The following is a 69,345-nucleotide window of genomic DNA, read 5'->3' on the forward strand; positions in this document are numbered from 1 at the left end:
CTGACTTCCCTGGCTCCGCAGACACCCCAACCCCACAGACTTTCTCCACCTCTCTGGGCCATCAGTCTTTGTATCTGGGCTTCCAACCAGTGAGGGGCATTTCCTGCTTCCCCATCCCCTGTGTCCATCTGATCCCTCACATCCTAGAAATTCTCCTCTGTGGTCGGAGGCTCTGCTCACTCCCTGCCCTGCCCCCACCCCTGCACTGCACTGGACTCCACACACCAGGGCACTGCCCATTGTGGCATCGACAGGCTGGTTGGGTTGCCAGTTGGGTTTATTGAACTATTTTAAGTCCAGCAGGCCCTTCTGATCTCCAGAAACTTCCCAAGGCCATCTTTCCCATTCCCTGGCCTCCCAATACGCCGTGCGGGGTCGGGGCTGTAGGTTCCCCTGGGAGTTTGGTATCTTCTCTGATCTCCTTCCCTGGTCCTCCCCACATCTGTCCCTCCCCCAGGACCCAGGCCACATTTCTCCCTAATCTGTCCACTGTTGGGCATGAGAGCCCCAAATCAAAGGGAAACAGGGAAGGGGGCTGCAGAGAGGTTGCTTCCAAGAGGAAGTGGGCTAGGGACCAAAAGTGCAGCTGGCCTTCAGAGCAGTTCACCCCCAAACGAATCCCCAGAGCACCAGGCAGGGGTTCAGGGCTGCTGGGACCCATCCCAGAACCTTCCTTGACTCTGGTTTGGCGTGAGACTTAGGGTCCCAGGATGATGTCCACACTTTTTGGATGTGCTGTGCCTCCGGCAGTGGGGCTCAGGTTTCGCACCAACCCTTTCGAGCCCATTTACTGCGCTGCTCAGCAGGAAGCAGGACCGCAAGCAGCCTCCGCACCCTCTTCGGAGGCCAAATCTGAGTTGATGTCTAATCTCTGCCCATTGATAGCTAGGAGATGGAATCTGGAGAGCTTGCCCAGAGAGGAGTTTTTCGAGACGGTGGAAAATGGGTGGTGGGTCAGGGAGGTTTCCAGGAAGCAGAGGTGAGTGACCATCCTAGTCAGCTACCTCTCATCCCACACAAGCACTTAATTTCATGCTGGACCGGCTCCCAGGCTGGGGAGTTGACCCGGAAAGGAAAGTGGCCTTTACTCAGCCCTGCAGCTAACAGGCAGGGCAGGAGCGGGGCTGTTTAGGGTTCAAAGTACCCACAGAGAGTGGAGAGGGAAGAGCCTGGGAAGGAGGCCTTGGGGGTCGGCCAAACGTGCAGGCTGTGCCCCGCCCCTTCCGGACTGAGAGCCCTTGGGGACAGAGCCATGCACTAAGTGCTTGGAGAAAGGCAAAGGGTGCACCTCAAGGAGTCTCCAGTCTGAGGGCCCCGGGTCTGATCGAGGCACAGCGCAGCCTCAGAGGCCCCACTCTGATGGCAAAACACAGGGGCACATACTTCTCTCTTACAGGAGAGCAGAGCATTGGAGGAGAGAGGCTTGGACCTCATAAATCTTTACAGTTAGAGTTGTAGCTGGTCCGCCTTCCTCTGCGTCCCCACGGTGTACATGTGCCTCTTTTCCCCACCCTGCCTGCCCCTCAGCAGGAAGGCAGCTTGAGTAGAAGTTCTCAGTTCACCGGCTACCACCAGGAAACCCCCATCCTTCATGTTCCCTCAACCCTCTGCTCCATCACTCTCCCGCCCTTTCCCCAGGCAGCTGGACACCCCCTAGATATCGAGCTGGAGACACTGCCGCATTGACAAAGCCGCGGGCCACTGTGGCCCCTCTCTCTCTGACCCAGGAGTAGTCTAATGTCTATGGCAGTGCCCCCCCCACCCAAGTTAGTGTCACCTTACCCAAGCCTGCCCTCACCAAGGGCACCCATCCTTTCAAACTGAGGGCACCTATAAAGGAAGTGGAGGAATACTGGGCTTCCCTGCCCAGAAGGGAGGAGGGGGAAGAAGAAAAGGGGCACTTAAGGTACCCTGCCCACAGGCCAGGCCCAGAGAGCAGCTGGAGATACCCAAATGTTAATTACCAATTAGCGCAGTTCAGGTGGAAAGGGCAACTTTATTACGTGTAAAATGGACTTAATGTGGCAGGAGCTGTGGGATTAATTTCTTGAGATAAGATGCTTTTAGGCTAATCAGTAGGTCTGCGATATCTGGATATAAAGGAGCCGGGGCAGACTTTCTTGAGACAGGTTCCAAAGAGCCAGAAGGGAGGAGGAGACCCCTGCCCTATCCTTCTTCTGGGAGAGCCGGAAAGGAAGGCTGGTAAGAGAGCAGCTGGGATGGGGATGGACGTGGACGTGGACAGGACACTGGAGAGGAGGTGGGTCTTGGCACCCCTGAGGTGTTTGGCACCCTAGTCCCTCACTTTCTTTTCCTCCGTGAAAGAAAGAAAAGGTGGGGCTGAGGGTTCCTTTAACACCCAGGTGACAACGCAGGAAAATCCACACATCTGTAGAGCTAGCTTTGGTGTTCAGGGCTCGGGAGGAAGGCTCCTTACTGTTCTTCGTCTCTGCTGAAGATGCCCTGATGAAACAGGGCTTGCCCTCGGCAGAAGCGTCGGACATCCCTAAGTGGGGATAGTGAAGGCTGGCGGGTAGGGGTTCTACTTATGGTTTTCACTCAGGCCAAGAGGGCTGCGAAGATTTAGGTGACAGCCAATCTGAGAGCTGGAAGGCTGGCTGGTATGAACTTTGGAGGCTCTGAAGGGAGAATCTTGCCAGTCCACATGCCTGTGATGTCTAGCCACAGGGGCCAGGAAGGGGGCTGTCCCTGCACACAGGCCTTCACTGCTTTCTCCTGCCAGGATCACCCCCCTGCTGCCCTCCTCCCACTCCACTCAGACTCCACCTAAAAAACAAGAAGCAGGTCCACTCTCATCCAGGCTCCATATCCCTTCTAATGTCCCTTCTAACTCTAATGCCAGCTCCTCCCACCATCCCCAAGGTGTTGCTCTAGCCTCTTAGAAAAGCTCCAACTCCCAGGGCACAGGGCCCCCCAGCTTTCAGACTCCCCACAGGCTCTGGGGCACCAGGAGTGCGCGGCCATATTGCCTGCTTCCTCAGCACAGGGCTTCCACCTCATGCTGGTCCTTTTCTCTCTTAGCTCAGGAAATAACCATTGGAAGATGCTGGCCATGAAGACCTTGTCTCTGCTGCTGGTGTCCCTGCTCCTGGCATTGGTGCTAGGAGAGAAGGAAGAAGGTCACTCCAGGTTGGGGTGAGAAGGAAGGGGTCAGGTGCCGGGGAGGAGGCTCGGGGGGTGACTGGGTTCTATTTTCAAGGGGGAGGTGAGAAAGGGAGGAATCCCAGGCCAAGAGGAAAGATGCTCGACGGAAAAAAACTTTTCAGCAGTCTGAGTGCAGAGTGAGGCTAGAACCAGGGAGTCTTTTTTTTTTTTTTTTTTTTTTGCGGTACGCGGGTCTCTCACTGTTGTGGCCTCTCCCGTTGCGGCGCACAGGTTCCGGACACGCAGGCTCAGCGGCCATGGCTCACGGGCCCAGCCGCTCCGCGGCACGTGGGATCTTCCCGGACCGGGGCACGAACCCGTGTCCCCTGCATCGGCAGGCGGACTCCCAACCACTGCGCCACCAGGGAAGCCCCAGGGAGTCTTTTTTAGGAGCTACTGTTGTAGCTGGAGAGAGTGTGCTTAGATCTCTGGAAGGACTTCTCAGTGGTTAAGTGTCTGAAGTAGATGATAGCATCTCCCTTCCTAATGAAAGCCTTAACCAGTCACTTATGTGTGCATTTGATCAAATTTTACAGCAGGCTTCCTGTGTGCCAGGCACAAGGGATATACCTGAAGAGTGGTCCACAAATGCCACCTGCCCTCGTGGAGCATATAGGCCCAAGGGGAAAGCAGATGAAGAACCATCTAGGCAAAGCTTCAAACTGTCATGAGCGCTGTGAGGAAAAGGCAGGGAAGATTATGAATGAATATAGCAGGGGGTTCTGTTTGTGTGTTCGGGAGGCCGAGAGACGTGTCTGAGTAGAGTTAGGCCTTCTCATATGCAAGGACAAGCCATATGCCCCTGTCAAGTTGGCTAAGTTTGAGATGCAGCTGTCACACGTATACAAGGACAGACAACATCATGCAGAAGTTAAAGACCATAGACCTGGACCCAGACTACCTGGGGTAAACCCTGGATCATACCTTCACTGTACGCTAAGTTAATCTCTTTGCACGGTGGTTTCCTCACTTACCAGAGGGAGATATACATAGTGTCTACCTCCTTGGGGTGGTGTGAGGATTTAGTAAGTTTCTGTATTCAAGGGCTTGTAGAGGACCTGACTCATAGTAAGTGCCGTTATATGAGAGCTCACTATTAGGAAACTGAGAACCAAAGAACTGAATCTGGTGGGGCCAGGGCAAGAGGAGCAAAGGAGAAAACTGTGGCTCAGTCCTTAGGGAAGAGGGGGACCCCTGATCTTTGCCCAGAAGCAGAGCCTCAAACACTGAGGATGCTGGAAGTGGGTGCTTGAGCTGAGGATAAAGCCCCGGGGGCTTGATGCATGGACAAGAGGGTGTGTCCATAAAAACTGACTCCCTAGAAATGGGCTGCTTCCTTTCCAAACAGCAGCCTCCTGCTGGTGACAATCATTTATCTTCGCACCCTCTGCTCCTTCTGCGGCATCCTGGTTTCCCTCTCTCTCCCCTCCCTGCCCCTCAGGTTCCACACTAAGGCCAGCGGCTCCCAACCACGAGCCCCCAGGTACGCCGAAGGCACTTTCATCAGTGACTATAGCATCGCCATGGACAAGATCCGCCAACAAGATTTTGTGAACTGGCTGCTGGCGCAGAAGGGGAAGAAGAGCGAGTGAGTCATGCGTGCCCTTCCCTGCTCCCTGTGCCCCCGTGTGATGCACAAGGCCAGGTGGCACCTTTCGCTTAGGTGCTGCTGGGGAGCTGGACCGCATGGCGGCCCTGCCTGGGACCCTGGCTCAGGCAGCAGTCTGGTCGGGGGGTGGGGCAGGATTTGGGCAATTTTCCAATCCTTTTCTTCTAAGAGGAGGGGTCGGGAAGATGTGTGGGACTCACAGAGGATCCCCGGGGGGCTGGGGATGAACCAGGGGAGCTGAATTGCTGCCAATGACTACTTGGTGGCGGCAGCTTCAGACTTTGGAAATAGGATAAACTGCTTTCATCGTTCTTCTCTATGCAAAATCTTTTCCCCTGCCCTCACTGTTTGGCCAGCATGGTAGCTCCTGAAAAGCTTGTCACTGATAGCTGAAGACAAGCAGCGGGGAGGCTGAGTAGAGAAAGAGGTCCCCTCTGCTCCTTGGGTCGAGGTACCAAAAGATTGGAGCTTCTTTGGGCTGGAGAACATCTGGAGTCCCGCCTGGCCCCACCCACTCCCTAATCTTTATTTTACCAGCTGGAAACACAACATCACCCAGAGGGAGGCCCGGGCCCTAGAGCTGGCCCATCAATCTAACAGGAAGGAGGAGGCAAGGGAGCAGCAGGGGTGAGTCAGCCCACAGGGGAAGGGGTCGGGGGGCGGAGGGGGTGCCTCTTGACCCCACCTCATTGTTCCCTCTCCCAGACTCCAGAGCAGGGCTAGGCCCCAGATAAGCATCCCCTTCTACTCAGAGTTCAAAGAGGGGTCTTCACAGAACTCCTGGAGGACAGCCCAAGCCTAAGGGAAAGCCTGGGAGGAATGGGGGTGGGGGTCCTGGGAGGGAATCTGGGGCCAGAGTTTCTAAGGTGGATGACTTAGTGTGCAGAGTCACCAAGTCCAGGAGTGGGGCACAAAAGAGACCTCGGAAACTGGCTTCTCCACTTCTGCCTGCCAAACTTCAGGAAGGCTTGTGTGAAACTGGGACCCTCTGAAGGCCAGTCCCCTGAAATCAGTTACCCCGTCTCTGTAGGAAGCTGAGGAATTGATGACACAGATCCTTCTAAAGAGTGAATATTCCCAAAGTAATCTCTTGGGGTTTTGGAATGCACTCTGGGACACTTGGAGAGGTGGATGGGTGGGATGTCTCCCACCGGAATCGTTTGTCTTTGCCTGTATGGAAGAGCCTATATTCCCTGGCCGACAGGTCTGGGTGGAGCTTTGAAAGCTGAGACAACTGAGAGGCAGCTGTGTTGACTCGTACACCCCACCCCCACCCCACCTTGTCCCACCACGTTGGAGTCCCAGGTCCGGTATTTACTCTCTCTGGGTGGTGCCCAGGCTAAAGGCGCCTGCCTGAGGCTTTCTCCTTTGTAGCTCCCTACCCAAGAACCCCAGTGATGACGGTTTGCTAAAGGATTTACTGATTCAAGAGCTGCTGTCCTGGATCGTGGATCAGATGGAGCTCTGCAGGCTCAGGTGGGAGTTTGGTAGCTTTGGGCATCTTGCATAGTGGTTGTGAGCTCGCACTCTGGGGTCAGACACGGGTTCACATCTTCACCTCAACACATGCTGACAAATTACTTAGACTCTCTGAACCTTGGGGTTTTTGTGAAAATTGGGGCTACTTAAACCACTTCATGGGATTTGGTGGGGTTTGAATAAGATAATTCGAGGAAAAGGCTGAAATCAACATCTGCAGAGTACTGAGTTTGGTAACCTTGACAGTTATTAGTACCACTTGCACTTCTTCCTCAATTTCCTCCAGGTGAGATGCTGCTCTCACCTGCCCTACCCACCCGAGCCCATCCTAACATTAGCTTTTCCTTGGTACCGTTGTGCCATGGCACCTTCTCAGTGATGGAACCCCTAGAGTTGGAGGCATGTTGCCCTTCTCTGTAGCTGCTGCTGGTCTCAATAGTCCTCAAATCCTCCTCCTAAGCTAGGAAGTCTTTCAATCTATTATGTCTCAGAAACAAGGGATGGCTCAATACCATGGAGAGATCCACCCACCCGAATGGTGAGACAGGACACTCATTTAAGATGCAGACACCGAGGCACAGAAACCAAAACAAATTCAGACTTCGGTGCTGGGAAGTTGAGGGACTGAGGGCACAAATCTGGGATGGCTTCCTGTAAGAGGGTTAGAAGGAAGAGAGGCATGTGACCTGAACAACGGAGAAGAGAGTATGAGAAAATCTCCACAGGAAAGTGGGTAACAGTCTCTGTGCTTTTGGGAATCATTTTGATTACTTATAATTAGAGAGGTAGTTTGGAGGTAGGAGCGGTTGAACTATGGCTGGGTGCCAGGATACATTTACTTTGCTGCCTTTAAGCCGATACTGACCCTCTCTCCACTGCTCCACTCCTCTCTCCACTCTGCACAGGTTTCAGTGACTCTGACCAAACCCAGCTCAGAACTGGACTCTGTCCTTCACTTACTCAGCTCCTGCCTCAGCTCCACCCCAGGATACCCCAAAGAAACAAAACCAAGTTCAAGCTGAAATAAATCTTTGTGCCCGTTGTCAAAACATATTCACGTGTCTACTGAGCACTACCTGTTCATTTGTCTTCGTGTGTGCACCACCCAGTGAAAAGCAGATATGGCTCTTACCCATCTGTTAATTCATCTGTTGTTTCCACGAACACTTACTGGAAACTTAACACAGGCAGAGACTGCACTGAACGCTGGGTATACAGCAATCATGGAAACAGACACAATCCTTGTCCCCAAGGGGTTTACAGTCCAGTGGTGGGGACAGACTTTAATCTTTAAACACACAAACACATTAATAACTACAAAACATGCAGAGTTATGTGAAGAAACACTAGGGAGCTGTGAGAGGACAGAGAAGCCTCATCTAGGTGGAGTGGGCAGTCAGGAGGGCCTCTCTGAGAAAATGACGTTTAAGCTGAGTGAGATTTGAAGGATAAAATGGCCAAAGGGTGATGGGAGCCTTCATAAATATTAGCCAGTGCTATGGTTGCACAGCAAAATGGGCAACGGTGAGAACGGCACAAGTAGAGACGGGGCAGGTGGGCAGAGGCAGGGCCTCAAAGGCCATGTTAAAGCTTTGAGAGTTTATCCTCAGTGCAAGGACAAGTACTTGAAGGATTTTAAGCAGGGGCAGGTCAGAGAAGATCTATTTGCATCCCCGAACAATCACACTGATGATGGTGAGAATGATATTGAGATGAAGAGGGATGAATGTGGAAGAGGCTCTTAAGGGATTCCAGATTTCACACTAGGGAGTTGCCAGTGAAGGTGAAGGGAAGTGGGAGAACTCAGTTTGTCCAAAAGTCAATACCTCTTTCTTCCGGTGTTTAAATGTTTATCCACCTCGGCATGCTGCCTTCTCCCAGTGCCCTGCATCCACAGAAGACAAGGCTGTCTCTCTTTCCCGCTTAGTTTAGGTTACCTTCGCCTAATGTCCCCTCCTCTTCCCTTGATCTAGTCATATTTTAGCATACTAGAGTTAAACACACCTAGATTCAAATCACTCTCTAGGTCTGTGACTTGGCAAGTTAGTTCCTCTCTCTCTGAAGCTCAGTTTGCTGTCTGGAAAAGACTAAAAAGTACTCACTTCATTGGGTTGAAGTATTTTAAAATAATGCCTGGCACAAAGTAAGTGGTCAATAAAAGTTAACTTTTGTTATTATTATTCACACACTTAAACCTCAGTTTAAAAACACTGGGGTATTAGTTTAAAATCAGGGAGTGGCAAACTGGATTGGCTGAATGGCTGGGCCAGTAACCTAAATAAGCAAAGTGGGGAGTGTGTAAAGTAAGGGGAAGGATTGGGACTGTGAAAATGGAAAAGAAATGTGCCCCTAAAGGTATTCTGATGACCAAACAAAACTCTTTGGAGAACTGAATTTGCCTGAGGGCTGCCAGTTTGCAATCTCTTCCAGTTCTTAACATTTTGGGCTTCCTCTCCTCTAAACTCCTAGAGTTCTAAGGGTGTGTACCACACAATTTAGAGCATGCCTTTGCTCAGAGGTTATATTTTAGTGATTCTCCATGATAGAACTGATTGTATTGGGGAGGAGTTCAGATCTATATTTCTGTAGTCTTGGGTGTCTCTGTGAATCAGCGAATCTGTAAGTGTTATTAAAAAAAATGTACAACTGTCTCACTATGGGCCAGGCATTAGTGCTCAGGACTTTCGAGATGCCATTTTTTTTTCAACTTTTTTTTTTTTTTTGGCTTTTATTCAGATTTAGAAACATCATTTAAAAAAAGTCATGGTGATCTCATTTAAAGCCTCATCACAGTCCTTCGAGGTAATGATAGCATCATAGCTGTCAACCGTGCACTACACTGCCTCCCTGAGGCAGAGAGTTAAAGCCCATGCTCTTAGCCACTCTGCCATAAGGCCAATGACTCACTAGTCACTTAAAGCAACTGAGAGCATCTGTGACGGTCACATTCAGTGGTGCACCGGGGCAGAGTGCTTCTGAGAGCCATTGTGAAATTGTCAGGAATTCTGTGAGCAGGCTGTAAAACCATCCATAGCTTGAAACAATAGCTCCAAAGGCTGTGGTCAGAGTATTTACACTATGGAAATTGGCAAATGATATAAACCAGAGCACCGCCCTCCCAACCTGGAGAGGTGATTGTTAAACATTTACCAGCACATTACTGGTCAGCATACTTTCTCTTAAATTATAGAGGAGAACAAATGTGTCTGAAGAAGGGAATGAACATGTCTGCTTGAGGGTGGCAATGAAGTTTATCAAGGGTCAATGTGTGTACCTCAGGGAGTATGTATGTGTGCATTTGAGGGTCTGAATAGTTAAATCTGAAGTCATGAGTGTGAGCGAGGGATCAGTGTGTATACCTTAAAGAGTCATACAGTGTGAGTCAGAGAGTGAGAAGTGAGGCAGGTGTGTCTAGATGGTGTCAGCGGGCACCTAAGGGACGGAGTTTTTGTGTTAGGGAGTGGTGTAGTAAGAATATGAAAATATGAGGTCAGTATGTGCATACATGAGGCTAATGCATTTTTCATAGACAGGGTGTAATGGAGGAAGTCAATGTGTATGAGAGGGTGCCAAATATATGTGTTGGGAGGGGACAAATCTGTGTCTGAGAAAGTAAGTTTGTGTTTAAGGGGGCTTATGTTATCTGAGTTTAGTGTCTAAGGGTATGTATCGGAGTGAATCTGAAGGTAGGACTATGATAGCCTAAATAATTGTTTCAGCCTTGGTCGTTCTTTCAAAATACAGAAAAACACAAATAACAGTGCTAAATATTTTTAGCAAGATAGAGCATTATTTCTCTTTCTCGTAAACACCCAGAGGCAGGCAGCCCGGAGCTGGTGTGACAGCTTTTGCTCCGTCAAATCCTCAGGGACCCAGACTCATTGGCTCATGGCTCCACCATCCCTCAAGGCCCAAAATGGCAACTAAATATCCTGCCACCGATCTCTCTGCTCCCATCCTCTTTTTTTTTTTTTTTCAGGTTGCATGGTGCAGCATGCAGGATCTTAGTTCACCCACCAGGGATCGAACTCCTTCTCTCACCCCCACCCCCGTGCTCCCTGCCACATTGGGAGCATGGGGTCTTAACCACTGGACCACGAGGGAAGTCCCTGCTCCCATCCTCTTTTTTTCCTTTTACTTGAAACCTCTCTGGTAACATTATTCACATCCATGGTTTTGCCTTGATCTGTAGCCCAGTTCTTTCTGTAGAACTTCATACCAGTACATCTGAATGACAATTGGCCATCTCTCCCGGGATGTCCCACAGACCTCAATTTCAACATTTTCAAAACCACTCTTATTTCCTCAGCTTCATCCTGTGGTCTCTTCCTACCGCTCTCTCTGAACGGCACCACGCAGTTGCCCAAGCCAGGACACTGAACATCCTGCTAACTTTTCCCACCCACTCTGTCCCCATCAGTTTTACCATCCCTTTTTCTTACTTTGTCCGGAATCTGTCGCATTCTCTCTATCCTTTCTGCCACCATCTTAGTTCTGGCCCTCATCATTTCTACTTTGGACTGCTACAACTGACTTAAAATTAAGTCTAGGTTGCCACTAATTTTCCTATAACAAAATTTTGGTATTATTACTCCCTGACTTAAACCTCCCTTGGCTCCTTTTTTTAAGACTCAATATTGCTATAGAAGTCACCTATGGAACTTCCTAAACACACAGATAACTGATTTCACCCCAGACCTGATGAATAACAAACATAGCTGATACTTATTTATGTGCCAGGCATTGCACTAAATGCTTTGTTATATATTTTCTGGCTTAATTCTCACAATGACTTCATGAGTAGGTATTACTCTTTCTCAACTGTGTTAAATGGAACACAAGAGGTTAAGGAATTTGCCTTAAGTTACTGGACCATACGTAGTGGAAGTGAGCTATGGTACCAGGTAAACTAATTCCAGAGTCCAAGTTCTTAACTGTAAGGCCTTCCCCAATCAGAAGCTCTACGTGTGATTCCAAAAGGCAAGCTCCATTAGCGTAGAACGGATTGTTTTATGTTTAATATGGAACGCTCGGCGCCCAACTCAGCGCGTCGCACGCAACAGACGGCCAGTGAGCAGCGGCGGACCTTCACTTGCAGGCTGGGGTGGCGGTGGGGTCAGTCGCACGAAGTCGAGCGAGTCCGAGGCGTCCACCTGGGTGGGGCGCGCTGGGCCGCAAACAGTTTTGCGGATCCTGGCTGGAGCACGAGGCGGGGCCGCCAGGCCCCTGGCGCTGGGGGAGTTCAGCCCCGCGGCCGGAAGTCTGGGCGTAGCTTCCGGCGCGCGGAGATGACGTCCAGTTTGCGCATCCGCGTGGGGGAGCTGGTGGAGGATCCCGGCACGCGGAAACCCGGGGTCCCGGCAGCGGGGCGGCCCGCGGGCCACGGTGGGGATGCACCGCCGCGGAGTAGGAGCCGGCGCCATCGCCAAGAAGAAGCTTGCGGAGGTGAGGGGAAGGAGGCGGGCCCTACAGTCACTCCAGACCCGCGAGAGACAGAAGTCTCTCCGCGCAGAGCTCTGTACCCTCAGATCGCCTCCCAACAGAATCTGACGCGGGTTTCTCGGTCCCGGGGAATTGAGTTTCTCCAGCTTCCGGTGTATTGGAATGTCAGCATCCCTAGATCCATCAGCCCTTTCCCTCACTTCCCCCAATTAGACTACAGTCGAGTCGTCTATTCTACTTCCTCACTTCCTCTCCCTAAGAAAAAACATTTGCGAGACCCTTTTAATACTTCTGCGGAGGCAGTACAAGTGGGAGCCCCCAGCACCCACTCTCTCAACTCATCCTGGTCTATTTGTCTGACAGGCCAAGTATAAGGAGCGAGGGACTGTCTTGGCTGAGGACCAGCTGGCCCAGGTGAGTGGGATGGAGGGCTCCAGACAGCAAGGGAGATCCGACAAGGCTGGGCAGGACACCTTTGATATAAACCAGATTGTTTGGATCGAACTAAAAATAGGGCATTTGGCAAATCCCAGTTTCTGGGCTGCTCAGATCATTTAGGTGACTTGCTGATAACAATGATAGCTAATAACATCTTTGAGTGATTACCTACTTGTAGCGTCCCAGGCACATGTCCATTTTCTTTACATACACCGTCTTGTTCATTCCTCCTGACAATCCTATCAGGAAGGAACTCTGTTCTTCGCACTTTCAAATTGAGGGCACTGAGGTGTTAAGTGCTTTATCCAAGGTTACATGGGTAGTAAGTGGTAGAGTTGTTTGATTAGGTCTTTTGGGTTTTTACTTTAAATGCCTAAGAATAACCTGAAAATATTGCCTAACCTGTGGCACCCACCACCATCACATCTAGGTGCATACCAGAAGTGTCAGTGATGGGGGTATGGCTCCTGCAGTTTCCTTCTCTAACACTTCCCTTTTCTGTACATGCCCTGTTGTTTACTCAGTTATTTTGCCTGGTGAAGAAGAGAAGGAGGCAGTGAGGCAGGGAAATGGGCCCTTGAACTGAGGAAAATAAATAGACACAGGGTGTGCTGTTCAAAAGCTCCCACTCAGGGGAGATAACATGCAGGAATCAGCTGGAAATGGTGATTATAATAATGTGTAAATTTCTAATATGTTGGAAATGAGGAGATGCTGGGCCAGGAGTGGTTATTCTTGGTGAGTTGAAGATAGGTTGTTAATTAGGGAAAGAAAAGGAGTAATGCAAATGGGAAGTCAGAATATCCCCAAACCAAAAGTATTTAGCTTTAGAATGTACTCTGGTAGAGCCACATCCCTTCCTCAGAGATTCTTTATCTATGGTTATCCCCGAGGAGGTTCTTGACTCAGAGATTAAAACAACACACCTAATTCATGCCAGGCTTCCTTTCTCTCCTATCTAGCCTTTCTGTCAGAGGCTGAAGATTTCCCACTGTGTGAATGCTGCAAAATTATTAGGTGCATCTTCAATTAATTAATTTCATTAGATTTAAAAAAAATTTTATTTTATTTTTGAGTATAGTTGATTTACAATGTTTTGTTCGTTTCAGGTGTGCAGCACAGTGATTCAGTTATACATATACATATGTCTGTTCTTTTGCAGATTCTTTTCCCATATAGGTTATTACAGGATATTGAGTAGAGTTCCCTGTGCTATGCAATAGGTCCTTGTTGATTGCACCTTCAATTTAATAACATTTTTTTCTTCTGGGAAAAAGAAAAGAAGCACTTACAACAAGCGAAATATAATTAATGCTGTTGTATGTTATATAATGAGAGTTGTTAAGAGAGTAAACCCTAAGAGTTCTCAGCACAAGGAAAAAAATTTTTTTTCTATTTCTTTAATTTTGTATTTTGTGATGAAGGAAGTTCTCTAAACTTAACTGTGATTCATCCTGCAGATGTCAAAGCAGTTGGACATGTTCAAGACCAACCTGGAAGAATTTGCCAGCAAGCACAAGCAGGAGATCCGGAAGAATCCTGAGTTCCGGGTGCAGTTCCAGGACATGTGTGCCACCATTGGGGTGGATCCTCTGGCCTGTAAGTTGTCTGTAGGGGTCCAGTGTTCTTCTAGGGTTGCTAAGGGACAAAGCTCACCTAGTTGTTGTCACTACTGTTGGGGCGTCTTCTGTAAGGGCCTACAGGGAGATCCAGAGGATGTTGTCTTCAGGGAGTCCCTAGCAGGATGGCTGAGTATCCAGTTTGATGGGAAAGATGGAGAGGTTGGAGTGCAGGCTGAGTAGCCAGTGTACGTGATCTTCCCTGGAATGCTGTGCTGTGGAATTTTTTATGACTATTTTTCCCTTTGTTAAAAAAGTTTTGATAAAAGTAGCATGTATTCAGGCAGTCAGTCAACAAAGGAGAAAAAAGAAAACGAGAAAGTGGAAGTCTTCTGACCCTGCCCGTAATTGCAGAGATAAAGTACTGTTAACAGTTTAAGGTATATCTTTCTAGACACCTTCATCATATTTATAAACTATTTTTTAAAAATATATGGGATTGGGCTTCCCTGGTGGCGCAGTGGTTGAGAGTCTGCCTGCCAATGCAGGGGACACGGGTTTATGTCCCAGTCCGGGAAGATCCCACATGCCACAGAGCGGCTGGGGCCGTGAGCCATGGCTGCTGAGCCTGCGAGTCTGGAGCCTGTGCTCCGCAACGGGAGAGGCCACAACAGTGAGAGGCCCGTGTACCGCCAAAAAAAAAAATATATATATATATAAATATATATGGGATTATGCTGTAATTATTACTCTGTAACTTGCATTTTTTACTCAATAAAATATCTTCAATGGATTTTTGAATGCCAGGTCTGCATATTCTTTTTCTTAGCCTGTCTAGACCGTATGTCCCATTATATTTCACTGCATGCTTTGGGAAAGAAAACTCACTTTTATAGTATCCTGAGCCAGAGTTAGCAGCCAAATAGATTGCCCACCTTTAGAACTGTCTGAACCTGTTGTTTAGTAGGAATTACCAAGAGACAGATTGTGTTGAGGATCCTGAGTTGTAAGTGGAGCAGAAGGACGTAAGGCTGGGCAGAGAAGACTTCCCATAGAATAGATGTATTTTTTTAAGTATATGGGCTGCCGAAGCAAGCACTAGAATAGATGTTTTAATCTAGCTTTGAAAGAAAAGATGTAACTATTGAATAACCTAGCTTTTGTTTTTCTGTCTTTTAGCTGGAAAAGGATTTTGGTCTGAGATGCTAGGCGTGGGAGACTTCTATTACGAGCTGGGTGTCCAGATTATCGAAGTGTGCCTGGCCCTGAAACACCGGAATGGAGGTGAGGGTGGCTCGGTCCTGGACTGGGCTTTGGGCTTCTCTGAGAGGGAAAAAATGTTGAAAGATGATCTTTCCTATCCTGCAGTCTGCAGGCCAGTAAGGTCTTGAGAAGCTGTTAGGTCCTGAGAACTATCTTAGTGCTTCACGATGTTGAATCCATGACCAGTCTCCATGGCCAAGGGTAAATCTGAATGATTATCTCTATTCTCCAAAGGTCTTTGGCCAGGAAGGCTTAGCTCCTAGTTGTTACAGAACATATAGGCAGGTAGGAAATAGGCCTTTTTCCCTGATAGATGATGTGTCTGGGTTATGATTTTCTCATTAGTAACTATAGGCCTGCCCTGCTTCTCCAAGGTGTGGTGATGTCAATGGAGTCTCTGTGCTCCCCAGAATGTTAGCTTTAAAACGATCATTCAGTGATATCATCTTAATAAGCACACTGAATGGTCTGTGTTGAAGTTAAGAAATAAAACTTAAACCTAGTTAGAAATCATTGGCTATAGACAGAAATCATTGGCTGTAGACACAGCCCTGGTGTCAAGAGAGCATTTACAGTTTTTCAGAGATGCTGTCCTTTTTTTTTTTTAAAGTCATAAAGGTAATCCTTCAACTGCTTTCTGTCCCCCTCTCCAATAGGTCTGATAACTCTGGAGGAACTACATCAACAGGTGTTAAAAGGAAGGGGCAAATTCGCCCAGGATGTCAGCCAGTAGGTTTTGCCTTCCAACCCCTTGGAGTATAGAAAGGTCTTTAAAAAAGGTGGAAATCTTTTCTCCTTACCACTCGTTCGTCTAGGCTAGTTTAGGAATCATTTTTATTTCTCTTCATGATCAGAAGAAATGTTTTTATTTTAGAAATCTGAAAATAGAGATATAAAAAAACAAAAAACCCATTATTTCTCAACTGAGATATTACAACTGTTAAAAGTTTTGGTAGATCTCCTTCTAAGCATTTTTTTCATGCATAAAAATAATGTGGGTGTGTGTATACACTTTTTTTTTCTTCTTTTTAAACATACTCGGGGCTGTATACACTGTTGACATTATTTGTGGTCAAGGAGACTAGAGCTGGCACTGAGAAAGGCTGGGGAAAGGAGCTGGGCTCAGAAGATGGGGTGTAAATTGACCTGGTTCACTAGCCTTTGTGTGACTCCAATTTGAGAAAAGGTAAAAAAGACTCTCAGTATGTGGGCTGGATATGTGGTCTACACATTATCTTGTGGGTTTTCTTTAATTTCAGTTAGTTGTCAACTAAGAAATCAAAATCTGGCACCACTGGGCCTGAATTTCCAAATGGCGGCAATCAGCTGGGTTGCCCCTTTCACGTCTCTGTTTTGCCGTAGTTTACAGTACTCCCTATTGTCGCTTAAGTTCAGCTCACTTATTCACATTTCCTGATGGGCTCCTGGAAGCATATTTTTTACCTCTGTCTGGTATTGGAGTGGTTTGCTAAGTGGAGAGCCTGACTCCTGTACCATTTCCCTGGAATGTCCAAGCACCATTTGGTGCACTTTGACCCTGCCTTTTTACTGATGTAGTTAAATGTTGTGCAGCCTTTTGAGTCTTCAGCCATGGTATCCTGCCCAGGGCAGAGCTGAAACTGCATTGTTGCTAGTCTGGTCTGCCAAGGGTCTTTAAGCAGCTCTTCCTCACCTCAGAGACGACCTGATCAGGGCCATCAAGAAGCTAAAGGCACTGGGCACTGGCTTCGGCATCATCCCTGTGGGCGGCACTTACCTCATTCAGTCTGTTCCAGCTGAGCTTAATATGGATCACACTGTGGTGCTGCAGCTGGCAGAGGTACTGGTGGGCCGTGTGTGTGTGTGGGGGGGGGGGTGGGAGAGAGAGAGAGAGGAGAGGGAGGGAGGGAGGGGGAGGGAGGGAGAGTGTGTGTGTGTGTGTGTGTGTGTGTGTGTGTGTGAGGGAGGGAGGGGGGAGGGAGGGGGAGAGAGAGGAGAGGGAGGGAGGGAGGGGGAGGGAGGGAGAGTGTGTGTATGTGTGCGTGTGTGTGTGTGTGTGTGTGTGTGTCCGTGCGTGCATGTGCATGTAGAGGCAGTCTGGGAGGGGATTTTCTGATCTCCTCCCCTCCATCACTCAGGTCTTTTGCTGAAACTGTCTAACGGATGCACTACTCAGACCTGTGCTTATTTAGCAGACGTTTATTGAGCAGCTATAGTGCAAAGCACTGGGCCAGGCTGTAGGAGCATATAAAGATGGGTACCATATAGTTCCTGCTCTCAAGGAGCTTACAGTCTAGTGTAGACAGACATGCAGACCACTAACTGAATTTCCTTGGTGGACAGATTTTTTGATGTCTTCGTAAAACTACTTTATGGATTCTTTGAAAAAATGTTTAATCTTGTTTGCCATCCTCCTGTTCCTCAGCAATGCCTTAAGCTATATCATCTTCCTCGAAATCCTTATCATGTTTTTAGGGAAGACATGTTCAGTTTTCTCAATTCTGTAATGTAGAATAGAACTAAATGAGGGAGGGGACTTTTCTGGATTGGGGAATGGTTAGGGTGAGGCAGGACAGGGGCTGAATACTTAAATATTTTAGATTATGAACAGTTTATGATGATCACCATTTCTTCCTATCAGTTAATCATTCTGAATCTTTCCTTGTCACTTTAGAGTTCTCTGGTAAAGTCTACATTGATATTTTAGTACCAGGGACTCGACTCTACTTTTTAGGACTGAACCCCTCAACCTACCTCTGTCATCCTGAAAGTCACTTCTCTCTTGCTCTCTACTGGGACCTCTAAACATTCTTCTGTGCTCTCTTAGGCTTCACCCAAGGGCAGTTCCCCCTCCTGCCTGGGTAAATTAATTGTCCCTGGGCAGATGCTGGATTCTAAGGGAAAGCACGCTCTTAACTGACGCAGCCTCCATTCCTCCTTCCTTCAGAAAAGTGGCTATGTGACTGTCAGTGACATCAAAGCCAGTCTTAAATGGGAGACGGAGCGAGCGCGGCAAGTGCTGGTATGTGACTTTTGGAATGGCCCAGAAAAGATGGGCCCCAGATGGGAGGAGGAGGGTAGACAGGTACCCCACAGGCAAGAGCTGTGGCCTCTCTCTCTCTGCTGACTTCTTGCCTGGAAGGCTGCTGCTGCCACACCAGAAGTAACCCCAGCATTTCTCTGAAGATGGCACTGAGAGGTAGAACTCACAAAGGCAGGCTTCCAGCCCTGGCACATGGCTACAGCCAGGCTGCCACTGCCACTGGGGAGTCACCAATGCCTCTCTCTGCTGACCTGTAAAGCCTGGTCAGATGGTTAATGTGGCTTGTACTGGAAGTAACACTGTTAGTACAGAGTGAAGGGAATTATTAACTACTGATAACTACATTGCTATAATTATATACTATTATAGTGCATGTTACATATAGTTTTATATATACACATTTCATGGTACTAATGAAAGACTGATGTTGTGAAGAGGGAGTGGCATGAACACGTAGGAACCCTGGCTTTCAATACCTTTCTCCTTACCCAGGCAGTTGAACTATAGACTTAACTTCATCTGTGAAGTGGGGATAACAAACATTTAATGATATTGGGTAGAACCAACCCATCTGGAGCATACTTCCAGCTATAGGAACTATGAGTCCATTCTAATACTAATACAGTTTTTCCATTAACTTTTCCAAAAAGGTTTCCCCCTAGCTGTCTGTTACTCCATAAGTTAACTGAAAGGTACTGATCTCCATTTTGTTTTAGGGAATGCAGTTAGTGATTTGCTCAAAGCCATACAGCAAATATTTCTGTAGCCCTTCCTTCCACAACATCCCACTTTGTCGTTATCCTCTTTCCCAGCAGCACAGATTAAGCAACTTGGTGGCATTTCTCACACCTCAGGCAAAGACCTAGGCTAAACAAATCATTCTAATTTGGCTGTGTAAATATGTGAAGGCACTCTTGTAGATTTAGTTTGAAAACCCCACTGAAGCCAAGATAGGTTTGAGGATTATCTACCCTACATTATGTAAACTCCCCTTTCTCAGTTGATTTTTCCTTTTTCTGCCAGGAACACCTGCTGAAGGAAGGGCTGGCTTGGCTGGACCTGCAGGCCCCAGGGGAGGCCCACTACTGGCTGCCAGCTCTCTTCACTGACCTCTACTCCCAGGAGATTACAGCTGAGGAGGCCAGAGAAGCCCTCCCCTGACTGGGAATGCGGAAGGGGGCACAGCAGCAGGCAGGGAGAAGAGGGAGGAGCTGGTGGTGAATAAAACCTCGACAACTTTGTTTTAAAAAAGAACCAAAAAACCAAAAAAATTCCAATTTTTTTCTTCCCCCAGTATTCTTCAGCCATTACTTTCTTTTTTTTAAAGTGCCTTCACATTGCATCTTTATTGGAGAAAACCTTTTTTATCCGCTAAGGATAACCTGAGTAACATAGATAACAGTGAACATGTATAAAATGACTTGCACAGGTCATCTACAAGTTCATGGTAGAGCTGGGCCTAGAATGAAGGCCTTCTGTCTCCTGGCTAGACAGTCTAGTTTCTGTGGCCCTGAGACATAAATTATAGCCTCTGTTAATTCAAACCCCTTCCTCATAAAATGTTCCTTATCTCAAATGAGCAGACCCTAACGGACCAGTAAATAGTCACCCTTTCAGTCTCTTCCAGCTTCCTTTGTAGAGGTTCCAGGTTATGGCAGCAGACTTAGCTACGAGTATGAAGGAAACAGGTCAATGTTAAATGGTGGTTACAGAAAAGAAAACTTAATTTGAGGGGAATTACCAATAGTGGATGCAGTATTTCTCAAATTCCTTACTACCTTTTCCTCCTATAGTGATCATCAGGTCATCCCTCTAACCTCAGGGGTGGGAAAGGGAATCATTTATTGAATACCTACCAGACACCCAGTTTTATATACACCTTGTATAGTCCTCACAACCTTAAAAGTTAAATAGGTGTCCTTAACTTTGGCAGGTGAGGAGTCTAATTGACCAGAGGCCACCACCTTAAGCAGAGCCAAAGCTAGAGCCTAGGCCCACAGGCCCCCCGGGCCCCCGCTTTCCTGTATGCAGCTTTGTGTGGCACAGGTTGGCAGGACGTTTTGTGTATAATTTCTTCCGACACACATGGTCAGCGAAGAGGAAAAGCCTCTGTACCAGAAAGCAAGAGCCTTCTATAGCAAGTAGAGAAGGTGATGAGCTGGGAGGCCAGCATTAAGCCCCGTCTTCATGGTCTGAATTCTGAATTCCTAAGAAGGGGTCGTTTGGTATCAGAAAACTGAAAACCCAATGGTTTGGACTATCCATACTAAGACACCTTTCCCTTAGCAAGGGGATATATAGCCTGAGCCCATCTCTACCTCTGCCTGTCCTTGAGGACAAGCTCACTTCCTGAACAGGTATTTCTTTCAAAGCAGCCGAGGCTAAGATGGCATTCCTCTCCTGACTGCCAAAGTTACAGCCTCAAAAAAAGGACCTTATTTCTTAATGATGGGAACTTTTGCCACCAGTAGTCCTGCTTCCACCCACACCACGTAACCCAAGTTTTTGGCTTCCACTGAGCACTATCTTTATCCCTGACAGTTTCAGGCCTAGGTGAGAGGTGTGGCTGTCAAAACAATCCCGTTCTTCCTTTTACACAAACCCTCCCACACCCATAGGCGCTTCCTCCTTCTGCCAAAACAAACTTTATTGCACCAAAAAGAAAAAAAAAACAAAAACAAAAAACTTCATTTATGTACAGTCAGATATAAAGACATCTCTTTGACTCCTGTGCATATATTTCCTCAACTCAAGATTAGGACGTAAAAGTCAGGCTAGTACGCCAGACATGCTCTGCCCATGGCAGGACCAAGGAGAGGATTGTCACTTGAAAGTGGGAACACTTAAATGTATGACAGGTAACACTGGACCAACAGACCAAGGGCATTCTTCCAAGCCTGTACTAGCTCTGGGAATGGAAGAGGGAAATTGGAAGCAGGGCCCCTTCTTGAGTCTTCTTGTGAAGAGGCCCAGCCTTCAGGTTTCAAAGCTATACTTCTGTCCCCCAAGCCCACTTCCTGTCCAGTTCCTTTGCTTCCTGCCCTCCCAAGTAGGACATTCTCCTTTGTGCCCAACCCCCTTCCCAACTTCCCCAGGAAGTCTCATGACCCACAAGGCAGAGGCCTCTCTAGCAGCGGGCAGAGCAGGTACAAGTTATCCTCTCCCTTACATGTGGCTGGATACTGACTGAGGCCCTGTGTCATGTGGATCACCAATACCCCACTGGGAGACCTATCAGTAAGAATCTGGAAAGTACAGGAGAACACATCAAAAAGGGGAAGGATGGGTTCCCTTGATGCCCAGTGTCACAGGGCACCTAAAGTACATTTTTCTGAGCCAACCAGATAAAGGATCACTGCAGCTAAATAGAGAAGCGACACAGCCAGGCAAACACCCATCAGAGTCAGTGACAAAGAGCAGTTGGGGGTGGGGGGGGGAGAGAAGGAGAGGAGTCTTCACAGAGTCCCAGCTTCAATCCCCTCTGCCATTGGCCACCCTTGCTCCCCACAACTCCCTGGGCCTTTTTTTTTTTTTTTTTTAAACTGGTACACGGGCCTCTCACCGTTGTGGCCTCTCCCGTTGCGGAGCACAGGCTCTGGACACGCAGGCTCAATGGCCATGGCTCGGGCCCAGCCACTCCGCGGCATGTGGGATCTTCCCGGACCGGGGCATGAACCCGCGTCCCCTGCATCGGCAGGCAGACTCTCAACCACTGCGCCACCACGGAAGCCCCACCACCACGGAAGCCCCCTCCCTGGGCCTTGAAGTGAGGAGGGGGACTACAGGCTGAGGTGAAAACACACAAGGACAGCCAAACAAAATACAATAGGACTAGCATCAGCCTCCCCCCTGTACCCCACCCCCAGGAGTAATACCCTCATTGTGACTAGTATTTATGAAAAATCTGTAAGAGACTGTTCTATGTAGTGGCTCTAATCCCATACACACAACAGTTGTCTGCATTGGGAACTTTTCAAATCGGTGATTGCGGGAACAAACGGCAATTCAGCTTCTTATGGTGCCTGTGCAGGCTTTACCAAGACCTTGGTTCAGGCCCAGTCACATTTACCTTCTGTCTTAAATCTAGAATGGGTGAGGGAAGGGGGGGGGGGGCAGAGGAGAAAGGTGCTCAGGTGCTAGGTGAAGCTTACTCATCAGCAGCCTAGACTCCACCACTGTTCCTTCTCTTTGGTCTGTCTAGAACAGTGACTATAAATTAGGAAAAACAAAATTATGCTGGCCTGTGGGAAATGATGGGGGTAAAGAGGCAGGGAGGAAAAGGGCATTGGGAAGCCCTGCTTCAAAACTGAAGACAGACAGACAGACAACCACCCAGACTGCTTAAGTGTCACAGACAGCCCCCCACCCCAAGCTCCCTTCCAGATATCCCCATAAATCATTTGGGCACACTCCCTCTAGGAATTGCAATTTCTGTCTCCACCTGTCCCTAAGGAGCTGGCCCTGTGGAGAGGTGTGTTGGTTGTTTTGTTTTTGCCAGAGGCCCTCGCCCTAGGTGCTCCTGCATAGGTACCTTGGCCCCTGATATGGGATGAACACAGCCCCAGATGCTCGAGAGCCAAGGAGGTCAGATCGGGAACAGCCTCCCCACTTCCACACCCTGGGATCCAAGCTTGCTTGGTTCTTGCCATCTTGCGGGATGATGTCACATTTGGAGGGAGATACACAAGTGCCTCTCCATCCCTGGGGTGGGGGGAAGGGACTTTGCTGGGACTCTCGAGTGGGGGGAGGGGAGAGGGGAGCAGGGTCTAAACCCTCAGGCTCCCGTGCAGGTCTGTCTCTGTCCCAGACGAGCTGCTATCAGAGTCCATTTCGGCGTTCTCATTATGGAGCCTCTCCAGCACTTTCTGACGAATCAGTCCCAGGCGCATCAAGAGGGACTGGTAGTCAAAGTGGCCCCGCTTCTCTCCAAAAGGGTCCTGTGGGGGAAAGGAGACAAGCGGGAAGGAAGATTCAAGTCTGGGTGGCTCACCCTAGACAGAGCAGCTTTAGGCCCACGTGAAACACACGCTCAACTTCTGAGCATGGGGACAGAAGGGGGCATAGCACAGAGAGTTCCCAACAGCAGACATCATCATCTTTGTTTAGGAATATTGTGGCACGTTCACCACCCCAGATAGGTCTGGCTTGGGCCAACATTAAAATGTGTTTGCATTCCCCCAAAGCAAGCCACTGTGCAGAAGGGGGACACAGTAACAGCGAGGTAGATAGGGAAGAGAAATTCAAGACCAGGACTGTAATCATTAAGTGTGCTGGTGTTTTCAATTAACCTCATACAAACTATATAAGGGGAAAATTACCCTTCATTCCCTATACTCAAAAAGGGTAATTTGCTTTTCTGAGATCATAGGCAGGTCTAGAAGGAAGGAGTTCTGACTTCGGATAAGCACCTGCCCTCCTCCCCACGGACCAGTCATCACATTCCTGTCCAGGTTTCTGGGCATCACTCCAGTCCTTGTCATTCGAGATCAAAGATAACCAAACATTACGTGGAAAGGGGTTAACTGTCCTTAAAGTCTCAAAAATAACTATGGGTGGGGTGAAGGGTATAAAAAAAGAAATTTAAAATGCTAAATAAGGATTATGGCAGCAAAGGAGCTTGCCCAGCGTTCAAACAAGTGGAGACCTCTTTCCTTGGCAGTTACAAAAAGTCCACGATTTTCCCTCTCACATAATGTCTGCTTCTCCCACCTAAACTCCTTCCACACTTCTGCCCGCACATTACCATCATGATCAAGGGCCAGTGGATGTAAGTCAGTCTCTTGTGACTACAGCCCATACTTTTCACATTTGAGGGTTATGTTCTCCCAAAACTGAACTCCACACTTACTCTGGAGCTGTCAATTTCCCAAATCTTCCTCCTTTCTTCACTGGCTCCATTTCCACCCATTCTCCGCCTTCCCAGATGCTGCTCCTCCCTGCCCTTCCCTTGTCATGAGTTGGTTTTCCTTCACAGACTGAATATTAGAAATGCTGCTAGATACCAGCAATGATAATTCCTGATGGGGAACAAGCTACAGCATGCATCATCCTCGATATATTCTCAGAAAAGGTTCAGGAAACAAGTCAGCCTTGAGCTGGTCCTGCCCTTTGAGTTTAAATGCGGGACATAGGAGGGAAGTCCTTGAAGGGAGGATAGGGAAGCTACCATCTCTGAGCAGCACCTGAGGAAACAAAACAGTTACTCCCACTGCTGGTGGTGCTGGGTGGGTGGGAACATAGACCAAAAAGAACTGGAAAGAACCTGAAGAGGCTTTAGCCACTTATCCAAGTCACCACTTTTCTAAGCAAGTAAATGATCCAACAGACACAGGACTGGCCCTTCAGGACAGGAAGATTCTCAACCAGTTGCTTATACTGGATCCTATTTACAATTCGGTTTAATAAGAACCTCTTCTTTTAAGCAAGCCTAAATTCTGCATTCTTATTGGAAGCAGAAGCACATTTCCCCAGTAGAGGCAGAGAACGAACAACTGGTTACCATCCTTGTATTAGGTTCTTTCAACAATAATTGCACACCCAATGTTTCCCTAAGCATTCCTTCTCTTAGCACCCCCCTGAGCTAGGGATGGAATTCCAACAGATGACTCTCATAATCCCTAAGTTCTGAGAGGGCTGAATGTTCTTGGTTTGAAAAGACTACTGACCAAGAAGGGAAGGAGTTCCAGGCTAGAAAGCAGGATGATTCAGATTCTACTCTTGAGTACCTACTTTATGCCAGGAACCTAGAACCAACTCCATATGACTTCAGTCTCTCTCTGGGCCTCAGCTACTCAATGCACCAGGTTCCTTTTGGCTCTGCACTCTATGAGAGATGTGGATGTCACCCTTGTGAGGGGGGTTTACATGGTCTGTTGTAAGGCCTCTGGAGTCAGCAGCGGGGGCTCTGTTACCTGCATAGTCTGGCCTTGAAGGTGCAGACGATCTTTGCAGGCCACCTCATAGAAGTCATAATACTCCAGGAAGGACTTCTCCATCACCCCTCTGGAAAACAAGCAAAGCAGCTTCACTTAGGAACAAGAGGGGAAGGCACCACCCCTTCACCATCGAACCTTAATGCCAAATTCAGCAGCAAGAGTTTCCAAAACCAGATTTGGTTTCCTACAAAGATCTTTCAATGGAAAATGGAAAAAGAAACAGCTGACTGACCATGGTTGATTTCCCTTATACTCTAAGGATTATAAAATGAGAGTGACTGTTAATACTGATCATTTGAACTCCAACTTCAACTCATGACTTTGCTCATTCTCATTCGTTTTCCACAGGCCATCCCTAATCCCAAACCTTACTCAAAATTCTCCTAGATACACCTGAAACACTGTAATCAACTATACATCAATTAAGAAAAAAGAAAGAAAAAACCGTTGCCCCCCCATTTCCTAGAAAAGTTTGTTTCATTAACTCTTTGCTCATCTAGTTTTTAACACCTAGAAATAAACTTGAACCCTAAGAAATGGGTTTATTATGAAGTACTCTACACCTCATTTGGCTGTATAACAGTTAAGTGTCTTTAGTCAAACAGGGGCTCCCTGAAGGCATGGACTATGTCTTTCCCATCAGGCTCGGCACTCTCCAAGAACCGAAAAGCTCTCTGAACTTCCTTTTGGGTAACCCCTTGGTCACTTGCTCTTTAAAAGCATGAACCACATCTTTCCTTTTTCTCTCTCTTTCTCTGGTGCCCAACACTGGACTTTGCCGCAAAGGTTCTCAAATGTACGAACAAGCTCAATATCCAGAAGGAATACCAAGTACCAAGTGGGCTCTCTTCACACATACCGTAGGGGTTCAGGGCAGGGACACTTTCCTTCCATCATGTCACAGACCGCCACTCTGATGGTCTCATGCCGAATACATTCATTGTAATTTTTGCTGTCTCCTGGATGTCTCTCCTATAATGTGACAGACACCACAGTATCCAAGTACAAAATTTAGGTAAAAAGAAAAGCCAATGGGAAGAGATTTTAGGATTAGTATGGGGTACGTGACCCAAGCAAATGAACTAAGAGGATGCCTTTCCCACTATATGGCAGATCCATGAAGAGCAACTAAGTCCTTGAGACCACTCACCCCGCCCCCCCCCCCACACATACCAGTACCCATCCTCTGTTATGGGTCATTTGACCTATAAGCAGCAAACGACATCCATCAAATTTCCCTAAGCCTGAAATGAAAGGCCTCGCAGGAAGGATTAAGTGGGAAATAACCATGTGTAAGAATAATGGTGGGACAAAAAGGTATAAATGATGCTAGGAGTCTTAGCCTGAAAAACCTATAGATATCGGGATGCTTCCTGGTTAACTCCTTTACACATCTGTGGATTCCACCATCATTGAATTCAACTATTGTCTATCAGAAGTAGAACCTGAAGTTTTCAAAAGAAAAAACTCCGAACCTGGTCTGGAGAGCTGATAGGAACATGTGGGCGTGAACAGACGGGAGCATGGCGTTCCACCCTTTAACTCTTCCCTTGGTCCCCCCTCCCACCACCAACTCTAGTCAATCAGAGCCTTGGCTCTGATCAAAACATGTAATGAACAGGAAATACACACATGCCTTCAGCCTACCATCACGGTTCCCAATGTGCACCACAGCGAAATCACAAGGGCACTGTGGGATACTGTAAACTTTTTGAGGAAAACCACAGTATTCAACACCTGTGAAATTCCATGCAAACTACTACCTTGAGATAGGTAGTTCAGTTTTTTGTTGTTGTTGTTGTGGTACGCGGGCCTCTCACTGTTGTGGCCTCTACCGTTGCGGAGCACAGGCTCCGGACGCGCAGGCTCAGCGGCCACGGCTCACTGGCCCAGCCGCTCCGCGGCATATGGGATCTTCCCAGACCGGGGCACGAAGCCGCGTCCCCTGCATCGGCAGGCGGGCTCTCAACCACTGCGCCACCAGGGAAGCCCTAGGTAGTTCAGTTTTAATGTTGAACTGTATTACATTCCTTTTGATGACATACTGTTTTCACGAAGCTGAATTTTCAGTCACTGCTTTAGTAAATAGCAAGTAGCATATGAAAACAGGAGGGAACAGAAATGAGGGTGGTGGCTCTGGTCTGATTCCAAGATTTTAAAAGTTGTATGGCACTGAACAGGTGTACACATCCTATTATTAAGTCAGTGTAGTCATCTGAGAAGGAAGTAAGTTGTTTGGACCTAACTACTTAACAAATGGAACAGTGTGGCATTTCTTTCTGCCTGGGGAACTGTGAAAAAAAAACTACCAAGACAAGGGGGTTCTGTGAACCAAGAATGTTTGGTAGTTTTAAGAATAAAAGGGGTCCCATCTCTTGAATTTCCAAACAAGACGTAAAAATCAGGTCCTTGGTTAGCCAATGAGGTCCGTTTCCATTTCCACCTACTCCTGAAATCACATTCACTATTTGTTTGAAAGGATGGCTTAGGGAATAATTTTTGTTCATTCCTTTTTTTTTTTTTTTTTTTTTTTTTACCGTACGCGGGCCTCTCACTGCTGTGGCCTCTCCCGCCACGGAGCACAGGCCCCGGACGCGCAGGCTCAGCGGCCACAGCCCACGGGCCCAGCCGCTCCGCGGCATGTGGGACCCTCCCGGACCGGGGCACAAACCCATGTCCCCCGCATTGGCAGGCGGACCTCCAACCACTGCGCCACCAGGGAAGCCCAATTTTTGTTCATTCTTAAAGGGTATTTCCCTTTGTTTAGGACTACAGAAGAATCACCAATGTTAGTGTTATCTCAAATAGTTTCAAAATGAATTAAGCCGTTTTAATCATTTAAACTGAATTACTGTATCTTTTGATAATATCACTGGAACTCTTTTCCTGTGCTCATGAGTAATCTGGAAGGGGCTTTGAAACAATGGAAGACTTTGGGCTCCTGGGACTACATCCTGATCTGTGTGTCCTTGTGAAAGTTAACTAACCTCTCCGAGTCACCATTACCTCGGCTGAAAATGGGGATAACATTTATCTTGCAGAGTTAGTATGAGGATTAAATGAGCAGTTACATATAAAGTTTGGAAGGGGCTGGCATATAGTACAGCCTTGGGATTTATGGGTTTTCTCCACCTTCTGTTTGGCAGCACTGACTAAAATACTCTTGTCCTAGCCAATGACTGTTCCTGTGGTTCTGCAGGTAACAGTACTTCACAACTCCAAAAGAAAGTCTGGCTCAGCAGTAGTCACTAGGGAGCACCTTAAAGGGATACTGGGGAATGGAGGCATACAGAAGAACACACTGGCTCCAAGAGCCCCCAAAACAGACACAGAATCAATTTCCAAATGACTCCACTAACTTTAATCCAAGTCAAATGGAAATAACTTGACAATGTTATTGTAATAGGGAAAAAAATTCATTATTAAGGCACACACATGCCAGCTCCTTTTTTCTCCCACAGTGACGAGTTTAATACATGGGGCTGAGCCAGGTCAAAAACAAAACAAAAACCCCCAAGTAGATCTTTCAGATCTCTTAAAACCCAATACTCTACACCCCAAAGCTGGGCCCACCTGGCCTTACCTGCTCAAAGCCAGGTTCATTGTGATAAGGGTTCTCAGTCATCAGGGACTGGATGGAGATGAGCACGGAAGAGATGCTCTGGGCTGGGCTCCAGGCAGGGCCAGTCCATGTACTGCAAAACACATCAGAAGGAAGGGAAGAGGGTGAGGCAGAGAGAGACGGGAAAGGCCCTACAGAAAGACCAGTGTACGAGTACCCCGGGGCCTGGAAGCACCATCATAAGTGACTCACTTTCTCTTTCACTATTAATACTCTGGAATTTCCCAGCCTCCATCTCACCCTCATTCACCAGAAATCACTCAACTGCCTAATCCTCTTATCAAGTGTCACAAAAGAGGGCAAAGTAAGCAAAGTAACTTTGAAGGGATTTTCTTTGGGCTAGGAGAGAAACAGTAGCCAGGGAAGGTTCCCTTCATCAAAATGAAAGAAATAAGGTAAGAAAACAGCTCCAAAGGCAGGCTAAATGTTAACCTCTATGGATCTTAAAGAGCTTATTTATTTATGGGTGGTGATGGAGTCAGAGAGGAGAGAGAAGTTGAGCACAGAGGCAGAGAAGGGACTGAAGCTCCCTGGTTAGAGGCCATGTGGTGGGGTTGATGATCGGGGATCCAGCTCTCTATCAAACCCCCAAAGAGTGTCAAATCCTCTGAAAACTACAGAACTCTGCCAAAGGACAGAAAGGGAATAAGGGGCACTTCTAGAGTGTGGAAGGTTTGAAAATAATACATGAACAACATCTTCAACAACAGAGAAACACCAAAATTGCTCCTCTCTTTCGTATGCCTGATGGAATGTTGGGAGAAGGAGGGAAGCTTGGACATTAAGGACATTTATTTTTAACTCAATTAATTGAAGAGATGGCACCTGAGCTGGAAGCTGAACACAACCTGAACCAGGACTGCCTTGTTCAAGTTAACTCGCCACTTCCCTTTCCCTGCTGGCCTTGAGGGAAGGCCAGTAAGTAATGGGGAACAGTAACTTCCTCAGAGCTCGCTCTTCAGTGCCTCTCAACCTCTCTTCTCAGCTTCAGTTCCCCAGGAACCCTAGACCTTGTGCTCTCCGAAGCATCTAGTATTCGGGCATTGAAGTCAACAGGGTAAACTCATTCAATTTCTTTTGTAAGTCAGCCCAATATTTTTTTCTAGGTAGGGAGAAAAGGAATGCAGCTGTTAAAGTGAATAGTCAACTAAGTACGCATGGGAATTTTCTACTCTGATTCTTGACGGCAAATTTTCAAATTCAGAGTAGCTTCTCCTTTTCCACCCAATACTTCTGCCACTTTTACCCCACCATCTTACTTCCCCTGTTTCTACCGTGAACCAATGTTTGCTCGAAATAGTTTTATATTGGCCTAATGAAGGAAAACCTAATACAAAAACACTTACAAGAACAACTTTCATACAGAAACAACAACTAAGTTTCCTTACCACTGTGGTTTATATATACCGCTATCCTTCCAGCACAGACAATCCTATACCCTAACGAGATAAAGGACTTCTTTAAGGACAACCTCCTTCAAAGGACTTTCTCACTGCCGCAATCACAGAACATATTCTTCGATCTGAGAGAATTGGGCTGAGGGAGAAGTTTGTTTCAGCTGCCTTTTCCCCACACAAACCTAATATATTGGATTGGACAGGAAGAAAGAAAACAGTATCACCAGTCTGGGCAACTTTCTTAACTTCAACTTTTACTTGTTCTATGCCCCAGGGAAATTCAGACCACACTAAAAAGACCAATTCAGAATATGCTAGAAGATATTTCCATTCTGAATTTTTAACCCCCGAAGGAGATTAAAAGGGAATGGATGAGAACTACATGAAGCAAAATCTTGGTAGCACCCAGAAACAAAAATGTACTTGAAACATCTGTGTTTCATATCTGATGTGACTTCCAACCTCAGACATTTTCATTCAGTTGCTAAAACATAATCATCATCATCACCACCACTGCCTCCAAAGCCACTCACGAGAGACTCAGGAATAAGACATTCACAGCCTTGAATGGCACAGGATCTGCAGCCTTTCTCAACCTGCTCAGGAGAGAATTAAGCCCTGATGCCCTAAGGGAGTAGTTCTCCAACAGTTTGCACCAGAATCACCCGGAGAGCCTGTAAGACACAGACTGCTGGCCCTACCCCCAGAGTTCTTGATATAATAATTCTAGGTTGGGGGCCCAGACTCTACATGGCTATAAATTCCCAGATGCTACTGCTGCTCGGGGTGAACCACTTCACTAAGGCATCCACTGTACGTCATGAATTAACTTCTTTTTCTGCATCTAGAATGACAGTAATCAAGTACCATCCGGGGGAGAATTGAGGAAACAGTCACTCCAATCATTTTCTGTGTCCTGTGATTCAGATGAGAAACCCTGGTTGATGAAGGCTGGCCTAGAGTAATATTTGCTAACAACCAACTTGGCCACTTAGAAGTCTCCTCTTACCCTAGAATACTCAAGCAGACTTTCCCATTGCGGTAGAAGTTGGGGTTAAACCTCACTGTGTTATTGCCCGTTGTCATCAGTTTGACCCGAGGTGGGTGGATGGGATAGTCGGGCGGACACCGAAACACGAACAGGAAGAAACCCCCTTCATAAGGAGTGTCAAATGGGCCTGTGATCAATGCATGAATCTGCAAAATAAAACCCCATCTCAAAATTGTGAGGTGATGTCCCATCCCAAACCCTCCTGGCTTCCACTTGCTACCCACGCCAGAAGCAGGACCTTCATCTGAATCCATATTCCATATCCTCACCATGAAAAATGAATAGCCTGTGCTCACTCACACCAATAAATATTTTTGGAATTTTAAGAAACCCCATTACAGTGTAGTGGCATCTTACTCAGGGGTTACATTCTAAAGTTAGAGCCCAAGGTGAAAATTGAATCTAGCCAAAATCACCCTTGAGTGTCCCTTAAAACTCCCTTAAAGCATGTTTTTTGTTCGGACTTCCCTGATCAGTATTTTATATAACAAATGGATAGAACACCAACGTGCAAAACATAATATACATCTGTAAAATATTGTCCTAGCATGCTTAATTTTAAGAAATCAATACATATTTTTACTGAGTACGTATGTTTGGATTTGCCTAGGTTAAACATGCGTACGATGCAACTCCACCCTCCATTTATGTGGCACAAAGGGGAGGAGATGAATGGAAAAGAAGAAAGGGATTGGAGGCCACAGCACCAGTGCCAATCACAGGGCAGAGCTGAGGGTTGGGATGGAGGCCTACAGTATCTGTCTCCTCCGCAGAGGATCAAACCTACTGTGGAGGATGTGGCTCAGGCAGCATCCAGCTGTGTGAAAGATACAAAGAAAAATGGGGAAACTCAGGGTCCACTCGGAGCCATAGACTATTCCCAGAACTTTCCCCAACACTGTAGGTTAATAATAATATAAAAAAATCAGCAGCACTTGAAACAAAATGCTAAGTTCTCTTCCTCCAGCTGTGATTTATTGAACAAGACTTCCCTTCTTGAAGGGAAGAAAACCTAACTGACTCAGTTATATTTCTTCATCTACAAAGGCTCCTAGGCACTTAAGTCTGCTCAGAATTTAAACAGCAAGAGGAAAAAGGACCTGCAATCCAATGCCTCTGTCTATAGTCCCCACCTTGCCCTGGTGGCATCCTATGTTATCTTTTAGCCTTCAGTCATTTGGAATAGCAAGCTCAAATGGTATCAACATGACATCAATTCTGGGACCCCAGGGACTAGCATATTAACACTAATACTTGACTAAGAACAAGATGTCCCAGGAAAAACATTTCCAACCACATAAAAAGAAAAAAATCAATTTAAAGGGAAACCTATTCAAAACAAAACAGACACACAAATAATACCAAATCTGAATTTTTACTATAAGAAATTTGACACTAAAAGGAGTTTTCATTTAAACAACACTAGATTTAGGTAATCTGATTTCTTCCCGATATCAGTTTAAGTAAAAATTCACTTCTCAGGGTAGAGCAATCAATGACAGAGAAGTCTAGGTATCTATGCCAGAGGAATTTTAGCTTTCTCTTGTGTCTGTGTGTGGACAAGAGAGGAACGGTCTTTGGGGTGGAAAGGATATTCAAAAGCAATCAGTAAGGACAGGAGCCTAAACAAGGCCCTGTAACTACAAACACTGTTCACTCAAGCCTGTCCCATCCCCAACCTTCTTGGCATCTGACTTACAGCACCACACTTAAAGGTCAAGAGTGGCAAGATGGGGGAAGAGTTGGCTAGTACAATAGGGTGACCATATAATTTATCATCCAAACTGGAGCATTTTTGAGAGGTAAAGAGTGCTCTATTAATAATTAAGCTTGGACAACAGGCATAAACTGGCTTTTCCAAGCCAACCAGGACCTTTTGGCACCCCAAAAGAGATACCTGTTCAAGGCTCTGTTCCACCTCACTGTGTGACCTTGGGCAAGCCACTTACTCTCTTGGGGTTTTGATTTATTCATCTACGTAATCAGAGATGTGAGCTGGATAATCTCTTTTAGGCTCTTTCAACTTTATGGGCCCAATTTCCCAATAACCCCCAAACCCCACCAAGGTACATACCTTAGTCATGTCAACAGTATCAGGTACAACGAACATTCCTGGAGGAGGCTCCTTATAAATGGACATGATATCCCTGTATAACACCAAGAGGAAGTGGGGGAGGGAGTGAGGGAGAGGAGAAAAAAGGGGAATCCCTTGAGCAGGACAGTTGTTATCACCTCAGTGAGGCCAGGGTTCGAGAAAGTGGTGCTTGGTACCACAAACGTTTGCACCGTCTTGTTGGCTGAGAAATCTCAGCTGAGTATTTGTCAGGCAAGCAGAGAGCAAATTATCATCAAAGGGGCATTGTTTCCTCAGGGGGAGGGAAGGGAGAGGGGGAAAAAAAATCAGAGATCCCAATGGTATCCAATGTCGCCCTGGAAAAGCCGCATCCCATTTACTCACTTCCTCCCACATGGCACTTCACTCACTCCCCACCTCCGAGATTCCCAGGGACTACGGCTGAATGCTACATGAAGATTTCTCGGTAACTGGGAAGGCATAGTCAACTCCACTAAAAAACTAATTCCATAAACCACACAGTGGACCGTTGTTAGCACGGGGATTATATGAAGCAAGTGAGCTAGCAGGGAGCAATAATGGCCTTCTTGCCCAGGAGACTAACAGTGTACAGACCTCTTCAGGTTGGGATGGGGACCCTCTGAAATTGCTGAGAATCTCACAGGTGGAGGATGACATGAAGTCATTACTATAGAAGATGAGAGGACTTCTAGGTCATAGCTCATAAACTAGAATGGATCAGTTGTGAGCAAGGGCCTATAGGTGGGAAATCTAGGGACTTGCTACGGTACAGAGGGACATAAAAAAGTGCAAACAAATGACAGAGTGGAGGAAAAGAAGTATTGGCAGAACTCAGAGATATGTTAGGATTGGAAGACTGAAATGTCTGAAGGAGTACAAGAGTTGAGAAGTGCTGAGTTTCTCAAGTTAGAGGTGGCAACCTTGATGGAGTTGGCAAACTGTGTCAGGCACTGGGCCAGGTACTTTACACACAGTATGCTGTTTAATTTTTAGTACAACCTTGAAAGTAGGTAGAAACATCTGAAAGAACTTGGAGTGTGGGGAATGTGATTACCTAGATGAGGATGACTGTGATGGTGGCATGGGGAGAGAGAGTCTGGCTATCAGCAAACAGGTTTCAGGATTAATAGCAGCTAAAAAGCATTCCCTTTTCCTATGTGATAGGTACTATGCTAAGCAATTTCACAAAAACATTATCTATTAAATGATATGATCTGAGATCAGTCACCCAAGAAATAAGCACAGAAGGGCCTTGGGCCTTTGTTCCTATATTTCAATTGGGTACATTTGCTTCAGAAAGTAAATCACATGACTCAGAGGAAAGAATACAGAAAAGAAAGTCTTGACTGGGATATCACAAGCCAATGTGAGACTGGGTGGGGGGGCGGCAGGGGGATAGAAGCTTGAGTTCCTGGAACAGGTGTGAGAGTAGAGAGCTTTGGGGTTCTGGAAAAGTGGTTCAAGAGAAGGCTGCTGGCATGCGTGGGAAGCGACCTAGACTTGGGTAGGGGACTCTGTGGAGGGGGTTGAGGACGCCGGGAATAAAGCCAGGATGGCCTGACGTCTCAGGCCGGGCAAAGCAAGCTGTGTGTGTGTCTTACAAATGGGGCTCGGGAGGAGGCGACGCAGGGGACCGCTGGGTGGGGCCTCCGGGCTGCATCTAACAGGGCTGGGGTGGAGAAGGGGGGAGAGGGGCGGTGCGGAGGGCGGGAGGGGGTGTTACTGAAGCGCCGAAGGGTCGGGTTTCGGGCGGGAGGTCGGGAGGTGTGGGGGAGGGTGTCCGGACTGGAGACTGAGGGCTCAAGGGAGGTTACCGAGGGGCGGGGTCGGACCTGGATACGCGAGGAGGGGCTTGGTGCGTGTGGGGTTGGGGGCGGGGGGGAAAGGGGACTTGGATCCCGACGCTCCGGGCTGGCAAGACGTGGGCTTGGGAGCTGGGCCACCGCGAGGGCAGTGGGGGTGGTAGTGGGACAGAGTGGGGGCGGCGGGGAAGGTCGAGCCCCGGAGCTCGGGGCTGGGGGAGGAAAAACTCCGGCTCACCGCTTGATCCGGAGTAGACACTGCGGCGCGGTTCGCTCGCCGTCCCAGTCGGAGCTGAGTGTGGGGTCCCAGTGGCTAAGCAGCGCGGCCCCGTGGGCAGCGGCCGAGGGCGGGAGCCCGGGCAGCGGAGCCAGGCCGCTCCCTGGCCCCCCGGCCCCGCCCGCTGCCGCCGCCGCCGCCCACACATCCGGCAAGAAAGGCGGCCCGAACCCGCCGCCGCCGCTAACGCCAACAACACCGGCGACGCCGCTCGCCCCGGGGCCCGCCGCCCCGGCGCCTGCCGTCGCCGCCTCCTCAGTCGGACTCTCCGCCATCGCTCCTTCGCTTCCGGGACTGCTCGGCAGCACGTCCGCCGACCAGAGCGGCCGCTGCTCCCTCCCGCTCCCCGCACCACCGAGAGCGGGGCCAGAGTGTCCCCACCCTCCGCTTCCTCGGCCTGGGCGGTGTTGGCTCCGCCCACCCCCGCCCCGACCAGCGAGAGGCGCTCTGCAAGAGCGTCCACCCACAGTCCTCCAGGGCGGGCGGGGGTCGGAGCTCGCCGGCCAAGCGAAGGTACTGGGCCTGCGCGGGTCCCGCGCTTTGCGGGAGGAAGTTCTGAGGCGGGTACGGACTCCTAGGTGCAGTTGAGGACCCAATTCCAAGGAATATTTTAGTTTCAAGCGTTGAAAGGGGAGGAGAGGAGGACCATTTACCACATCTAGGAAAGCGACCCTCTGACGTGCCCAAGGGGTAGGACTGGGGATCCAGCTTCCTTGTGGGGAGGTGCTGGGTAGAGGAGTTGACCCGCTTAGGGCCCTTCCTGTCCTAAAGTCTCTGTGATTTATCCTTCCTGCACCCTCACCCACGGAGGGCAGGCTGCCATTGCCCCCTGCCTGCAACAGGACCAAGAGGAAGGAAGGAAGGAATCAGGAACTACGAGTGAAAAACTACCTCGTTTTAGAGTTTATTCGATATATATTTATGAAGGGCTTGCTAAATGCCAGGCACTTTTGCTAGGCGTTGCCATAGGGGTAATAAAACAAACCTAGAGAAGCTTGGTAAAAAGAAGAAAATCAGGCCTCCTGACTCGAAGCTCAACATTTCTTTCCACAAGGCCTTGAATATGCAGGAATCAAGGGGCTGTGAGTTTAAATCCTGGGAGGATTCCTCAGGACTTTACTGAGATTAAGCTGAAAAAATACAAGCCATCCAAAAAACAAAAACAAGCCATCCAAAAAAAAAGCTTTCCCTTTTCTGCCTATCAAGAGTACAGGATCGGGACTTCCCTGGTGGTCCAGTGGTAAAGAATCCGCCTTACAATGCAAGGGACATGGGTTCGATCCCTGGACGGGGAACTAAGATCCCACATGCCACAGGGCTACTAAGCCTGCGTGCCACAACTACTGAACTCGTGCACCTCAACTAGAGACCCCGTGCCGCAAACTACAGGGCCCATGCGCTCTGGAGGCCATACGCCACAGCTAGAGAGGGGAAAACGCACCGCCACAACTAGAGAGAAGCCCGTGTGCTGCAACGAAAGATCCCACATGCCTCAACACAGATCCCGCGTGCCGCAACTAGGACCCAACACAGCCAAAAATAAAAAAGTAAATAAATAAATAATAATTAAAAAAAAAAAAGAAAAAAAAAAAAAGAGTACAGGATCATAATTTAACACTCTCAGCAAGACCTCGGGCAGCACTCAGTAACCAAACATACTGATACTTCTGTAGCAAAGCATATGAATATTCATATTAATTTGGGTACACTTATGAATATTCATACAAAATCAGACGAATAGCCTCACTTTATTTTTTATTTTTAAACTTTTTTTATTTCTTTGATGTTGTATCTATTTATTTTTATTTTTGGCTGTATTGGGTCTTCGCCGCTGCTCGTGGGCTTTGTCTAGTCGCAGAGAGCGGGATCCACTCTTCGTTGCGGTGCGCGGGCTTCTCATTGCGGTGGCTTCTCTTGTTGCCGAGTGCAGGCTCTAGGCGCACGGGCTTCAGTAGTTGTGGCACAAGGGCTCAGTAGTTGTGGCACGTGGGCTCTAGAGCGCAGGCTCAGTAGGTTGTGGCTCACGGGCTTAGTTGCTCCGCAGCATGTGGGATCTTCCTGGAACAAGGCTCGAACCCGTGTCCCCTGCATTGGCAGGCGGATTCCCAACCACTGCGCCACCAGGGAAGCCCCAGCCTCACTTTAGATTACGTTTTGCCGCCAAATTTGTTTCTTAAAAAAGAAGTCCTGTTTTCACAGCTTTATGAATTTTCCAGCCAGGGACTGTGGAGTTGAGTGATAATAGCCAGCATTTATTGAGAGCTAAAATACTGGATTTTTAGTTAACATTTATTGAGTGCCTAATAGGTGCCAAGCGCTTTTTTTTTTTTTTAACACAAATGGATTTTTTTTTTAAATTTTTGGCTCCGTTAGGTCTTCGTTGCTGTGCGTGGGCTTTCTCCAGTTGCGGCGGGCGGGGGCTGCTCTTCGTTACGGTGCGCGGGCTTCTCATTGTGGTGGCTTCTCTTGTTGCGGAGTACGGGCTCTAGCCGCACGGCCTTCAGTAGTTGTGGTACACAGGCTCAGTAGTTGTGGCTCGCAGGCTCTACAGCACAGGCTCAGTAGTTGTGGCGCATGGGCTTAGTTGCTCCGTGGCACGTGGATCTTCCCGGACCAGGGCTTGAACCTGTGTCCCCTGCATTGGCAGGCGGATTCTTTTTTTATTATTATTTTTAAAATTTTATCTTATTTTTAAAATTATTTTTGGCAGTGCTGGGTCTTCGTTGCTGTGCACAGGCTTTCTCTAGTTGCGGCCAGCAGGGGCCACTCTTTATTGTGGTACGCGGGCTTCTCATTACAGTGACTTCTCTTGTTGTGGAGCATGGGCTCTAGACGTGCGGGCTTCAGCAGTTGCAGCACACGGGCTCAGGAGTTGCAGCACGCGGGCCCTAGAGCGCGTGGGCTTCAGTAGTTGTGGTGCAAGGGCCTAGCTGGTCCGCGGCATGTGGAATCCTCCCGGACCAGGGCTCGAACCCGTGTCCCCTGCACTGGCAGGCAGATTTCCAACCACTGTGCCACCAGGGAAGTCCCTGGCAGGTGGATTCTTAACCACTTAACCACTACACCACCAGGCAAGTCCTGTGCCAAGTGCTTTGTATGTCTTATTTATTCCTTTCAACAAACCTATGAAGTAAGTACTATTATTAGTCCATTCTGATAGATGGAAAAAGAGAGGCTTACAGAGGTTCGGTCATTTACATGGGTCACAGTGAGAGCAAGCCAAATCTGTCTCCAGAAAAAACGTTCTGACCACTATGTGATACTGTCACAGCTTGGAACTCTCTCCCACACTTACCACATTGTACCTTGTACTAATTACAGTCCTTTGGTACCTGTTGCTTCCACCCCCTACTCCCTCCTGCTCCCCGTTCTTCGGACTCTAGATCGTGTATTATCTATGAATCCAGCATGGGGCCTGTCACAGCTTAGGTACTTAACATGAAGCAAAATGAATTGATACAATATTTTATACAGATTTCATGTTTTATTGGTATAGCATTTTACCACTCTATAATAAAGATGCCTAAATATCTCTGAAAGGATATGCAAGAAACTGGTAACAGCGGTTGCCTCTTGACTGCAGACAAGATGGGGCAAAGGGCATATATATATATATATATATACACACACACATACACACACACAAACACACTTGTACCTTTTAAATGTTGTGCTGTACATCTATTGCCTATTCAAACTATATATTTCATTCATTTTTTAAGGATTCTAGAATTTTTCTTGGGTATTATTTACTTAGTAAGATGGTCAAAAGTCATTGGGTAACCTCACGCAAAGAAAAACACTACTTCATAGCTTCTCCATGGCTACAGACTGCAGAGGCCCATAGGGGGCCCATGGGGTGAGAGGAGTCCTCAATGGGTCCCTTACTTATTATTGGACCATTGTTTTCAGGTACAAGGTCCATTAGAGATGGGACAATGAACAGAAAACCACTTACCTCAGATCCAGAAAAAAGAGGTTCAACCTTTGATATGTACCACTCTGCAAATATCCTCTTTGAGCCTATTTCTGCATCCATAGAATGGTGATAATTACTACCTCTCAGGGTTTTTCTGAGGATTAAGTGTGGCATTTTTAGAAGTGTTTTGCAAAGTGGTAAGCACTGTCCAAATAATTGGCACCTCACTTGCCCATGTGCCTTCTCTCCTCTGGGCCTGTGCTCATATTTTCTCTACCTGGAATACGCTTTCCCTTTATTAGGGAAAATCCTAATTATTTAAAGTCTCTAAGCTTCTATTCTTCATCAGTAATACTGATAAAAAAAATAGTAGCTATAAAGAAGAGATAATGTGATGATGAATGTGCACAATACCTGGCCAAAGTAAGTGTTCGATAATAATAATTATTATTATCTTACATTTTACTTATTTATTTTTGGCTGCATTGGGTGGCTTCTCTTGTTGCGGAGCATGGGCTCTGGGTGTGTGGGCTCAGTAGTTGTGGCACATGGGCTTAGTTGCTCCGTGGCATGTGGGATCTTCCCGGACCAGGGCTCGAACCTGTGTCCCCTGCACTGGCAGGTGGATTCTTAACCACTGTGCCACCAGGGAAGTCCTGGAAGTCCTGCGTTCAATAATTATTAACTCTTTAAAAAAATTATTTATTTTATTTTTGGTTGCATTGGGTCTTTGTTGCCGTGCACGGTCTTTCTCTAGTTGTGTTGAGTGGGAGCTACTCTTTGTTGCGGTGCTCAGGCTTCTCATTGCGATGGCTCCTCTTGTTGTGGAGCATGGGTTCTAGGCGCACAGGCCTCAGTAGTTGTGGGACACGGGCTCATTAGTTGTGGCGCATGGGCTTAGTTGCTCCGAGGCATGTGGGATCCTCCCGGACCAGGGATCAAACCTGTGTTCCCTGAGTTGGCAGGCGGATTCTTAACCACTGCACCACCAGGGAAGTCCCAATAATTATTAACTCTTATTATTCTTACCTTCAAGCCTGGCTGTAATATTACTTTCTCTGCCAAGCTTTAACACCCCCAGGCATATTATTAATATTATTAGTCATTTTTAACTACTCCATCCTCTGAAGTAATTCATACCTTTATTATAGCACGTACTGCTTTTTAAAAAAAAATAAATTTATTTATTTATCTTTGGCTGCGTTGGGTCTTCATTGCTGGTGCGGGCTTTCTCTAGTTGCAGTGAGCGGGGGCTACTCTTCGTTGCAAAGCGCGGGCTTCTCATTGCGGAGGCTTCTCTTGTTGCGGTGCACGGGCTCTAGGTGTGCAGGCTTCAGTAGTTGTGGCACGCAGGCTCAGTAGTTGTGGCTCACGGGCTTAGTTGCTCCGCGGCATGTGGGATCTTCCCGGACCAGGGCTCGAACCCGTGTCCTCTGCCTTGGCAGGCGGATTCTTAACCACTGTGCCACCGGGGAAGCCCTGCTTTTTATTTTAGTAGTTTGGTTACTCATCTGTCTAGCTACTACATATGACGTCCTCTAGGGCAGTAAGCATGGAGCACCTATCTTGTATCTCCAGGACCTGACATTCAGTGAGTATTGCAGAAATGGTAAACACAATGGAAGTGTTTGGTAGCCAGGTGCCCTTCCCCTGGCCATGGATCTTTAAGATTTCACCTCCTCTTCCTCAGAAATGCCCATTTTCTTTCCAAAGGGCTGGCCAAGCTTGTACAAAGAATCTTCAACTCAAGGTCTAAAGGGCTGCAGCTGCTTGAAGGACCAGCTCACCAACTCCCAAGGGAACTCCAGAAGGCCTCTAAACTGGGAAAGGAAGGACCAGGGAGAGGCTAGCAGAACTTTGTGAATTGGCATTGCTTAGTCCAGTGCTCACTGACTTTTTCAAGGCAACACCTGGCTGCTTTTCCCTGGCAGCTTGGCCACAGCGCAAGAGTGTGCCTTCTGAAGCCACTCCCATGGCCTCTGGGGATGGATGACACAACCAAGCTGTGTTCCGACAGGAAACTGGATCCAAGCCTCTCTCTCCTCCCCAGCACACTGGACTGCATTGAGCCATCTCTCAGTGCAGCAAAGTTTGGTAGCACCTTGCTCATGGCAACCTGGCAGCACTCTCCCCCAGGACAGAGACCAGCAAGTATCCTGATGTTCAGGTCACTGCTGTGCTTCAACCTTCTAAATAAATACATCGTGAAGATCCTTCTCCTCTTCCCCAAGGTCTTGTGTCCCACTGCTCTCTGGAGCAGTCCTTCCCCTCCAGGGCCTAGCCTTTTGTCTTGGGCTCAGTGCCAGGAATAGATGAAGAGTTCCCATCCAGGTCACAAATTGGGGGCTAAAAGGAAAAATCAGAACTTGGACTGGGTGTTGGAGGCTTCTGATTATAAGTAATAGCTATATTAAAATTTTTAATAATACACGTATGTGTTATCTCATTACATATCTCAATACATCTTTATATTACATATAATTAATACTGTACATGTATATTAAAAAATACTGTACATTACATATATTATCATTATTTGCATACATTTACCTGTATTATCTTACTTTGTTGTCACAATCACTATGAATTGTTCTCATCCCCATTTTACAGATGGGGAAATCAAGGCTCAAGAGAGATAATTAACTTCATAGTTAAGAAATGGCAGGGCTGAGATTTGCACTCCCCTCTAACTCCCAAGTTTATGGTCTTTGCCACCTTGCTGAACTCTTAAGGCAGTGGTTACTCAGTGTTTTTTTGGTCATTACCCCTCTCCCAAGAACAGTGCACCTCTGTATGCACTCACAATTATTTTGTGGTAAGCAAAATGGTCCCATCCATGGGCCATAGAGCTTAGATAAAGAATCTCAATGGTAATGGACTAATTGCCTGCTTGCGGGTGGGAGCACATTCTCTCTTTTTTTTCCTAGTATTTCTTTATTTGGCTGCTCCTAGTTGCGGCACCTGGGATCTTTTAGTTGCAGCATGCGGGACCTAGTTCCCTGACCAGGGATGGAACCTGGGCCCCCTGCATTGGGAGTGCGGAGTCTTAGCCACTGGACCACCAGGGAAGTCCCGCACATTCTCTCTTGACTCTAGAGTTCCATGGGCCCACCAACCACATTCCCAACCCCGCTGATTTGGATTTGAAAGCCCAGCAATTCCAAAGCTGTTTGGAACGCATGATGAAGGGAAATTCTTACCAGCCCCTTGGGAAAAAAATAAGTTCCTGGAGCTTCACAGGAAGGAAAAGGTAACCATCTTCCCTGGGGGCTGCCCCTTGATTACCACCAAAGGGTAGTGACCTGGCAAGGATGCCAGCCTGACATCCCAAAAGGTTACTGCATTCCATTTGCATAACAGCATTACCAGTTAATCCATTGCTCCCTTGGTGATACCTCAGCTGCCACTTCAACCTCAGTCTGATTCCTTCTCTTTGGCCCTAAGATTCCTGGGCTCTGCTTCAGGTTCTATCACTGGGTTGCTGTGGACAATCTTGAGAGTTACTTTAGGTGAACAGACTAAGAGGACAAGTAGCAGGTTACAGTAGACCAACAGTTCTCAACCGGGAGTGATTTTGCCCCAGAACTAGGAGACATTTGTCAATCTTACATTTGGCAATTGGTTGTCACAACTGGGGGAGGGGAGGTTGCCACTGGCATCTAGTGGGTAGAGACTAGGGATGTTGCTAAACATTATCAGACAATGATTTATCTGGCCGGGAATGTGCCAAGGGTGAGCGATCCTGTGGAAGTGGAAGAAGACCATGATTGTTGAATGTCAGGTGGTCTCGGATTGAAATCGTTGCCCTGCTGTACGACCTTGAGCATGTCACTGAATCTTGGATGAGTCAGCACAGTGATTAGAACACAGGTCCTGGAGTTTGAATCCCAGCTTTACTAACCAGCCGTATGACCTTCACAGGATTCCTCACCTCTCTGAATCTCCCTCATTTTCCTTACCTATAGAATGACTTATTTCATAGGGAGGTTGAAGTTATTCATTGAAAATGCTTACCACCATGCCTGACATACAAGTGCTCAAATGTTAGCTCACGTTATTACAACCAACACTAGCCTCCTTGCTTTTCCTCTTCTATAGCACATAGCTTCTGTACCCACGTATTCAATAATTTATGGCATTGTTCAGTATTGTTTCCACTCTTGATTTTTCAGCATTCCCCAAGACTCCCAGGAGGATGCTTAACACCTAAATAACTGCACGACTATCTTTATTTATTTATTTATTTTTGGCTGCATTGGGTCTTCATTGCTGCGCACGGGCTTTCTCTAGTTGCGGCAAGTGGGGGTTACTCTGTTGTAGTGCGTAAGCTCCCCATTGTGGTGGCTTCTCTTGTTGCGGAGCACAGGCTCTAGGTGCGCGGGCTTCAGTAGTTGCAACATGCGGGCTCAGTAGTTGTTCCTCGCGGGCTCTAGAGCGCAGGCTCAGTAGTTGTGGTGCACGGGCTTAGCGGCTCCGTGGCACGTGGAATCTTCCCGGACCAGGGCTTGCACCGGTGTCCCTTGCATTGGCAGGCGGATTCTTAACCACTACGCCAACAGGGAAGTCCCATAACTGTCTTTAAATTGCATTAAATTGAATCCATTCTTATTGACTCACATTTTTTGGTGTTTTAACCCTACTAGCTGCCCTTCAGCTGGAAGGTGTTAACAATTATTAGGAATTTTATTTTGGTTTCACTAGTTCAGACTTTTGCAGTAAGTTGAAGTATCGGGTTTTCAAAAAATGGGTCCCATATTTGAGATAGACCATGCCTACTAGCACCCCTGAGTTCATTCTGTGGATATATCAGCTTAGCTTTCTCTTACCTGGGTTATCAGTCCCACGTCAGGCCAAGTGGGGGGCACCTGCTGGGCACAGACTGAGAGCACAGGATGATACCGTGAGGTGCTCTCTAAGCAATTCATTTGTTGGTTCGCTACCCCACACCCCCCAAACACCCTTTTCATCCCTAGCAAAGCTAAGATCGTAAATTCTCCAAGAACACAGACCATGTCCCTCATCTGCTTTATTCAAGAACATTTAGGCACTCTAAGAAAGGAAATGAAACTTACAGGTGGAGCTAAGTGCAGGCAGATGGAGGCCCACCTCCAACTCTAACGTGCTATACAACTTCTTTGGGACGAAGTTTCCCTATCTGTGCCACCTTAATTGTGTGGCCAAAATGAAAATAGATGGCACGGCACAGCAGGTAAAGGTTTAGGCTGGCCCGAGGCGGGGGGAGGAAATCTCCAATTCTGCCACTTTCCAGCTCTGTGATGATGGACAAGTTATTTTGCTTCCCTAAGCCTCAGTTCCCTCATTTGCAGAACAGGTATAATAACTGCACTTACAATTCATAGTGTTGCTGAGATAAAAAATGCAAAACACTTGGTAAAGAGCTTGGTGCAAATTAAGCCCCTCAAAAATGTTACATATTATTACAGCAAATCTGAAGGGAAAAAAGCACCAATCATCATTAGACAAATCCGTGTTCCCTCCTGTGGGAGATGTTATTACAGTCATGGCAGTGCTACTTCTCAGCCCTGAGAAGTTCCTAATCACCAATGGTTCCTGACCCAATCCCATTTCCTTGTCCCACCTTTCTATGAAGGTCCTCCCCAAGGGCAAAGGACAGAGGCGCAGGCATATGAGTTTAGAGAAACATTGTGTTTAATGGTAAAGCTTAGCACACTCTAGCACCGGGCATGGCCTGGAGTCGAAGCAGCAGGGGTGGATAGGTGACCTTCATGGAGCCTCACATGGCAAAGAGGATGAGGAAGGCGACCATCAAACAGAAGAGCCCCATAGCCTCAGACAGGGCAAAGCCCAGAATGGCATAGGAGAAGAGCTGCTGCTTCAGAGACGGGTTCCTGCCGGGGACAGAGACAGGGAAAGGAAGGGGTGAGGGTATGGGTCACGGGTGGTGGTGGAGGACTCAAGTAGGTTAGGTGAATGGATAGTGCTGAAACTGGGAGAGGGCCTAGCTTGCATATATCCTGGGGATTGGACAGGCAAGCAGAGTACCAACATGGTAAGTTTAAGTGAGCCAGACTGGAAACTTATAATTAAATTCTGAGAAAACAGGAGGTAGATGAAATCAACACAAAGCTAGAAGGATCTCTTGCTGAGGCTTCCTCCAAATAAGATGGAATTTATAGTAGAAGACGCTCTAGGCCACCCCACAACTTACCTGGCATAGCCAATGATCAAACTGCCAAACACTGTTCCAATGCCGGCCCCTGAACCAGCCACACCAACTGTGGCAGCCCCAGCACCAATGAACTTGGCCGCTGTGTCAATGTCCCGGGAGACAACACTGGTCTGGAACTCCCGCCTGGCCACCTGGAGTGGGACACTGCTGTAGGAAGGCTAGAAGGAGGGGGAGAGAGAGGGAAGTAGAGAAGGAAAGAGCGGAAGAAGGGAGATAGCGAGGCTCAAGGACAGGTGGCCGACTCCACCCCTCACCCCACCCACCTGAGCTCAGAAATTGTTGGCAAGCTCTTAGCAAGTACAGAACGCTCAGACTGCAGAGCATGCTTGGAATTAGTCTTAGGGTCTGTTTCCAGACAGGACTAGGGAAATTTCGTGGGGTTCATGATAAACCCAATTTCACTTTTGCAAGTTTCTCACCTACAATGCTCACCTTGAGGTACTTAGAACTATTAAAGCACCACAGACTCTCCTCCCACTTTGGCCTAAAGGCAACTGAACAAACTTAAAGGAACTTAGTCTGGGGAAATTCTTAAGAAGGCCCAATCTCCTTTACCTGTTCAGATGGGATCTCTGGCCTACTCAGGAAGGAGGCAGACACAGGCCTGCTCAGACCCCTGGTACAAGAGCGGATCTATAAAATCAGAAAGACACATTTCTCCAAATCAGGCAAGAAATCAAAACAAAACAAAACAAAAAATCCCCCTAACTGCTGAGCTTCAGTCAAAAATGACTACAAATATTATAAATAAAACAAGTCCAAGGTATTTCAAGGTCAATTAATGTGTTACTGTTGCTACCAGATATGCCCACACCAGAGACAGCTGTCGAGACCCTGGTGTAGTCAGCAGTGGCAACCCTTCCATTTAAAACTGGGTAACAAAGTTCACTTCTATGAGCACAGCCCTTAATCAATACCCAAAATGGAAAAAAACAAAACCAGAAACCCACACTAACATCAAACCAAGTACAGGAAGGGTTTGTACCCAGACCACCAAAGGAATCAGAAGGGGAAAATCTTATTTTGCTAAAACTGTAGTCACTGTTATACACCCTGAATGGAGTGAGCCAGTAAGCCTGGTGAGGCTCCTGAAACAGTCACCTAAGCAGAGACTCCTGTAACAAGGCTTTCTTGAACTATTTCAAGAAATATAACGTAGCAGTTGTGAAACTTGGTCGAACATTAGAATCACCTGGGGCGTTATAAAAAAAATAGATGCATGGATTCCACTCCCATAGGGTGCAGCCTGGGCATCAGGAGTTTTAAAAGCTCTCCAGATGATTCCATTGTACAGCCAATGTTGAAAATCACTGTTTCAATGGGCTAACTATGGCCAAGTCAGACTGGGGGTAAAGGTCAGATCCAGACTCTGACCACATTGCAAAGCCAAGATAGCTTGGTTTACAGGCTTAAATAATCAGGGGTTAATGCATCCATCCTACTGCTTCGCTAAAGGGGCAACATCATCAGAATGCCAAGCTTCTCTCAGTTCATTCATTAAACACTGATGGTTCCCACACCTGGCGCTACAGAGCACCCGGGAGCCGCAGCTTACCAGAGCAGGAGGAATGAGTAGTGCCCTGGTGGTCTGCATTTTTTCGGTCTGCAGAGGAAAAAAAAAAAAAAATCCACTGACAGCCTGGTTGTTTGCTTACAGTTGCGACCTTCGGTCGTCCCCTTCACCCCGCCCGTCCTCCCTGGACCACGGTCTTCCTCGAACCATGCCCCAGCTGAGGAGACCATTAGAGGTCAGAGGGACGGCGCAAATTCCCTCTCCACCACTTTCAGCGCGACAGGTCTGCAAAGGAAGGTCACGGAGATCGGAAGTAAAGTAAGGAGGCCCGAGCCCCAGCCGGGAAATGATACCCAAAGAGGATGATCTGCCGGGAAGACTGGGGAGGCAGAAGCTAGGCAGGTGCCGTTCAGGGTCCTGCCCATTTCACACAGCAGTCCACGGCCCGCCTCAGCCGGGACAGTAAATTGCTCATTACCGTTGGTAACTAACATTAATTGTTAAGGTTACAGACGGCCATTGCCTTTCCCGGCCCTAGGGGCAAATGCCCCACCACACAACCCAGCCACATCCCTGCCGATAGCTGGCTTTCGGCCCCAGGTCACCTGCACTCCCACTGCCCTGCTGCCCCTGCTCGGAACACAGCGCTCGCCCGGCTCAAGGTGACTGACTCACCTCCGGGCTTTAGCTCTAGGACTCAGCGCTCAGCTCCCCGGCCCACGTGTCCGGGGGTCCCCCCACTCTCATTGGCCGCAATCCCCCCGCGCCCTCATTGGTTAATATCCTCGAGTCCTCCTTTCTTATTGGTCTTCCGCAGCTTCTTCCTCTCTCTCCACAGGAGCTTCGTGGCAGTTCCCGCCTCCGTGCGGGTAAAGGCGGGGTTTTCCTCCGAGATCTGGCTTCCGATTGGCCGATCCCTGAAGGGCTCGATCACAGAGTCGGCTTGACTCAGAGGTTCTATAACCTCCCGCACAAAATGGCGGCCAAGGTGGAAAGCAGCAGAAAAAGGCGTGGGAGAGATGACCGGTCGCCTTACACAGAGAGACACATGACCTTGGACCTTAGCCTTCATTCGAGCGCTCGGGCCCTGAGGCACGTTGCATGTTGGGATTTGTAGTCGGGTCAGAGGCCCTAAGGGCGGCTGAGATCCCGCGAGACGTTTCTCCCCAGGCTGGGAGAGCCAATGCCTTTGCAGCAACTCCCGCCCTAGTGTTTTGTGGGAGTCTTGCTTCCGCCAAGAGGCGTAAAGGCTACCTGCCTCCATGTAAGTTCTCTAGTGGGTGAGCGCAACTTTGTGGGCCTGTGCCAGTGTTGAGCAGTCATGAGCTAGCAGCCAGTAGTTTGTTTGCTTGTTTTTTTAAAGTATTTTTGTATTGTTAAAAACATTCCAAGGACAAAACACGTAACACCCTGATAAACAAGCAAAGGATGGGAAACAGGCAGAAGAAATATAAATTGAAGGGAAGAATCTTAAACTAAACTATAAAAAGAAATAGAAGTTTAAACGCAACTTTTCTCACTAAATCAAAAAGCAGAGTTCTTTTTACTAATGTGAGCCAGGCACTTCTGTACTGCTGGTGAGAAGTATGAATTAGAACTTTTCTTGAAAGTGATTTGGTAATGTTTGTTGAAAGGTTTTGAATGGTCCACCCTCTTTGACTCAGAAATTCTCGAGGAATTGAGAGCCTTTAAACTCTCTATCCTCTTTGACCCAGGAATATCACTCATAGAAATCGGTCTTGAAGAAAAAAATCAGAAATGCAAAGATTCCCTTCAAAGGATGTACGTTGCAGAATTTGTTGAAATTGGAAACAAGTAAATGGTAAACGTTAAATAAATTGTGATATTTTCACTTGATGAAATAAGCAGACACTGTAAATTTCCTTCCTTCCTCCCCTTCTTTTTTTTTTTTCAGCTTAAGTAATAAAAATTTATTAAGAATTCCTGGGATGGTGGTTGTGGCTTCCCAACCTCAAGAGAAGAACAACCAACACTAGGAAATCATTGAGAAATCACACAGTCCCAACACCCCTGGCCAACATAGGGAGGAAAGTCATTCCCCTGAAAATGGGTCAGTTCTCATTATTCCAAGAAGTGTTGGGAGAACAGATGCTGAGGGGACCATCACATGTTGCTGGGGGCAGGGTGGGCATGTGCTGGACCCCGAACTGGCTCCTGAAAAACCAGGGGAGAAACAGATCCACTTCTTCTCTGGGGGCCGAGTTCTGGGTCATCAGGCTCATTTCTTACCCTTGATGAGGTTGTCACTTCCCTGGGTTTAGGGAAGTGACCTACACTTCATGTTGTAGGTTCAGCACAAGGCTGTCAGCAGTGAGATACATACGATTCTGTGATGTGGCGATTGTCTTGGAGATGTTCTGTGCTGCCCAGATCTTGTGCAGTTTTGATGTAGCCTGGGTTCTTGCTCAGTGCTTCTCCGAGGTGAGCACGGTGGGTTCAACAAGACCAAGTCTCAATCCCTGACCCCACCCTTACTACCCCCCTCTCCCCAGCCATCCTCTGGGCTCTCAGATCCAAGGTTGCATTAAGGTGGCTCGTGCTTAGCCCTACTTTGGTCCCTACTTATGAACCCTCCCTGTGGGCAGCTGCCAGGAACAGGAGGCAGCATCAGAAATTGAGGCAAGGCCTGTAAAACCATGTTTCTGGTTTTATGTTTTATACTGAGAAAATTTTCATGATGTAAGACAAATTTTGAAGATTTAAATGCAGAGCTGTATGGCATTGTGAAAAAAATGGAAAAAAGATTAAAAAATAAAACAATAGTTAATTCAGTATGGTATAATAAGGTTGATTTATATTTTTATGAGTATGTATTAGTTTTTTTTTTTTTTTTTTTTTGGTTGTGTTGGGTCTTCGTTGCTGGGCAGGCAGGCTTTCTCCTTGTTGCAGTGCACAGGCTTCTCATTGTGGTGGCTTCTCGTTGCAGAGCACAGGCTCTAGGTGTGTGAGTGTCAGTAGTTGCAGCACGTGGGCTCAGTAGTTGTGGCTCGCGGGCTCTAGAGCACAGACTCAGTAGTTGTGGCACACTGGCTTAGTTGCTCAGTGGCATGTGGGGTCTTCCAAACCAGGAACCAAACCTGTGTCCCCTGCATTGGCAGGCGGATTCCTTTTTTGTTTTTTTTTAATCTGACTTCAGCCAGATGTACTTTTATTTATTTAAAAAATTTTTTAAAATTAATTACTTTATTTTTGATTGCATTGGGTCTTTATTGCTGCACGCAGGCTTTCTCTAGTTGTGGTGAGCAGGGGCTACTCTTTGTTGTGGTGCACAGGCTTCTCATTGTGGTGGCTTGACTTGTTGCGGAGCATGGGCTCTAGGCGTGCGGGATTCAGTAGTTGTGGCTCACAGGCTCTAGAGCGCAGGCTCAGTAGTTGTGGTGCATGGGCTTAGTTGCTCTGTGGCATGTAGGATCTTCCCGGACCAGGGCTCGAACCAGTGTTCCCTGCATTGGCAGGCGGTTTCTTAACCACTGCGCCGCCAGGGAAGTCCCTGTATAAGATTTATAATAGCAATATATTAACAATTATGCTAATCTGGAAAGTCTGAACTTTGGACTCTTAGAAAAAATATTTTAAGATTGAGATTTAAGGTATCCTGCAAGAATGGTACAATGGAAAGAATGTGGAGTTTTGAAATCACACAGACTTGAGTTCCTATCATGGCTCTATCATATAACTAGGTATGTCTGTCTCCGAGCAGATTACCACATCTCTTTTGGCTTTAGTGTTAATAAGCTACCATTTACCATACGTCAAGCATTGGATTAGGTGGATTCACCTGTTATATGATTTAAGCTTGACAACAGCCTTTTTTTTTTTTTTTGCGGTACGCGGGCCTCTCACTGTTGTGGCTTCTCCCATTGCGCAGCACGGGCTCCGGACGCGCAGGCTCAGCGGCCATGGCTCACGGACCCAGCCGCTCCGCGGCATGTGGGATTTTCCCGGACAGGGGCACGAACCCGTGTCCCCTGCATCGGCAGGCGGAGTCTCAACCACTGCGCCACCAGGGAAGCCCGACAACAGCCTTTTAAGTGGATATTATTATCCCTATTTTACAGATTACCCCCATGTTACAGAGCATCTTTTTTCCAGTTTGGAATATTTGGTAAGAGGTAAAGTCAGTATGTGGACCCAGGTCGGTCTGGGTCCAAAGTGCTTAACCATCAGCTCTTGAGTCTCCCTAAAACTGGGGAAGCTGTAAAACAGGGTTAATACTACTTACCTTATAGAAATATGAGGTAAAATAAATGCCAGGCCTAGGTTGGTGTTTGGTGAATAGTCCCTGGCTGTTACTACTCTAGGACAAGTTATATTTTCGTGTGGAAATCCCTAACTTTGTCTACGTGTTTTAATTTTTTTTTCATATCCAGATTTGTCACATAGCTCTACTCATAGCTTAACTTCAACATTGCCAAGTTTATCCTGTGACCTGCTGGAAATCAGGTATTTCAGTGCCATGTTTAGGACATGAATTTTGGAGTTAAATAAGCAGGATTCAAATCCTGGCAATGCCACTTACTGCTGTGTGATTTGGGGCAAGGCTCTTAACCTCTCTAGTGCTCTGTCATCATCTATAAAAAGGAGATACCCCTTTTTCAACAGAATTGTTATGAGTAAATGAGATAGTACATGTAGAGGTGCTCCTTTAATTATTGAAGTAAAAAGTACTGGTAAACCAGGAGAGGCTGTGGGAAGTGGAAGGAGGTTAGGAAACCTCAAACCCAGACCTGACATCTTGGGGGTTGTACTAGCTGGCTTGGAGGAGGCCCAAAAACTTCTGTGGGAACTCTGAGAGGATTCCTGAGTAGGCAAAAAAGCTTTTTTCTTATGGTTACAAAATGATTTATTAGAGATATATTTTCTTATTGAGGTATAGTTGACTTATAATGTTGTGTTAGTTTCAGGTGTACAGCACAGTGATTTGGATATATATATATATATATTTGTTCTTTTTCAATTTGTTCTTTTTCTTGTTCTTTCTCCTATAGATTATTACAAAATATTGGGTATAGTTCCCTGTGCTATACAGTAGGTCCTTGTTGGTTATCTATTTTGGTGTGTATATGTTAATCCCAAACTCCTAGTTTATCCCTCCTCCCTACTTTACCCTTTGGTAACCATAAGTTTGTTTTCTATCTGTGGGTCTCTCTATGCTTTGTAAATAAGTTCACTTGTATGGCAAAAAAGCTTTTGATGAAGGTGGCAAAGGGCAAACTTGTGGATAATAATACCAGCAGGTCCCTCTTTCCAAAGGCATTTCTGACTCCTCAAATCTACCTCTTCCACCCAGAGTCTTATCTCAGATCGTCTCGCTTTTCCTCTTCCTTTTCACTCTTCCTTTAGGAATTCAGTTTCACTCTTCCTTTAGGAATTCAGTTCAACAAACATTTTTGATCACTTGACAGCTCCAAGCAGTGCACTTGGTTCTGGGGGAACACAGATGAATAGAACCAGTTTCCACACTAAGGAAACTCAGTTAACAAGAAAATAAATAGGCAAATAAATACTAAGAACTAGTATCTTAAGGAGCACTACAAGAAAACTTCCTGCAAAGTACAGAGAAGGGAGGTGGAGAGAACCAAGGAAGAACTTTTTGGAAAAAAAAATTCTGGGCTGAGATTTGAGGATAAACATATGTTAGCTAGATATATCAAGGGAGAGAGTGAGAATGGATGAAGATATTCCAGGCAGAGTGAATGAGATGTAGAAACCCAGGAGAGTTGGTGTGGCCAATTTTAGACCAATCAGTCATGACCATGGGACAGCAGAAATATGACTGCTATACTCCATTTCTGGCAATATGGCCAGACTAAGTATTCTGAAAATCCTCCTGCCACAACACCTAAAAATGCTACATAAATATAGCACACATATTTTAAAACGCATAGCCTTGTTTTTGACAGCTAAAATAAAATATATTCTATATTATATCCAAATTACCAATTTCCCACAGTCTGAAAATAATATCTCCTCTGCGAAATGACCCAGGTGGTGATGATATATTCTGTAACAACAATAGTAACAAATATAAAGGGAGGTTTTTTTTGGGGTGGGGGGAGCTTTTGGCATAGATGATTCATGGTGATAAATCCTAGCTTTTAAATGCATAGCTGAGCTCACAAGAAAGTAACGAGAGTCCCTAAGGACCCAAAAGAAAGAGAGAACATAAAATTAGAGCAGTAAACATGTAATATTAAACTGAAGCTGCCATGACTGGGAATATAGTGGGATAGGGAAAGGGGTATCAGTCGCAGCAATTAAGTGGCTTGGCTCTTAATCGCCCATGGGGACAGAAGGATTTGGGGTCTGTATAAAATAAGGAGTTAAAATTGAAATTTGCAGATAAACCTAAGATCCTCAAAAGGCTACACCCTTTGAAGTGTGGACTTCAAATGTGGACTACCATCCACAGGGAGGTAACAATGAAGCTTGTGTGCCTATTCCTGGCTCTCAGTGGGAAAAGAAAAACAAACAAACAAACAAAAACTTTCCTGAGAATTTATAGTGACAGGACTATATGTTGGGTTTTGGATTCAAATCTATACCCTGGGTCCAGGAATGTCCAGGCTAAGGAACTGATATTGAAAGCTTCTAGACAGGGGATGTCCCTGGGATGAAACAATGTCAAACTCCTCTGGACCCATGCAGGATTCTCACAATAACTGAAACATAATCTCCATAAAGAAACAGTCCACAATGAGCGAGCATCAGCAAACATAACAAACAGCAAGAATTTCAGATAACACAATATTCAGATTGCAACTCAACTATAAAAGAGGCAGTAAAGTATAGTGATTAAGAATGTGGACTTTAAACCCAGACTGCCAGGCATTCTAGTCAAGGCATTCTACTTACTATCCAGGTGATCTTGGGCAAGTTGACTAAGTTCTCTGTGCCTCCACTTCCTTATACAGGGTTGTTATGAGGATTAAATGAATTAATATTTATAAAGTGCCTAGAACAGTGCTTGGCACACAGTGTCACAGATGCATTTGTTATTATTTAAAACTAAGTATGTTTACAATGATTAGGGACATGAGAAAAAATCAAGATGGTATAAAAAAGAACTTGCAGATTTGAAAAAGAAATAAATGGGGGGCGAGAGGGATAAATTAGGAGTTTGGGATTAACATATACACGCTACAATATATATAAAATAGGTAACCAACAAAGACCTACTACTGTATAGCATAGGGAACTATACTCAATATTTTATAATAACCTATAAGGGAAAAGAATATACATATATACATATATATATATATATATATATATATATATGACTGAATCACTGTGCTGTACACCCGAAGCTAACACAACACTGTAAATCAACTATACTTCAGTAAAAAGCAAAAATAAGTAAATAAATAAATGAATAAATAAATAATAAAAAAGAAATGAACAAAGAAAAACAAATGAATGAAGCAAAAAATGAAAAATATAGTACTTGAAGTTAAGAAAAAAACTTAATGGATAGGTTAAACAAAAGATTAATGAGAGCTGAAGGAAAAGTCAGCAAACTGGAAACAGGTCTGAGAAAATTATTCCTATTGAAGCACAAAGAAATAAAAGATCAAAAATATGAAAAGGAGGTTAAAGGCCGTGGAGGGCAAAATGAGAGCTAACATCCACCTAATTAGAATATTAGAAGGAGAGAACAGAGAGAATGGGAAATAATAAATATTGAAATATAATGGTTGAGACATTTACAGACTGATAAAAAACATGAATCCTATAGTTTAGAAATCTCAACAAATCCCAAGTAGGATAGCTATAAAAAAAGAAAAATCCCATTTCCCATTTTAGTCAAACTACAGACCACTCTACAAAGAGAAGATATTAAAAGTTACCACAAAGAAAAACAATTTGTCTACAATAGAAAGTTTCACTGAGAAGGTAATATTTGAAAAAGTCTTGAAAGAGGGGCAATAAAGTATGAGGATATCTGGGGGAAACATATTCCAGGCAGAAAGAACAGCAAGTGCTGTGGCAGAAGAATGATTAACACATTCTAGGAATAGGAATAGACCAGTTTGAATAGAGAGGAGGAAGCAAGGAGTATCACTGGAGATGTAATCAGAGAGATACTGGTGGTGGGAGAGGAGGGCTTGTAAATGTTAGCTTTATAAGAATTTTGACTTTTAGTCTGAATGAAATGGTGACTCATTAGAGGGTTTTGAGTAGAGGAGTGACATAGTCTGACTTCTGTTTTAAAAGGGTAATTCTGAGAAAATAGTACTGACCAGGATAGGCAGGGACCCCAGTTGGAGGTTATTGTAATAATCTAGATGAGAGATGTTGTGGCTTGGACCAGTGGAAGTGGTAAGAAATGATAGGATTCTGGTTTTATTTTAAAAGTAGAGACAACAATTGCTATTAATGGATGATGAGAATGAGAGAATGAGAGCAATTAAGAATGACTCCAAGGTTCTACCTTGAAGAGCTGGAATAATGGAGTTGGCATTAACTGAGATAAGGTTTGACTATGTTTAGAGCAGGATATTTTTGGGAAAGTGGGATTAGGATTTCAATTTTACCATATTAAGTTTGAGGCGACTGTTACACATTCAAGTGAGGACAAAAAGTAGGCATTTGAATATATGGGTCTGGGGTCCAGGAGAAGTCTGGGCTTGAAATATGTATTTGGAAGTCATCAGTAAGTAGTTAGCATTTATCACACCTAGACACGTCAGAGCCAAACTGTCAAAAGACAAAGGCAAAGAGAGAAACTTCAAAGCAGCAAGAGAAATATGACTGATCATGGACAGAGGAATCCTCAATAAGATTAACAGCTGATTTCTTACCATAAAGTATGGAGGCCAGAAGGTAGTGGGATGACATATTCAAAGTGCTGAAAGATCCAGTGGTTAGGATTCTGTGCTTTCACTGCCAAGGTGTAGATTCAGTCCCTGGTCGAGGAACTAAGACCTCACAAGCTGCGTGGCATAGCCAAAACAAACAAACAAACAAACCCTGTTAGCCAGGAACTCTATATATAGCAAAAATATCCTTCAGAAACCATAGAAGGGGGGCTTCCTTGGTGACGCAGTCGTTGAGAGTCTGCCTGCCGATGCAGGGGACACAGGTTCGTGCCCCGGTCTGGGAGGATCCCACGTGGTGCAGAATGGCTGGGCCCGTGAGCCACGGCTGCTGAGCCTGCACGTTCGGAGCCTGTGCTCCACAACGGGAGAGGCCACAACAGTGAGAGGCCCGTGTACCACACACACACAAAAAAAAAAAAAATAGAAAAAATTAAGACATTCCTAGATAAACAAAGACTGAGAAAATTCACTACTAGCAGAATTGCCTACAAGAAATACTAAAGGGAGTCCTTCAGGTTGAAATGATAGGAAACTAGACAGTAATTCAAATCCACATGAAGAAATAAAGAGCATTCGCAAAAGTAAATGCACAAGTAAATGTAAAAGTATTTTTTAAATTAATTAATTAATTATATTTATTTATTTATGGCTGCGTTGGATCTTTGTTGCTGTGCGTGGGCTTTCTCTAGGTGCGGCGAGCGGGGGCTACTCTTTGTTGTGGTGTGCGGGCTTCTCATTGGGGTCGCTTCTCTTGTTGCAGAGCATGGGCTCTAGGCACGTGGGCTTCAGTGTTGTGGCACGTGGGCTCAGTAGTTGTGGCTTGCAGGCTCCGTAGTTGTGGCACACGGGCTCAGTAATTGTGGCTTGTGGGATCTAGAGCGCAGGCTCAGTAGTTGTGGCGCATGGGCTTAGTTGCTCCATGGCATGTGGGATCTTCCCGGACCGGGGCACGAACCCACGTCCCCTGCATCGGCAGGCGGACTCTCAACCACTGCGCCACCAGGGAAGCCCTGTTATGTACATTTTACCACAATTTTTAAAATATGTGTAAAAATTAAACAAAAATTGTGTATCAGAACACACACACACTACAATATGGAGGAAAATATATCCAAGTGATATGTAAATACTATTAAAATTTTTTTTAAATTGAAATATAGTTGATTTACAATGTTCTGTTAGTTTCAGGTGATGTAAATACGTTTGTTTTCTTTTTTTTTTTTTGGCTGCGAGGCATGCGGGATCTTAGTTCCCCTGCAGTGGAAGCGCCGAGCCTTAACCACTGGACCGCCAGGGAAGTCCCCAAGGTGACGTAAATACATTTTAATGGCATTTCACAACTCCTAAATAGAGAACCTAAAAAGTCTGAAAAATACATTTGTTAACAATGGTTGCCCCTGGGTTTTTAGTTTATAAGTAACAATGCCTCAATTAATCTTTTTCTTTTTTGAATTTTTAATTGTATATAATGAATATATATTACATTTACCTTGAAAAATCAAATATATAAATTAACAATAAAAACATACCTTTTGGTTAAAGTTGAAAAAAGAATGAGTGTAGATAGAGACGTCCAATCTTAAGAGGTCAGGGAAATGAGGGGAACTAGCAAAGGAGTCTGAGAAGGAATGGCTCAGGAAGTAGGAGGATAATTAGGCAAAGTGGTGTCTTGAAAGTAAAATGAAGAAAATGTTTCAAGGAGAAGTGATCAACTGTCTCAACTGCTGCCGATAGGCGAATCAGTGAGAACTAGGCTTTACTTCTGGGTGGAGCAACCTGGAGGTCATTGGTCAACTTAACAAGGAAAGTTTTGTAGATTGGTGGGAGTGAAAGATGATTAGAGTGGGTTTGAGAACAGAGTTATTTGTCATAATTTTAAATGACTGTTTAACTAAAACTTACTTTGAGGGACTTCCTTGGTGGCCCACTGGTGAAGGCTCTGTGCTTCCACTGCAGGGGGTGCAGGTTTGATCCCTGGTTGGGGAACTAAGATCCTGCATGCCGTGAGGCATGGCCTAAAACAAACAAACAAACAAACAAACAAACGTTACTTTGAAAATTGGTCATTAAAGGAAAATAAACAAGCATTTGTCTTGCCTTTCCAGTAGGAACTGTATTTTGGGATAATCAAATAGATTCAGTTGATAAAGAAAAACTTTCCTGGGCTTCCCTGGTGGCACAGCGGTTGAGAATCTGCCTGCCAATGCAGGGGACACGGGTTCGAGCCCTGTTCCTCCGGGAAGATCCCACATGCTGCGGAGCACCTAAGCCCGTGCGTCACAACTACTGAGCCCATGCACCACAACTACTGAAGCCCGCGTGCCTAGAGCCTGTGCTCCTTAACAAGAGAAGCCACCGCGTTGAGAAGCCGGCGCAACACTTCTCAACAACACAGAGTAGCTCCCACTTGCCGCAACCAGAGAAAGCCCACGGGCAGCAACGAAGACCCAACACAGCCAAAAATAAATAAATAAAATAAATAAATAAATAAAATAAAGTGTATGCATCTAATAACATGCATATAAAGTGAACATTGACATAATTATAAGGGGAAATTCAGAAATTCAGCATCATGTTGGGAGATAATGCATCTCTGTCAGTAATTGACAGATCTACAGACCAATAATGAACCAGGATATAGAAGATTTGAATGACACAATTAACTCCCTTCATTAAGTGAACTTATATAGAACTCTGCACTCAGCAGTTAAAGAGTACACATTCTTTTCAAGCACACATGGAACACTTATTGGCCACTTACTAAATAACAAAACAAGCTTCAATAAATACCAAAGAATCAATGTCACACAGACCACATTCTCCGACCACAATGTAATTAAATGAGAAATCAAAACATTACAAAACATGCATTTAGACATAAAGAAACCTTTCAGACGTGACTGCTGGAGTCCATATCAAGAATTGAAGGGCAGTAACTAGAGAAGAGGGAGTGAAGACCCCCATTAGCCAGGCAGATACCTTGAAAAGTCCCCACTACATTCTAAACCCCATCCCCCCCACCTTTCTCCCAGTACAGCCTAAGATGAGCCCTTTAAGCATGACCCAACCACTTCAAGAATGACCACTGCTCACCTTCTTCCCAAAGCTAAAATCATCTGTGTCCCGCTAGTAGCCAGAGGCACCATAATGAGGCAGCTATTCCCCAAGTGTATTACCTCCCTCTGATGTCTATCTAATCTTCTAGTTCAGGTTCGATCTTACCTTGGTGTGGCTCCACATCGTCCTGTTATTTATGGACTAAACAATAGATAGAGCCCCACCTTCTGCACACTTGGGCTTCCTTCCATGCAGCAGAGGTCTCAGATGGTGCAAGGATCAGGACAGATTCATGGACACTTGGTTCATTTATGCAGGTGCAGTGCCAAGACCTTTTGGAGCACTAGGCGGATTGCATTCCATTTTGTCCATAACTTAGACCTTCAGTTTAAGGATCTCAGTCATTATCTTTGCACAAAATTCTTCCACTTTCTAGCCCAATGCCTCCCTCTCTCTTATGATTTAAAAAAAAAAAAGTCAAATGGTACAATTTATTTTTTAAATCAGTTTTGCATCTCCCAGCATTTTGCTGACCAAGACACATTCATATAAATTTACTGAATTTTTTCTAACACAAAGTATTCCTAAACATACATGCTCACATTAGCATCAATTATAAGGTACATTTCCCTACATATTACTGACCATACAAAATCCCAATTTAAATTCTGATTAGTAGTACCTACCAGTAACCACTACTCATATGCAATAGTGGGAAAGGAAAAAAAAAAGGAGAATCACATTAGTTATTCTTAAGAAAAGGGTTTAGTGGGAGGCCTCCATGAAAGCACCATACTTGGCCACTGGTCCAGGGGCTGTGCTGTATCTTGCTGCTGGACAAGTCTGTATAGGTAAATGATGCAACAGCAAATCACATTGGCATCATTGTATAACTCACTTCTTGAGCAGTGGAGTGACTTCCTTGGTCCCTATGATCTACCTGCTTGGAGGACTTCCTTTATATTGATATAACCAGCATCCTTCAGGACTGCTTCAAAGAGGACCAGTGGGTAGGGTCTCCTCTAGGGAAACATCTACTTCCTATTATTGCTGGTATCATTTTTATGAGGTTTGGGATCGAGTCTTCCTGTAACATTGGTTTAAGAAAATCTCAGGCCTCTATTTGCCAGCATTACTTTTTTTTTTCTGGTACTACAATTCCCATAAAATTTTGGTGACCTGAGCATTTCCTTTGGGAGTTCTCTGCTAAAAAGTCCAAACTAAGAATCTTGTCTTTCTTTGATAATATCCAGGCTTGGTGAAGATTCAGAGCTGGGTCTGCCTAGGGGGTTCTGCTCAGCTATACCAATTCTCCAATTCATGCTTTAGCTTCAGGGTATGGATGGTGAATAATGAGGGTGGAGGTGTCTGACTTGCTCCTCTAATCTGCCCTCGAAGGTCAGTCATCCCTGCAACCTCGCGTTCCACAGCCGTGGGGAAGGTCTTTTAAGATGGGAGGCAATTTCACATTTGTCCAGCAGAGGGGGCTCAATGAAAGATGGTTTGGAGAGATCTGAGGTTTGGTGGTGGTTTTTTTTTTTCCCCCAACAAAGCTGTTTTCTCTTACACCCTACATTCGATCCCAGGAAACTATGCTGGTTCTGCTTTCAAAATTCGTCCAGGATCTGACCACTTAATCACACCTCCAATGGTACCGCTCTAGCCTGAACCGCCTTCATTCTCTCATCTGGGTTACTGCAGAGACCTCCGAACACTTGCCCAGCTTTTACTTGCTTCCTTATCATCTATCCTCATCCGACCCAGCAGCCAGAGAGATCCTTTAAGATATAAGTATACTGTGTCACTCCTCTGCTCAAAATCCTGCAAAGGCTTTCTCATTTCTCTCAGAGTAAAAGCCCAAACTCCATCCCACTTGGTCCCCCACTACCTGTCTGACCTGTCCTACAAGTCCCCCCACCCCATACCCCGCTCCAGCCCCCTTAGCCTTTTGGCTGTTGCTTGAACTCCCAGGCATATTCTTGCTCTTCCCCTTTTATGTCCAGGTAACTCACTCCCTAGTTTCTTTCATGTCTTCACGCAAATCTTGCCTTTTCAATGAAGCTTGCCCTGACCTCTCTGTTTAAAATTGCAACCACCATTTCCCTATTCTCTCTCCAAATTTCTTAGCCTGCTCTGTTATTTCCTCCACAGTACTCCGCACCTTCTAACATACTGTTCTGTACTGACTGTTACAAACAAATGTAATTGTTATGTTTACTATTTATCATCTTTCTCCCTCCTACATGAGCTCCTTGAGGGCAGGGATGTTCATTCACTGTGCTTAGAATAGTACCTGGCCCAGAGTAGGTGCTCAACAAATATCTGTTGACTGAATGAATCGATCAATACCTTCATTCCAACAGCTAAGATCTTACAGTTTCTCTAATCAATGCTCTAACTTCATTCCTGGGTGTGGGGAGGTATAGAGAATCAGAAGATCTGACACAGCAATTCAGCAGGATTCAAGGCTAATTTGTTAGTTTGTTTTTTAATTTTCTGTATTTATTTTCTTTAATTTATTTTTTTTGGCTGTGTTGGGTCTTCTCTTTGCTGCATACGGGCTTTCTCTAGTTGCGGCGAGTGTGGGGGAGCGCTGCTCTTCATTGCAGTGCGCGGGCTTCTCTTGTTGCGGAGCACGGGCTCTAGACGTGCGGGCTTCAGTAGTTGTGGCGCACGGGCTCAGTAGCTGTGGCTCACAGGCTGTAGAGCCCAGGCTCAGTAGTTGTGGCGCACGGACTTAGCTGCTTCGCGGCATGTGGGATCTTCCTGGACCAAGGCTCGAACCCGTGGCGCCTGCATTGGCAGGTGGATTCTTAACCACTGCGCCACCAGGGAAGCCCAAGGCTAATTTCTTAAAAATTTTTTATTGAGGTATAGTTGATTTACAAAGTTGTGTTAATTTCTTCTGTACAGCAAAGTGACTCAGTTATACATATATTCCTTTTCAAATTCTTTTGCATTATGGTTTGTCACAGAATATTGAATATAGTTCCCTGTATTATAGAGTATGACCTTGTTGTTTATCCATTCTATATATAATAGTTTGCCTCTGCTAATCCCAAACTCCCATTCCAAGGCTAATTCTTTTTTTTTTTTTTTTTGGCCGTTCCATGGATCTTGTGGGATCTTAGTTCCCTGACCAGGGATCAAACCAGGGCCCTCAGCAGTGAAAGCACAGAGTCCTAACTACTGTGCCGCCAGGGAATTCCCCCAAGGCTAAGTTGTTTTTTTTGTTTTTTTTTTTAACATCTTGATTGGAGTGTAATTGCTTTACAATGTTGTGTTAGTTTCTGCTGTATAACAAAGTGAATCAGCTATATGCATACATATATCCCCATATCCCCTCCCTCTTGCGTCTCCCTCCCCCGCTCCCTATCCCACTCCTCTAGGTGGACACAAAGCACCGAGCTGATCTCCCTGTGCTATGCGGCTGCTTCCCACTAGCTAGCTATTTTACATTCCCCAAGGCTAATTCTTGATCTTGACTGCAAGGACGTCAGGTCGCCCGGGGTTTTACCATCTTTGGTCAGCTGGGCCATTGCTGGATAACAGCTTGTCTCTGGCTGCACCTTACTGAAGTCCACAAACAATGGCCAACACACTGTGTCTTGCTATCAGGTCATCTGAAGCCTTGGTCTTAGTGGACACATGGACTGAGCACCAAAAGACACCAGGGAAGGGGTGGGGGAGATAAATTAGGAGTTTGGGTTTAACATATACACACTACTATATATAAAATAGGTAACCAACAAGGACCTACTGTATAGCACAGGGAACTACTCAATATCTTGTAATAACCTATAATGGAAAAGAATCTGAAAAAGAATATATATATATATATTCATATATATATATCTGAATTATTTTGCTGTACACTTGAAATTAACACAGCATTGTAAATTAACTATACTTCAATTTAAAAAAAAGAGAAGCTACCAAAAAAAAAAAAGACACCAGGGAAGAGCTTAACCAACCACGTAGCAAGGACTGCCAGCTCCCCTCTCTGTGGTCACATATTCTTTCTTGCACCCCTCTGCCCAACTCAGCCAAGTCCACAGTATCTCTCAAGTTTTGTGAAATGAACACGACTCTGGATGCTCCTTTCTATGTCGCCTAGGACTCTTTGGTTGCAAGTTAGTTTGTTTTTAAAATAAGAGGGCTTATTATAAAGATATAGAGGTGTTTCACAGGGAGTAAAAGCTTAAATTTCATAAAACCCCACACTTTGCTCCTTATACAATGTGTAGCCCAGATGTAAGCGGATTACTTCCATTCTTTCCCAAGAGTTTTACTTGCTAGGGCGCCCCTGTTGGTTTGATTGCCTGACTAATAACCACGTCTTCCTTTTCTTCCTTCTGAAGGGCAGTTTGTACTGGTGTTTTTTCTCCACGGTGTTACATGTGTCAGTGGAAGGGGACCCTATCCCAACTCCAGTGGCAGCACCTGAAGTGAGTCATGGCAATTCCATTGCCCTTGTCGTTAATTGGTTTAGCAATGGTTGAGTGTCTTCTGTTGGGTTCACTAGAGCACAGCCTAAGACAGGGATGCTTGATTGTTAGATGGACTGCCCTCGGGAGAAGGGACATGAGGGAATCTGGGAAGCAAGGACATGGTCTCATTTGGAGATTAGCTTCAGTCTGAGTCCATGGGGAGTTCTGGAGTGTAAATTGCACCACACAGTTCCTCCCATCTTGGAACCAGGGGCCAACCTTTTGTACCCCCCATGAGTTAATCACTGGCTACAGGCTCCCCTGAGGAGGGGCTGTGGTGGTGATGGTGTAACCTCCACAGCAAGGTGGCTCTGGTTCAGCTGAAGGCAATTCTTTGGAGTTGGAGACAATCTGTGGGTCATTAGTAGTCAACCCTCAGGGGAATCCCCAGCCCAGCAAAGGGAATTTGAGCAGGACACCAAAGACATGTATTATAGCATGGAGCTAGGGTGATCAACTGTCCCAGTTTGCATGGGACTGTCTTGGTTTTTTTCTTTTCCTTTTTTTTTTAATGTGGTTGACATGCAATATTATGTTAGTTTCCAGGTGTAGTACATTGTGATTTGACGTTATGAAACAATCACCATGGTTAGTCTAGTAACCATCTGTCCCCATACAAAGTTATTGGAATATTATTGACTATATTCCTTATACTGCATATTACATTCCTGTGGCTTATTTATTTCATAACTGGGGGTTTGTACCTCTTAATCCCCTGCACCTATATCACTCAACCCCTACCCCTCCCCTCTGGCAACCACCCACTTGTTCTTTGTATCTATGAGTCTGTTTTCGTTTTGTGTTTTAGATTGCACATATAAGTGAGATCGCACATTATTTATCTTTCTCTCTCTGATTTATTTCACTTAGCATAATAGTCTCTAGATCCATCCATGTTGTCACAAATGGCAAGATTTCATTTTTTATGGCTGAATAATATTCCATTACATGTATGTATATATGTGTGTGTGTATATATATATATATATATATATATACTACATCTTCTTTGTCCATTCATTTATCAATGGACACTTAGGTTGAACATAAGGGTGCATATATCTTTTCAAATTAGAGGTTTTGTTTTCTTCAGGTAAATGCCTGGAAGTGAAATTTCTGGATCATATAGCAATTCTATTTTTAACTTTCTGGAGAACCGCCATATTGTTTTCCATAGTGCTTGCACCAATTTACATTCTCATCCACAGTGCATGAGGGTTCCCTTTTCTCCACATCCTCACCAACTCTTTTTTTGTTGTTTGGGTTTTTTTAAAATTTAATTTTATTTATTTTTTTATACAGCAGGTACTTATTAGTCATCCTTTTTTTTTTTTGCGGTACGCGGGCCTCTCACTGTTGTGGCCTCTCCCGTTGCGGAGCACAGGCTCCGGACGTGCAGGCTCAGCGACCATGGCTCACGGGCCCAGCCGCTCCGCGGCATGTGGGATCTTCCCGGACCGGGGCACGAGCCCGTGTCCCCTGCATCGGCAGGCAGACTCTCAACCACTGTGCCACCAGGGAAGCCCAGTCATCCATTTTATACACATCAGTGTATACATGTCAATCCCAATCTCCCAATTCATCACAGCACCACCACCACCCCGCCGCTTTCCCCCCTCGATGTCCATACGTTTGTTCTCTACCTCGCCAACTCTTGTTATTTGATGTCTTTTGAATGATAACCATTCTGACAGGTGTGAGGTGATCTCTCATTGTGGTTTTAATTTGCATTTCCCCGATGATTAGCAATGTTGAACATCTTTTCATGTGTCTGTTGGTCATCTGTATGTCTTTTTTTGAAAAATATCTATTTTTCAATAGGTCCTCTGCCCATTTTTTAATCATTTTTTTGTTTGTTTGTTTGCTTTTGTTTTTATGTTGAGGGCACTATCTTGGTTTTAGCATGAAAGACCCACAGCCCAGAAAACCCTCAGTCCTAGGCAAACCAGGATGGTTGGTTCCTCTACAGCAAACCCAAGTTTGGCCCATGATATATGAGGGGAAGTCTGCCAGGGGATTTCTAAGAAAGAGATACAAGAAGGACAACTAATCGTTTTTCTTACTCGGGACGTTGTCGTCTGGATTTATGCCTGGAACTGCTGTACTTGCCTGGCGGCTGTGACAGAAGAGTCTTTAGGCAAAGCTGACACCATCAGGGGGTGACTAACAGTTACTCCACCTAGAAATCTGGGCTAGCTCGACAGAAGACCCCTGTAAAGTGATGTCCTGTCTTCCCTTCATGAAACACACACCAGGCAACAATGACTAAAGGGGCTGAAAAGACCAGTAGAGTATGGGAAAAAAGAGCAGTAACTTTGTTACATGTTCCCTCGTACCATAAAAGGGAAGGGTCTTCCCATCCTAGGCCTTAGAAAGGAGGATGTTTAATGTGGACGGTCCCTCTCACTCAGCTTTCTCTGTCCCCTCAGTTCTCCCCCCTTTCCCCTCTTACAGGACGCACAGTACAGTGCATCCCAGCCCCTTCTTGAGAAGCTTCACCCCTGGCCAAAAGAAAAGCAGACAACGTCAGTGTCCCTCCTGTATCCCTTCCACGTCCACTCTCCCCTCAAGTACCTTCCCTTCCACACACATGGTTCTCGACATCACGCTCCTGCAACTTCCCACTTGAGGCACGCTCTGCTGTTGAAGTGAGGTGACCTCCTTGGGGCAGGCGGGAAACGGGGCAGCTGGTGGGAGTTAACAGCTCTGGGGGTGGCCCTCAACCAATGGTGGGTAGGAGTTGGTGGATAAATACCCCAGCTTTCTCACTCGTGGTTGGGACAGCTCTGAGGTGGGTTCTGTAAGGACTGAGCCCCAGCTGCCCATAGCAATCATCTGCTGCGGAACACATCTTGTGTTGCATTCCTCCCCTCACTCCCCCACACCCCTCTCTGCCCATGCTTCCTGGGACTACCACCCAATAACACTATTTGTCCTGAAAAACAGACTCAGGGTCTGCTTCTGGGGGAACCCAGGTTAAGTCCTTCGTTCTGTTTTAAAAACCCAAACATCTCAGGATTGGGTCAGATAATTGCCAGTAATATTCCCCTGTGTGTGGTCTTTGCTGACGTCAGAGGGATAGAATGTGGTTTGACCAAATGAGAACAGAAGTGGGTTCCCCAGTTCCCTTCACGCTCTACTAGCTTTTACTGCTGGTATGGAGTCTCCTGTTCTTAACTTTTCATTTATTTTTTTTTAAGTGAAAAACATGTTTTTGAAGTCAACATAATATATTTACACCATTTAAAAGCAAATGAGGACTTCCCTGGTGGCGCAGTGGTTAAGAATCTGCCTGCCACTGCAGGGGACATGGGTTCCATCCCTGGTCCGGGAAGATCCCACATGCCGCGGAGCAATGAAGCCCGTGTGCCACAACTACTGAGCCTGCACTCTAGAGCCCGTGAGCCACAACTACAGAGCCCACGCGCCACAGCTACTGAAGCCCGTGCACCTAGAACCCATGCTCTGCAACAAGAGAAGCCACCGCAATGAGAAGCCTGTGCACTGCAATGAAGAGTAGCCCCTCATTCACCACAACTAGAGAAAGCCCACGCGCAGCAACAAAGACCCAACGCAGCCAAAAATGAATGAATGAATGAATATAAAATTTTTAAAAAAGATGTTAAAAAAAAGCAAATGATACTAAAAGGCTTATAATGGAAAATATCAATTCCCTGCCTGACCCCTCCCTACTTCTCAGAGGCCACTATTTTCATCTAACATTTCTAGCTGTTTCCTCTGGTATTACCCCCATATTTCTAAGTAATATGCTTATACTGTTAACGCCTAATTTCTCAACATTAGACATTACCCATTTTACTTATTATTATGGTAGATGAGCATAGAGCTCCCTTCAATTCCTGGTTTCTCCTCTTGTACACCTCAACACTTCACATATCTTAATTTTTGGTTAATTCAACATTTACATTTTATGACTAAATAACTATGACTCCCAGCTAAGCCATATATTATACTATAATTACATTTCCTTTCTTATGCAGTGTTTTGGTTTGCCTGGAAGTAATTGTCTCATTCTTTCATTTGTTTAGTTTTCTTTGAAGCTACTACTAATTCTTCCCTCCCCCTTCCTTAATCCCATTTGTGACTGGGAATATTTCTTTTATACGAAAGGTAGTCTTCTATACATATACAGGTTTCCCTTGCTATCTTTTTTTTTTTTTTTATTTTTTTTATTTTTGGCTGTGTTGGGTCTTCGTTTCTGTGCGAGGGCTTTCTCTAGTTGTGGCAAGCGGGGGCCACTCTTCATCGCGGTGCGCGGGCCTCTCACTATCGCGGCCTCTCTTGTTGTGGAGCACAGGCTCCAGACGCGCAGGCTCAGTAGCTGTGGCTCACGGGCCTAGTTGCTCCGCGGCATGTGGGATCTTCCCAGACCAGGTCTCGAACCCATGTCCCCTGCATTAGTGGGCAGATTCTCACCCACTGCGCCACCAGGGAAGCCCTCCCTTGCTATCTTAAAGTAGAGTGTTCCTATGAAATCTTTCATAAAATAAAATGGCGTGAAGTGAAGAAACAATTACCTTCGGACACATCTTGCTAATGGAATGCACAAAATAAACAGATAAATCACAGATGCTCACAGACTCGTTCAAAGCTGCAGTGGCTTGATGCTGAGATGCTGAGTGTAGTTCCCAGGGAAGGCGCCTGGTGGCGCCACTCCCGCTGCCCAGCTAGCTGCAAAGCTGAGCGCTTTTCTTTCTTTCTTTTGTTCTGGCCGCTCCAGGCGGCTTGTGGGATTTTATTTCCGTGACCAGGGATGAATCCATACCCTTGGCAGTGAGAGCACTAACCACTGTATCGCCAGGGAATCCCCTTTCACCTTTTTTTTTTTAAAAAAAAATATTTATTTATTTGGCTGCTTCGGGTCTTAGTTGCAGCATGTGGCATCTTCGTCGCGGTGGGTGGGCTTCTCTCCAGTTGCAGCTCGCAGGCTTAATTGCCCTGCAGCATGTGGAATCTTAGTTCCAAGACCAGGGATCGAACCCCCGTCCCCTGCATTGGAAGGTGGATTCTTAACCACTGGACCACTAGGGAAGTCCCCCCTTTCACCTTTTTTCTTAAAGCAAAAATTCTCTTCAGATTTCTTTTGGTTAGCAAAAACAGATACTAATGTAGGTCTTCTGTAAAAGCAAAGTGGTGTAAAGTGAACTTTTGAGAAGCAGGGGATATCCGCATACTCTTTTGTATCTTGCTTTTTCCACTTAATGATACATCCTGACCGTGACTCTGTATCAGTTCAAAGCAAACTTTCTTGTTCCTTTTTTATAGCTGCTTAGTACTCCACTGCAGGGATGTACTAGAATTTCTTTAGCCAATCTCCTATGTTTGGGCATTTGTTTCTCATACTTTGCTATTACAAATAATGCTGAAAAACCTGTGTGTATTTTTTTAAAAAATAGTGTTGGAGGGTTATATTCAGGGTAAATTCTTGACTGGGATTGCCAGGTCAAAGGGTCAATGCCTATTTTGTTAGATATTGCCAGATCCTCCTCCATAGGGGTTGTACCATTTTGCACTCCTACCAGCTAAAGGAAAACTGTTTCCTCTAAACACCAACAATACTTCTGACACCAAATGTGTGGTTTTTTTTCCTATACCAACCAATTCTCCAATTCTCTGCAGACACCAACTGGGTGTCCTAGAATTCAATTCACACACTAACTACCCAGAGTTAGAGCAGACCCCAAGACCCCACAGGTTAAGAGCTCAGGCCCACAAAGCTACTTCCTCACTTCAGACACCAGTCGTAAGTCCAGGCCTCACATACTTCTGACCGACCAGCTGTAAATCAGGGCTTCCCACATTTATTTGTTTTTATTTTTGGCTGTGTTGTGTCTTTGCTGCTGTGCGCGGGCTTCTCATTGTCGTGGCCTCTCCTGTTGCAGAGTACGGGCTCCAGGCGCGCGGGCTTCAGTAGTTGTGGCTGGCGGGCTCAGTAGTTGTGGCTTGCAGGCTCCAGAGTGCAGGCTCAGCAGCCGTGGTGCACAGGCTTAGTCGCTCTGTGGCATGTGGGATCCTCCCAGGCCAGGGATCGAACCTGTGTCCCCTGCCTTGGCAGGCAGACTCCCAACCACTGCGCCACCAGGGAAGCCCTCTCAGGTTCAATAATTTCCTAGAATGGCTCGCAGAACTCAGGGAA

General features: G+C 46.1%; 4 protein-coding genes, 1 long non-coding RNA gene and 1 other non-coding gene across 12 annotated transcripts; 3 read left to right on the top strand and 3 right to left on the bottom strand.

Annotated features, from left to right (window-relative positions):
* The first annotated feature begins 3,064 nt into the window (after positions 1–3,064).
* On the top strand, positions 3,065–7,168 carry GIP (gastric inhibitory polypeptide). The gene is made up of 5 exons (XM_004326480.4): positions 3,065–3,150; positions 4,607–4,753; positions 5,312–5,401; positions 6,149–6,250; positions 7,159–7,168. Exons 1-5 carry the CDS (start codon positions 3,065–3,067, stop codon positions 7,166–7,168), a joined length of 435 nt encoding a protein of 144 aa, XP_004326528.3.
* A 4,371-nt stretch (positions 7,169–11,539) lies between these two features.
* Positions 11,540–19,265, top strand: SNF8 (SNF8 subunit of ESCRT-II). 3 transcript variants are annotated; one of them, XM_019924929.2, is made up of 8 exons: positions 11,541–11,698; positions 12,059–12,109; positions 13,594–13,732; positions 14,872–14,976; positions 15,612–15,684; positions 16,633–16,774; positions 17,882–17,956; positions 19,001–19,265. In XM_019924929.2, exons 1-8 carry the CDS (start codon positions 11,645–11,647, stop codon positions 19,136–19,138), a joined length of 777 nt encoding a protein of 258 aa, XP_019780488.1. In that variant the 5' UTR covers positions 11,541–11,644; the 3' UTR covers positions 19,139–19,265. The 3 variants fall into 3 exon arrangements, with proteins under 3 accessions (XP_019780490.1, XP_019780488.1, XP_019780489.1); XM_019924931.3 differs by lacking the exon at positions 17,882–17,956 and having other exon boundaries at positions 11,540–11,698; XM_019924930.3 differs by lacking the exon at positions 12,059–12,109 and having other exon boundaries at positions 11,550–11,698.
* A 1,341-nt stretch (positions 19,266–20,606) lies between these two features.
* Positions 20,607–35,431, bottom strand: UBE2Z (ubiquitin conjugating enzyme E2 Z). The gene is made up of 7 exons (XM_033846823.2): positions 35,118–35,431; positions 33,057–33,129; positions 30,941–31,128; positions 28,496–28,607; positions 25,772–25,884; positions 24,889–24,979; positions 20,607–22,914 (listed from the first exon to the last, which is right to left on the bottom strand). The coding sequence occupies exons 1-7, from the start codon at positions 35,429–35,431 to the stop codon at positions 22,744–22,746; spliced, it is 1,062 nt and encodes a 353-aa protein (XP_033702714.1). The 3' UTR covers positions 20,607–22,743.
* Positions 35,432–35,530: 99 nt separating this feature from the next.
* On the top strand, positions 35,531–41,503 carry LOC109548249 (uncharacterized). 2 transcript variants are annotated; one of them, XR_012328527.1, is made up of 2 exons: positions 35,531–35,669; positions 40,789–41,503. It is a non-coding gene; the product is annotated as an uncharacterized lncRNA (long non-coding RNA). The 2 variants fall into 2 exon arrangements; XR_002174283.2 differs by lacking the exon at positions 35,531–35,669 and adding an exon at positions 35,679–35,846.
* A 3,224-nt stretch (positions 41,504–44,727) lies between these two features.
* On the bottom strand, positions 44,728–47,601 carry ATP5MC1 (ATP synthase membrane subunit c locus 1). Of its 4 annotated transcripts, none has more exons than XM_019924934.3 (5): positions 47,475–47,601; positions 46,842–46,889; positions 45,842–45,919; positions 45,266–45,417; positions 44,728–44,945 (listed from the first exon to the last, which is right to left on the bottom strand). In XM_019924934.3, the coding sequence occupies exons 2-5, from the start codon at positions 46,878–46,880 to the stop codon at positions 44,831–44,833; spliced, it is 384 nt and encodes a 127-aa protein (XP_019780493.1). In that variant the 5' UTR covers positions 46,881–46,889; positions 47,475–47,601; the 3' UTR covers positions 44,728–44,830. The 4 variants fall into 4 exon arrangements, with proteins under 4 accessions (XP_019780493.1, XP_004314398.1, XP_073653505.1 ...); XM_004314350.4 differs by having other exon boundaries at positions 45,266–45,444; positions 47,475–47,585; XM_073797404.1 differs by having other exon boundaries at positions 45,266–45,444; positions 46,842–47,084; positions 47,475–47,579.
* A 1,724-nt stretch (positions 47,602–49,325) lies between these two features.
* LOC117309888 (small nucleolar RNA U89) lies at positions 49,326–49,610 on the bottom strand. Its single transcript, XR_004524176.1, has one exon. It is a non-coding gene; the product is annotated as a small nucleolar RNA U89 (small nucleolar RNA).
* Between the last annotated feature and the right edge of the window lie 19,735 nt (positions 49,611–69,345).

Source organism: Tursiops truncatus, chromosome 20 (assembly GCF_011762595.2).
Source record: "Tursiops truncatus isolate mTurTru1 chromosome 20, mTurTru1.mat.Y, whole genome shotgun sequence".
Lineage (NCBI taxonomy): Eukaryota > Metazoa > Chordata > Mammalia > Artiodactyla > Delphinidae > Tursiops > Tursiops truncatus.

Bases quoted from the DNA above. Each gene is read 5' to 3' on its own strand.
- GIP (XM_004326480.4), top strand. From the start codon at position 3,065: ATGCTGGCCATGAAGACCTTGTCTCTGCTGCTGGTGTCCCTGCTCCTG. The intron at 4,754-5,311 runs GTGAGTCATGCG...TTATTTTACCAG, and splicing joins CAGAAGGGGAAGAAGAGCGA to CTGGAAACACAACATCACCC. The intron at 5,402-6,148 runs GTGAGTCAGCCC...TCTCCTTTGTAG, and splicing joins GAGGCAAGGGAGCAGCAGGG to CTCCCTACCCAAGAACCCCA.
- SNF8 (XM_019924929.2), top strand. From the start codon at position 11,645: ATGCACCGCCGCGGAGTAGGAGCCGGCGCCATCGCCAAGAAGAAGCTT. The intron at 15,685-16,632 runs GTAGGTTTTGCC...TCCTCACCTCAG, and splicing joins TTCGCCCAGGATGTCAGCCA to AGACGACCTGATCAGGGCCA. The intron at 17,957-19,000 runs GTATGTGACTTT...TTTTTCTGCCAG, and splicing joins AGCGAGCGCGGCAAGTGCTG to GAACACCTGCTGAAGGAAGG.
- UBE2Z (XM_033846823.2), bottom strand. From the start codon at position 35,431: ATGGCGGAGAGTCCGACTGAGGAGGCGGCGACGGCAGGCGCCGGGGCG. The intron at 33,130-35,117 runs GTGAGCCGGAGT...GGTGTTATACAG, and splicing joins TGTCTACTCCGGATCAAGCG to GGATATCATGTCCATTTATA. The intron at 22,915-24,888 runs GTAACAGAGCCC...TTTCCCCCACAG, and splicing joins TTCAAGGCCAGACTATGCAG to GACCCTTTTGGAGAGAAGCG.
- ATP5MC1 (XM_004314350.4), bottom strand. From the start codon at position 46,880: ATGCAGACCACCAGGGCACTACTCATTCCTCCTGCTCTG. The intron at 45,920-46,841 runs GTAAGCTGCGGC...CTGATTTTATAG, and splicing joins TACTCATTCCTCCTGCTCTG to ATCCGCTCTTGTACCAGGGG. The intron at 44,946-45,265 runs GTAAGTTGTGGG...TGTCCCCGGCAG, and splicing joins TTGATCATTGGCTATGCCAG to GAACCCGTCTCTGAAGCAGC.